General features: G+C 44.6%; 2 protein-coding genes across 2 annotated transcripts; both read right to left on the bottom strand.

Annotated features, from left to right (window-relative positions):
* Nucleotides 1-50,531: 50,531 nt before the first annotated feature.
* Nucleotides 50,532-58,940, bottom strand: LOC125550387 (protein CASP). The gene is made up of 18 exons (XM_048713376.2): nt 58,704-58,940; nt 57,645-57,934; nt 56,936-57,085; nt 56,243-56,331; nt 55,991-56,100; nt 55,799-55,893; nt 55,474-55,526; nt 55,125-55,290; nt 54,528-54,620; nt 54,075-54,203; nt 53,740-53,859; nt 53,398-53,478; nt 52,565-52,672; nt 52,228-52,371; nt 52,049-52,147; nt 51,881-51,960; nt 51,130-51,222; nt 50,532-51,052 (listed from the first exon to the last, which is right to left on the bottom strand). Exons 1-18 carry the CDS (start codon nt 58,822-58,824, stop codon nt 50,986-50,988), a joined length of 2,088 nt encoding a protein of 695 aa, XP_048569333.1. The 5' UTR covers nt 58,825-58,940; the 3' UTR covers nt 50,532-50,985.
* Nucleotides 58,941-62,505: 3,565 nt separating this feature from the next.
* Nucleotides 62,506-65,521, bottom strand: LOC125550388 (14-3-3-like protein A). Its single transcript, XM_048713377.2, has 6 exons — nt 65,374-65,521; nt 63,951-64,391; nt 63,772-63,850; nt 63,448-63,570; nt 62,953-63,069; nt 62,506-62,860 (listed from the first exon to the last, which is right to left on the bottom strand). The coding sequence occupies exons 2-6, from the start codon at nt 64,355-64,357 to the stop codon at nt 62,801-62,803; spliced, it is 786 nt and encodes a 261-aa protein (XP_048569334.1). The 5' UTR covers nt 64,358-64,391; nt 65,374-65,521; the 3' UTR covers nt 62,506-62,800.
* Between the last annotated feature and the right edge of the window lie 6,568 nt (nt 65,522-72,089).

The raw sequence follows: 72,089 nt of genomic DNA, 5'->3' as shown, positions 1-72,089 counted from the left end.
AGCACTCTGGCTACGGTCTTCTTGACCCTTTCCTTCCTTTTCTTTCCTTCAGCAGCAACTGGCTCTATGGTTGCAGGCTTTTCAGGAATCTGAGTTGAAGCTCTGGCCTTTGGCATAGGCTGCCTACTTGCTGGCCTTTTGATTTTTAAGCCTGGCTTTGTGCCTTGAGCTGAGCCATATTCCTTCTTGAGCACAACTCTCTTTGATGTGGCTTCCTCTTCCTCTGCCACATAATCTTCATCCTCAGAATCTGAAGTTCTCTTCTTCCTCTGTCTGGTGGCAGCTTTTGGCAAATTGCTTGGGGTACTTCTGCTGCCATCATCTGAAGAGCTGGAGGGACTAGTGCCCTCACTCATGAGCACCTACTCTTCTGATCTGTTCTGGCTGTCACTCTGATCAGACATGATGTAAAAGCTGACTACTGACCCTGTGAAGAGTTTATAGATGAGGTAGAGTGGATGAGCATCACAAAATGCAGAGATTTTTGCAAAAGAATGATTCAAAATCTTAGTTTTAGTTTCCCACTGAAATCATCTCGGATCTACCAATTTTTAAACTCGGTGATCCGAAGCAGTTTTGGAACCTAAACTAGTGAACTCGGTCAGACCGAGTCACAGTTCGGTGGCACCGAGACTGCTAGGGTTTCACAAAGTTCCAAAATCGGTCACACCGATAAGTAATTCTCGGTCAGACCGTGTCTCACTTGTGCAATGGCATGAGCCAAATCGGTGGGACCGAGTTTTTCAACTCGGTGGGTCCAAGATGGTTTCGGCGGAAACCTAACCCTAAAATTTTCGAATCAAAACTAATCTACGAACGCATTGACTGGATAGGAGTGTTTCAATTGTGGCAAGAATCATTAAGAACACAATGTGCTAGGAATAAGATTGGGGATAGCACAAAGATCGAGTCCATACCCAAGTTCGGCGGAGACTCGCTACGGCGGCAACGGCGGGGTTGAATTCCGTTGACGACGATGGAGACCAGCGACTGGAGGCGGCTGGCGGCGAGGAGACGATCCGGAGACCACGTTGGCAGAGCGAGCTATCGCGCGGGCGAAGGGGTTCGGAGAAATTTCCAAATTTTTGCCCGTGACTATATATAGCCCGACCCTGTCGGTGTGACCGAGTGGAACAACTCGGTGGCACCGAGATGCAAAACTGTATGCAGTTGTTGCAACTCGGTGTGACCGAATGGTTCAAATTGGTTGCACCGAGATCGAAAATTCAGATCAACTTAATGATCTCGGTAGGACCGAAAGTAGGATATCGGTCAGACCGAGAATCATAAAGAGGTTTTGGAAGTTTAAGTCTATGACGAATCGGGGACTCTGAGTGCTCCTCACACAGAGTGGTTCAAATCTGACTTGATCAAATTTTGTGATGTAGCATGAATAGAGTTTGAGACGAGAAAAGCATAGATAGCTAGAGAAGGTTCTTAGGCATTCTTGTCCATCCACTTGGCAAAAGGAAATAAAACCAAACAATCAAAACAACAAGTGGATGTCCTCGAATGAGTAAAATATGCAACCAACATGCTCACACAATAAGATGGCAATTGAAATATGTGACAAAGCATGCACAACCAATTCTAGCATCTATCAAGCAATTGGCGATGACTAGGTCATCTATATATGAGTATATTGACTTAGGAGTCAAGTGAGAACACTTGATCATAGGTCATACTCATCGTTTAAGCTCAAGTGGGGTTACCACTTTTACATAAAGCATTGTTGTGTCCACATCTTTAGAGTTGCTTTAGCTCAAGTCTTAGAGTAAAGCTCCCCCTAGATGTGATATCCCCCCTAAGAGGGATGAACTAACCTTGGGTTTTGTCAATGATGACTTCATGTAGATGTTAAAGATGTGGATGCTCAATGTTGATGTAGATCACTTGGAGCTATCCATTTGAGTGAATTGCACTTTCAATACCTACATGGGTTAGTCCCACAAGGAACAAACAAGGATATCCATAGACATAGAGTGATGCACACACAAGATGATGTCCATGAAAACTTTAGGTTACCTTGTCCCTTGTCTTACCAACAAGAGGGTTTGTGACTCCTTGAACTAGTGCAAGATGTGGAAGTTGATTGCACTTGTTCTTGCCAAAATGATAAGAGTGAAGTATGTTGGCGGAGTCACCCTCAAGAACTCTCTAGTTCTTCTTCTTTTGGATCCACACCATCTTGAAGGGAATCCTTGGAGTTGTAGTCGTACTTGATGAAGTGGAACTTGAATTGGTCTTGGGAATCCACTTGACTAAGGTCTTAGGAGCTTCTTCAAATGCATCAATTTCCTCTTGAAGCTTGTCCTTGCCTTTTTGCTTGTAGTCTTGTGGTGGAAGATCATCTTGAGCTTGTGTCCCCTTGAAGGAAGTATCATACTTCTCTTGTTGAGGAACAAACTTTGTCTTGGGGTATTGATATTCTTCCCACTCAACTCCATTGGCATTGAACTTTCGTTCAAAACCAACACCTTGATTCTTCCGGTGCATTCCTTGCTTGCGCACAATTTCCTCGAATTGCTTACTCCCGGCAAGGCTTTTGTACACTCCTTTCTCTATAATTCCCTTCAATAAGCTATTTTCTTACTCAAGTGTAACTTGGCTAAGAGAATCATTAGTGGAATCAAGAGAACTACTAGAAGCAACAATATTGGATTTAGCATGATCATTGTTACTACTAGAGGAAGAATCTTTCTTGTTCTTGTTACTAGACTTGACTTGAGGCATGTAAGTGGATAAGAGTAAATGCTTGGCAATGTAAGAAGAACTTTTCTTGCGGAGATCATCATTGATTGCCTTTAAAAACTCATGCTCTTGCTCAAGATTGAGCTTTTCAAAGCGTAACTTCTCATGAGCTCTTAAAAGTTCTCGATGATCTTCGAAGATAGTTTCATGAGCTAACTTAAGAGTGTTTAGTTCTTTAGTTAGAGCCTCAATATTCTCCTTATCATTGTCATTCATTTTAACTTGATTAGCATGATTAATTGACGTTTCATCATAGTATTCATCACTAGAGTTGTCAACAAGTAAATCATCATCACCTAACAAGTCATCTTCATCACTATTAAAATCAACATACTCGGGGTGTGTTACCTTAGGACCTTTAGCCATGAAGCATCTTCCAATTCCTTCATTTGGTGAGTCAAATATGTCATAGGAGTTGGTTGACACAAGTGCTAGACCGGCAACACCTTCATCTTGAGTATATTCGGAATCAGAGTGATAACTTCTCTCGGAGTGGTCGTCGGAGTCGGAGCCGGATACCCATTCACCAACATGAGCTTGATGTCTTCATTTTGTGTAGCTCCTTGATGATTTTTCCTTCCTTTCCGAATCCTTGCTTCTCCGTGAGTATCTTCGTTCATAACGATCATCTCTACTCCTTCTCTCTCTTGGTGGTGATTCTTCTCTTTTGCTTCTTCTTTTTGGAGAGTCTTCTCTTCTCTTGTAGGGAGCCGTACACTCATTGGAATAGTGTTCGGGTCTTCCACAATTGTAGCAGTTTCGCTCTCGACTAGAAGATCTTTTGTCATTGTAGGACCTTGACTTGGAGCTTCTATCTTTGCTTCTACTCTTGTAGAACTTGTTGAAGTTCTTCACCATTAAGCTCAATTCTTCATTGAAGTTTTGTTTCTCACTTGATGATGTAGGGGCTTCACATGAGGCTTTGTAGGCACCACTTGATTTGTTGTGAAGTTCCTCTTTATCCTTAAGTGACATCTCATGAGAAACAATTCTTCCAATTACCTCCGTTGGCTTGAGATCTTTGTAATTGGGCATCATTTGAATCAATGTGCACACGGTATCATATTTTCCATCCAAGGCTCTTAGAATCTTCTTGATGATGAATCTATCGGTCATCTCTTCACTTCCTAAGCCGGCAATATCATTTGTGATGAGAGCAAGCCTAGAGTACATTTCAGCGACACCTTCACCATCCTTCATTTTGAACTTGTCAAGTTGACTTTGAAGAACATCCAATTTGGATTCCTTGACGGAGTCGGTACCTTCGTGCATATCAATCAAAGTGTCCCAAATTTCCTTTGCATTCTCAAGACGGCTGATTTTGTTGAATTCTTCGGGGCACAATCCGTTGAAGAGAATATCACAAGCTTGAGCATTGTATTGCAACATCTTCAACTCATCCGCGGTAGCTTCACGGTTTGGTTCTCTCCCATCAAAGAAGTAACCTTGCAAACCAACACACACAATAGCCCAAACGGCGGGGTTATGTCCAAGAATATGCATTTTCATTTTATGCTTCCAACTAGCAAAATTAGTACCATCAAAGTAAGGACCTCTACGGTGATAATTTCCCTCGCTAGACGCCATACTCTCCTAGGTTGTGAAACCAAGGCTATGACCACCAAAAGCTATGGAAATCAAAGCAAATGGAGACCAAGGCTCTGATACCACTTGTAGGATCGAAAGTATGTCTAGAGGGGGGGTGATTAGACTACTTGACCAAATAAAAACTTAACCTTTTCCCGATTTTAGTTCTTGGCAGATTTTAGCTATTTTAGGACAAGTCAAGCAATCATCACACAATTCAAGCAAGCATGCAAAGAGTATTTGGCAGTGGAAAGTAAAGCATGCAACTTGCAAGAATGTAAAGGGAAGGGTTTGGAGAATTCAAACGCAATTGGAGACACGGATGTTTTTCCCGTGGTTCGGATAGGTGGTGCTATCCTACATCCACGTTGATGGAGACTTCAACCCACGAAGGGTAACGGTCGTGCGAGTCCACGGAGGGCTCAACCCACGAAGGGTAATGGTCGCGCGAGTCCACGGAGGGCTCAACCCACGAAGGGTCCACGAAGAAGCAACCTTGTCTATCCCACCATGGCCATCGCCCACGAAGGACTTGCCTCACTAGCGGTAGATCTTCACGAAGTAGGCGATCTCCTTGCCCTTACAAACTCCTTGGTTCAACTCCACAATCTTGTCGGAGGCTCCCAAGTGACACCTAGCCAATCTAGGAGACACCACTCTCCAAGAAGTAACAAATGGTGTGTTGATGATGAACTCCTTGCTCTTGTGCTTCAAATGATAGTCTCCCCAACACTCAACTCTCTCTCATAGGATTTGGATCTGGTGGAAAGAAGATTTGAGTGGAAAGCAACTTGGGGAAGGCTAGAGATCAAGATTCATATGGTAGGAATGGAATATCTTGGTCTCAACACATGAGTAGGTGGTTCTCTCTCAAAACATATGAGTTGGAAGTGTAGATGTGTTCTGATAGCTCTCTCCACGAGTGAAGAGGAGGTGGAGGGGTATATATAGCCTCCACACAAAATCCAACCGTTACACACAATTTACCAATCTCGGTGGGACCAAATCAACAAACTCGGTCAGACCGAAATAGTAAACCTAGTGACCGTTAGAGATTTTCGGTGGGACTGACATGCAACTCGGTAGGACCAATTTTGTTAGGGTTAGGACATAATGTAATCTCGGTGAGACCGATTACACAAACTCGGTGAGACCGATTTTGGTAATTAGCTAACCAGAGAGTTGGTCAGGCAAACTCGGTGGGACCGATTTGCTCTTTCGGTGAGACCGAAAAGTTACAAAAAGGAAACACTGAATTTACATTGCAATCTCGGTGGGACCGATCCGCTCTTTCGGTGAGACCGAAAAGTTACGGAAGGGAAACAGAGAGTTTGCAATCCCATCTCGGTGAGACCGAGATCCCTATCGGTAGAACCGATTTGCTAGGGTTTGGCAATGGCTATGACAAGTGAAACTCGGTGATGCCGGGTTGAAATAATCGGTAGGGCCAAGTTTGGCTTAGGGTTTAGGTCAAATGTGGATATGGGAAAGTAGTTGAGGGTTTTTGGAGCATATCACTAAGCACATGAAGCAAGAGGCTCATTAAGCAACACCTCATCCCTCCTTGATAGTATTGGCTTTTCCTAAAGACTCAATGTGATCTTGGATCACTAAAATATAAAATGAAGAGTCTTGAGCTTTTGAGCTTGAGCCAATCCTTTGTCCTTAGCATTTTGAGGGTTCCACTTTCACCATCCATGCCATGCCAATCATTGAGCTTTCCTGAAATAATCATCTTGAAATAGTATTAGCTCAATGAGCTATATGTTGTTATGAATTACCAAAACCACCTAGGGATAGTTGCACTTTCACCACGCCATCAAGTACTTACCCCTCAAGCTCAAAGGGCCAGCTCGTCACTGGCTTAAAGGCCTCCCTGAAAGCTCCATTGGAAGTTGGGAAGAGCTTGAAGACGCCTTTTGGGCAAATTTTCAAGGGACTTATGTCCGACCTCCGGATGCGGACGATTTGAGTCATATAACTCAACAGCCCGGAGAGTCAGCCCGAAAGCTTTGGAACAGGTTTCTTACTAAAAAGAACCAGATTGTCGACTGTCCGGACGCCAAAGCCTTGGCAGCTTTCAAGCATAGCGTCCGTGACGAATGGCTCGCCAGACACCTCGGCCAAAATAAGCCGAGAACGATGGCCGCATTAACAAACCTCATGACCCGCTTTTGCGCGGGTGAGGACAGCTGGCTAGCCAGATGCAGCACCAGCGACCCCAGTACATCTGAAGTTAGAGATGGAAACGGGAAATCACCGCGCAACAGCAATAACAAACGCCGGAATAAAGAAGACAGCATGAAGGGCACGGCAGTAAATGCCGGATTCAAAAGCTCTCGGCCAGGTCAAAAGCCGCCCCCTAAAAGCACCAGGGATGAACTGTCCAGCCTCAACAAAATTCTGGACCAAGTATGCCAGATCCATAGTACCCATGGTAAACCTGTTAATCATACCCACAGAGAATGTTGGGTCTTCAAGCAGTCCGGCAAGCTCAACGCCGTACATAAGGGGGAGGATACACCAAGTGAAGACGAGGACGAGCCTCCCAAGCAAGACACGGCGGAACAAAAGAAATTTCAACCAGAAGTCAAAACAGTAAACATGTTACACGTGATCAAGGGAAAAAACAACATGGCACTCCCAGGAAAATATACCCAAGTGCCTGTCACCGCGAAGTCCTGCCACTGGTCGTCTCAACCGATCACTTTCGACCATCGCGATTACTCAGCAAGTATCCGACACGCAGGATGGGCTGCCCTGGTATTAGACCCAGTAATTGGCGGATATCACTTCACACGAGTCTTGATGGACGGCGGCAGCAACCTAAACTTAATATATCAGGATACAATCCGCGGGATGGGGTTAGACCCAACACAAATTCTCCATAGTGATACTACCTTTAAAGGAGTAACACCAGGCCCAGGGGCTCGTTGTACGGGCTCCCTCCTACTACAGGTTATATTCGGCTCCCTCGATAACTTCCGTCGCGAGCATTTAACCTTCCACATCACTCCGTTTCAAAGTGGCTATCAAACACTGCTCGGGTGCGAAGCTTTCGCTCGCTTTAATGCAATACCACACTATGCCTCCCTCACACTCAAGATGCCCGGTCCACGTGGCATCATTTTAGTGAACGGAAATATCAAGCGATCTCTGCGCGCCGAAGAGAGTGCGGCTGCCTTGGCAGCCGCACACTAAAGGCGCCTGGACCAGTGAAAGCATCCAAATAGGTCGTCAAGACCTCAGACACAACTAATCAAGTCCGGCGCCGCTATTTATACCGAATAAGTGGTCACACCCCTATTTTTCAATACAAGGGGCTCAACGCGCGCAGACAAGTGGCAATTTCTTATCATCTTGAATTATACATGGTTTCTTTAAAAACTATCTTTTTGCACGACAACCTTTTCACTTAACTTCCTCTCTTTTACAGACGATCATCATGCTACACCCATCCAGGATACGGCACAACAGAGACACAGGCGCAGACGTGCAGTAGGGACCCGCTCCAAGGATTCTTTTTAGATTAAGACCCTGTGTAAACCTTTTTACTGTCTCTTGTTGATACATATCCACCGTTGAGAAGGATGCTAACGTCTTGGCATGTGGCCACGCCAGAACAATGCACGTACCTGGACACAAGGGGCTTCTTACAAAGGCCATTATTTAGGCCCGGTTTATACCACAAAGACCGAATACCTTAGGGAGTGTTCGGCGTCGCGAGTTTGGCCCTATATGCATTAGCTCCGAATCATTGTCTTTGGTCAAATGTTGGGTTTGCCCGGCTCCTGTGTTTTGGTGCCTTATGTTCCGCTTTACCGGCTAAGGTAGCACCGGGAGAACTACTGCGATTGTGCCCTGGTTCATCCGGACGAGCACCTCAGTGGAGAAAGCCGAAAACTGACTGTCATGATATAGCGTGAGACTGGTCAACCACTCGATGACCTGTGGGAATGTTAGAATTCCTCCGCCTTAACGAAGGGCCATTTTCCGGCCAGGCATGTACGCACCCCGGAATCGAGAGAGTGCGGAGCCACCAGGGGCTATCTAGTAGCCCCACTGTCAAACTCCTATGGCTAAGTGAAAGTGCTAAAGCATTATAGTCCGGTTGCCTCGCTCGCTCCGCTATCACCTCCTTAATAGGACCAAGACGTTGGGTTAAGTGTGAACGCGTGTTTTTGCGATCACCTCCGCATTATATGCGTGGGGGTTGAAGCCGACAACTGCAATCTTTCAGGTTATACACATGTATACATAAATGGCCGCCCAGGAGGCATCATATTACTTTCAGGCAAAAGTATAAAAATAGCCTTATAAAAATTTATAAAAGCATTTCTCTTACAATGAGATTACATATCACTCAAACATAATATTTTTTGAGCACTGAGTCTCTGTCAAACGGGCACCCTCAAGAACTTCTTCAAAGTAGTGCTCAGCAGCCTTTCGACCTATGGCCGAATCCTGCGCTGCAACATTGGTAGCATCCATCTCCGCCCAGTATGCCTTAACACGGGAAAAGGCCATCCGTGCGCCCTCTATGCACGCCGACCTCTTCATCGCATTAATGCGCGGCACCACGTCAAGGAACTGCTGCACCAAGCTGAAATAGCTGTTCGGTTTTGACCTTTCCGGCCATAGCTGATCCACAACAGACCTCATGGAGAGTCCGGACAACCTATTTAGTTCGGCCCATTCGGCTAATTGGTCAGTCAATGAAAGCGGACTCGGGAGAATGGAATTGTCTCCAAAACAGCTGGTCTACTTCACGGTCCGTCTGACCCTGGAAGTACTTGGCCGCATCGGCAGCGCTCGCTGCCAAATCCATATACACATCCTCCGAACTCCACAGCCGACCCAGAGGGGCATACCGTGGATCTCCGAACTTCCTCCGCAACATAAAGGATTTCCCAGCTACAATATCCCCGGCTTCCCGCAGCTCCTCCTTTGCCCTCATAGCAGAGCGGAGGTCTTTTCTCGTCGCAGCAGCCTTCTCAAGGTCCGATGCCTTCGCTTGGTTTTCCTTTTCAAGAACCCGGCAACGGTCGGCGGCGGCTTTTAAATCTATGGCCATCTTGGCCATCTTGTCTCGGCTCTCGCCATGCGTGGCCCTCTCGGCTTGCAACTCTTCGGCCGCCTTCAAAGCAGCCGCATTACCCAACCTTGCTTGTTCCTTGGCTCGGGCAAGTTCTGCCCGCAAGGCTTCAACAGTGGCAGCTCCATCTGCAGTCACAACATATTAAAGATACTGGCATCATGCTGCTCTTCCTATGTGACGTTTACCAGATAATGACACTTACCCTGTGCCTCGTCAAGCCTTTTGTTAACAAGCTCGATGTCAGTGTCTGCCGCATCCAACTGCCGTTCTAAATGGGCAAACTCGCTAGTCCGGCTAGCCACCGGAGCTTCCATCACCTGCACATAGAGGCAGTATGGTTATTACCTAGGAATATGATCCTCTGTTCGTCGCCGTTTCCGACGACAACCAGAGTCTCAGGGGCTACTATCTACACGGGGCACGCCTAGCATGTGCAGGACTATCATACATTCTTTTACGTACCTCAAAGCCTGTCAGTAGACTCATAAAAGCTTCATGCAATCCGCTTTCGGCGGACAAGATTCTCTCCATCACCGTATTCATCAGCACATGGTGTTCATCTGAGATGGCCGCTCGCCCCACCAACTCCCTCAGAACATCCGATCGCACACTAGACGGTGCCGGACTCTTTTGTCTGCTCTCTTCGGGAGACGGACACAGGGAGCTTCGGGGGTCAATGGGATTATCTTCTGGCCTCACTGGACTCGGAGAGGCCCTCCGCGACGACACTTCAGGGTTGCCCGCTTCCGGAGCGGGGGAGTCTGGAGGAGGCGTTTCGCTCTCCATAATCTCTGGAAGAAGATCCCCCGAAGACGAGCTCATTTGAGAGGGGCTAAGGCCCGAACTGCAAAGATATATGCAGTGGTTATTTTCTCAGAGGAAAAAGATGGCATATATGTACTATTAAAGTACTTCGGGTCACTTACGACTCACGCGAGAATTGATCCCCCCGCGGACTTTGTGCGGCAACAGCGCCCCCCAAGGTAGGACCCTCTATGGGAGACTTCCTCTCCCGTTTGGAAGCTTCGGCTTCCGAATCCCTGGGCGCAGTCCTTTTCCTCTTCCGGTCGTCTTCCTTCATGGAGACGCTCGCTCCCTCGGTTAGAATGGGCAGCGTTGGGGACCCGCGTCCGCCCGTATTATCCTCCATAGTATCTTCCTTCAAGGGCTCCGGGCAAGGTGCGGTCTGGAGCATCTTTTCCAATACCGGATTTTCCAAACCCTCGGGGAGGGGGGCCGAACACCGAATCAACTTCGCCTTTGTTAGCCAGTCCTGGTCAAAAAGCAAACTCTCAGAAATAACTTCGTAACAAAGGAGAGATAGTATGTTCGGCCGGAAGATGCCTTACCTGTTCGGCGACGCGGTTACTACTCAGGCCCATGTCCTCGGTGATTTTTGGACACTCCACCTGAGGTCCGAAGAATGACTTGTACATCTCCTCGTGCGTCAGGCTGAGAAAATTTTGAATAACACGCGGTCCTTCGGGATTGAACTCCCACAGGCGAAGAGGCCGGCGTTTGCAAGGCTGGACTTGACGAACCAGCAAAACTTGTATTACCGCAACCAAACTGAAATCTCCATTGAAGAGATCTCGAATGCGGCTTTGCAGTATAGGCACGTCCTTGGCTGGACCCCAGCTCAGACCTCTGCTGATCCATGACATCAGTTGTGGTGGAGGGCCCGAGCAGAAAATAGGGGCGGCCACCCACTTGGCACTTCTAGGAGCCGTGATGTAGAACCACTCCTGTTGCCACAATTCAGACACCTCTGGGATGGAACCTTTGGGCCACGGAGCTCCCGTCATCTTGCGTATTGAGGCACCTCCACACGTTGCATGTTGCCCCTCGATCATCTTCGGCTTTACTTCAAAGGTCTTGAGCCATAGGCCAAAGTGAGGGGTAACCCTGAGGAAGGCCTCGCACACGACAATAAATGGCGTGATATGAAGAAAGGAGTCCGGAGCTAGATCATGGAAGTCTAGCCCGTAATAAAACATCAAACCCCTGAAGAAAGGATCCAGAGCAAGGCCTAGACCTCGGAGGAAGTGGGAGACGAACACGACGTTTTCGTTGGGTTCGGGGGTGGGGACGGCCTACCCTCGGGGAGGCAGCCGATGCAAAATCTCGGCGGTCAGATATCTGGCCTCCCTCAACTTTTTCATGTCTTCTTCCATGACGGAGGAAGGCACCCATCGGCCTTGAAGGCTAGATCCGGACATGACTGGAGCTTCGGAGCACCTAACCTGAACTTTGGGTGTTTGAGCTTGAGGTGGGGGAAGGGTTCGATTGAGCACGGGAGGGAAAACTAAAAAGCCTTGTCCCTTTATAAAGAGGGTGAATATCAAGCGTCCTCTCCGTGTCCATTTGGACTTGCCTATAAATCTAGGAGTCCTAGAAGCGGTTGGGTTACCCACGCCCGTATTGATGAGAATCCCGGAATAAGGGGACACGATCTCTGCTTTAACAAGACGTGCCAAGGAAACCGCCTCGCATGACGCGCTGAGGTGGGATAATAAAACGACTCGGATAAAGGCTTGGCCATGGTGTGTCGCACTACGGAATACGTCAGCAGATTAGATTTGTGTAAATATTATTCTCTCTATGGCAATATGTGGAAACTTATTTTGCAGAGCCGGACACTATCTTTGTGTTCAAAATCTTCTATGAAGTACTTGGAGGAGGAACCCGCCTTGCAATGCCGAAGACAATCTGCGCGCCGGACTTGTCGTCATTGAAGCCTGGTTCAGGGGCTACTGAGGGAGTCCTGGATTAGGGGGTGTTCGGATAGCCGGACTATACCTTCAGCCGGACTCCTGGACTATGAAGATACAAGATTGAAGACTTCGTCCCGTGTTCGGAAGGGACTTTCCTTGGCGTGGAAGGCAAGCTTGGTGATACGGATATGCAGATCTCCTACCATTGTAACCGACTTTTTGTAACCCTAACCCTCTCCAGTGTCTATATAAACCGGAGGGTTTTAGTCCGTCGGACGACATACAGAACAACAATCATACCATAGGATAGCTTCTAGGGTTTAGCCTCTCTGATCTCGTGGTAGATCTACTCTTGTACTACCCATATCATCAATATTAATCAAGCAAGACGTAGGGTTTTACCTCCATCAAGAGGGCCCGAACCTGGGTAAAACATCGTGTCCCTTGCCTCCTGTTACCATCCGGCCTAGACGCACAGTTCGGGACCCCCTACCCGAGATCCGACGGTTTTGACACCGACAGCAGGCCAGCCAGGGGTTGAACCTAGGGGTGACAAGCTCTATGGTGCGTGTGTCTCAGAGTGCATATTCCTTCTCCTAGGAAGATCCGACTTAGCCCATCACAAGCTCTCACAGTCAACGAAGGATATTCCTTCTCCCAGGAAGACCCGATCAGACTCGGAATCCCGGTTATAAGACATTTCGACAATGGTAAAACAAGACCAGCAAGACCACCCGATGCGCCGACATCCCGATAGGAGCTGCACATATCTCGTTCTCGGGGCAACACTGATTGTCCAAGATTCCGGTAGGCCAACCCAGAGTTGCCCCTAGTGGCCACCGGCGGCTGACAGGTTCGGACCAACACTTAGACAAGTGATACGTCTTCGTCGTATCTATAATTTTTTATTGTTCCATGCCAATATTATTCAAATTTCATGTACTTTTTGGCAAATTTTTATACTATTTTTGGGACTAACATATTGATCCAGTGCCCAGTGCCAGTTCCTGTTTGTTGCATGTTTTTGGTTTCACAGAATATCCATATCAAACGGAGTCCAAATGGGATAAAAACGGACGGAGCTTATTTTTGGAAAATATGGAAAATTCGGAAGGAAAATCAACGCGAACCAGTGCCCGAGGTGGTCACGAGGTAGCCCCCCCCCCCGCCCTAGGGCACGCCCCCTACCCTCGTGATCCCACCGTAAGGTGGTTAGCGCTCTTCTTTTGCCGCAAGAAAGCTAATATTCGGAAAAAAATCACGGCGAAGGTTTCAGGCCAATCGGAGTTACGGATCTCCATATATATACGAAACGGTGAAACAGAGCCAGAGAGAACGCAGAACCAGAGAGAGACAAAGAGATAGATCCAACCTTGGAGGGGCTCTCGCCCCTCCCACGCCATGGGAGCCAAGGACCAGAGGGGAAACCCTTCTCCCATCTAGGGAGGAGGTCATGGAAGAAGAAGAAGGAGGGGGGCTCTCTCCCCCTCGCTTCCGGTGGCGCCGGAGTGCCATCGGGGGCCATCATCATCACCGCCATCTTCACCAACAACTTCACCACCATCCTCACCAACTCTTCCCCCCTCTATGCAGCGGTGTAACCTCTCTCTTACCCGCTGTAATCTCTACTTAAACATGTTGCTCAACGCTATATATTATTTCCCAATGATGTATAGCTATCCTATGATGTTTGAGTAGATATGTTTTATCCTAATGGCTATTTGATGATCGTGATTGGTTTGAGTTGCATGTTTTATTATTGGTGCTGTCCTATGGTGCTCTCCGTGTCGCGCAAGCGTGAGGGATTCCCGCTGTAGGGTTTGCAATATGCTTATGATTTGCTTATGGTGGGTGGCGTGAGTGACAGAAGCACATACCCAAGTAAGTAGGTTGTTTGCGTATGGGATAAAGGGGACTTGATGTTTTAATGCTATGGTTGGGTTTTACCTTAATGAATCTTTAGTATTTGCGGATACTTGCTAGAGTTCCAATCATAAGTGCATATGATCCAAGTAGAGAAAGTATGTTAGCTTATGCCTCTCCCTCATATAAAATTGCAACAATGATTACCGGTCTAGTTATCGATTGCCTAGGGACAAATAACTTTCTTGTTGACAAAAGCTCTCTACTAAAACTAATTTATTTGTGTCTTCACCTAAACAGCCCCTAGCTTTTATTTTCGTGTTCTTTACTTTCTTGCAATCTTACCCAAAAACACCTACAAAGTACTTCTAGTTTCATACTTGTTCTAGGTAAAGCGAACGTCAAGCGTGCGTAGAGTTGTATCGGTGGTCGATAGAACTTGAGGGAATATTTGTTCTACCTTTAGCTCCTCATTGGGTTCGACACTCTTACTTATCGAAAGAGGCTACAATTGATCCCCTATACTTGTGTTTTATCAACAAGCACTGGCCCGGGGGGTTAAAATAAGGATGACCCTTGAGTCTGCAGAACCCAAGGGAAGGTGGTAGGTTGTTAGGCAAATGTAAAACCAAGGTTGGGCATTGCTGGAGGAGTTTTATTCAAAGCGAACTATCAAGGGGTTCCCATAACACACAACCGCGTAAGGGACGCAAAATGAAGGAACATAACACCGGTATGACGGAAACTAGGGCGGCAAGAGTGGAACAAAACACCAGGCATAAGGCCGAGCCTTCCACCCTTTACCAAGTATATAGATGCATTAATTAAATAAGAGATATTGTGATATCCCAAGATATCCATGTTCCAACATGGAACAAACTTCATCTTGACCTGCAACTAGCAACGCTATAAGAGGGGCTGAGCAAAGTGGTAACTTAGCCAAAAAATGGTTTGCTAGGAAAGGTGGGTTAGAGGCTTGACATGGCAATATGGGAGGCATGATATAGCAAGTGGTAGGTATCGCATCATAGCAATAGAGCGAACAACTAGCAAGCAAAGATAGAAGTGATTTCGAGGGTATGGTCATCTTGCCTGAGATCCCGCAAGGTAGAAGAACGAGTCCATGGAGAATACAAATGGACGTAGTCGAACGGATCCTCACAAACGCGACGTTATCGGAACCAACCCGAAGAAGCAACACCGGAAAGAATCAAACAACATGGTAAAAAACCAAGCATAAACATGGCATGATGCACAACAAAGTATGATGCATGTCCGGTTTAATGAGGCATGGCATGGCAAAGTGCAACAAACAACACTACAAATTAAGTGGAGCTCAATATGCAACGAGTTGCATATTGACGGAACACCACATCAATTATATAGTTCACTCCCGGTTAGGTACTCAACAATATTAAATGTTGGTTAGCATGGCAAGAGGTGAAGCATATGAAAACTACCTATCTAGGCAAGTTTAAATGAGGCCGGAAATAACAAACAACAATTTCGGAAAATTCTCATATGCATATATTAGGTTTGGTACTGTTCTGCCCTAAACACAATTTTAGAGTTATTAAACATGCAAGACGAGTGCACCATGTTAAACTAGGCATTTTTCTACCCCATTTACATATAAAGTTTGTTAAGTTCTGAGTTACGGTTATTTAGTTATGAAATAAAGCATTTTAGCATGGCAAGATAGCAAAACAAAGCAAACAACAAGTTTAAACATGTTAAACATGGATGAAAGTGGGATATTATGAAACTAGATGGATTTCTAAGCACTTTTCATACATAAAGCATTTTAATCCGATGCATGGTTTATTAGTTATTAAATGCATGATCCCGAAGGGGTTTTTTGCAAAACTGGAAACTCTGGAATAATTAGCTAAAACATTCAGGAAAAAAACATGCGTTGGGACCAAACAGAGGCTGGCCCAACAGTGGAAAACGCCGGGAGGCTGCTCACCCAAAGGCCAGATCTAGCTGGGCCGAACGAGGAGGAGGTGGTTGGTTCGATGGATCTGGGAGGACACCGAGGAAGGAGGGAGTTGGTCGGCTGGCGGCGGAGAGAGGATGGATGGATTGGACTAGGGTTTGATCCGGATATATATACCGAGTGGATTTGGGTAGGGTCGTTTGAATCCCTCCGATCGTAATCGGACGGCCCGGAATAAATAGGTAGGGAGCCCAAAAAAGAAAATGGAGATGTTTTGTAGATGTTTGGGGATGATCCGAATCCAACGGTGACGACTGCCCGGGTCGGGTCCGGGACAGCTTTCGGACGCGCGCGCAAGGAGGGCCGCGGGCTGACGAGAGTGGTTAGTTTGGGCCTGGCGGTAGGTAGTGGACTGTGTAGACGGTCTCAAGCTGAGAGAAGAGAAGAGAGAGAGGCCCGTCGACTGTTTCCGAAGACCGAAAACGTCCGACGTTTTGACCGACTATATTGTCGCTATAGTTTAACGGTTGGGCTAACAAACGAACTCCGAATGCGATGAAATTTGGCACGCAGCCTATCTACACTATAACAACACCGCATGCCAACTTTCAACCCATTCCGAGAACATTTCCTGGCCACTAAAAAAATACTATTTCGGACGTGCCGCGGGCGCGTGCAAGTGTGTCTAGGCTCGGAACGGACAACGGACGGAACTGGGGGAACCCGGACGGATGCAAGTTTTGAAAACATGATGATGCAATGACAAGATGTAACACGCAAGCGAATGACATGGTAACGACGGCGAATAACTGGGAGACACCTGGCGCATCGGTCTCGGGGCGTCACAACACTCCACCACTACGAGAGGATCTCGTCCCAAGATCTAGGATGGCACCGGAGAGAAAACGGAAGAGGGAGAGGAAGAGGTAAAACTAAGTTGCTTCTTGGACAAACGAGTGAAACCACGAACCTTGAGAGGTTGAACAAATTGAAAAAAAGAATGCAACGAAGATGAACAAAGTTGAAAACACTCTGTTAAAAAAGAGGAACAAGGAACCTTACTAGAACCTTGTGTGTAGAAAGACATAAGGAAAGGGTTACAATGGACAAGAAGTATATGCAAGCACTCCGGTTGAAACGAGATGTACAAGGGATGATAAAGACCAATTACGACAACACTCCGGTTGGAAATGGAAGGTAAGGAATATGAGCTTGGCAAAACAAAAGCACTTGGATGAGACTCCGGTTAAAAGAGGAATGATAGGCACAACACTCCGGTTAAAACAAGATAGAGAAGGAATAAGAATGATATAATTTGGATAGCACTCCAGCTGTAAATGGAAGGGATTGAACATGACCTTGACAAGATGAGAGGATACTTGATGAAATCAACAACACACTACCTCCGGAACTATTGAAAGAATGGCACAACGGGTAAGAAAGATTTCTGACAGCACTCCGGTTGAGAAGGGAGGAAAACTTGACAGGATGAGAGAACTTGAATGAGAACACAACACTCCTGTTAAATGGACCAGAAAGGAAAAGAATGTGATCATGATATGACAAGATGATAGTTCGAAGAGAGCAATATGACAAAGCCTCCGATGAAAGAATAGAATATAGATCAATGAAAGAAAATGAACGGAGAAGAAAAATGACAACTTCTCCCATGATTGAATTAGAAAGAGCATCCTTACAAAGATGGATTGAATAGAGTTGTTGGAAGAATCAACAATGAAAAGAATAAGCTTGATATGGGCTTATGGAAAACTTCTCAAAATTGAGGCGAAATTCTGCCACTATGAAAACAATAGATTGGATTTATATCAACAAGGAGACGAGAAGCTTATTTCACCGAGAGGATAAATGAAGAATTTGGGTCATTTATAAGCACCATAAATAGCGACAATCCTTAGGGAAAGCTTTAGGTGAAATATAACCCAATATAACTCCAATGGAGAGATTGATTGGTTGAAAAGATGTCTTAAGCGAAGAGAAAATGATGGATTTATATATGTCACTCTTGAAAACTTGTGAATCATGAAACACGAAAGGAAATTACCAAGAATGACATAACACCACCTCAAAAGATGACATATGAAAGAATTGCACTTCGAAATGCAAGATGAAGAATACCTAAAGTATAGCTTGGCGGATCATCGCTTCGAGAGAATTCTTGAAGAACAATTGAAGAATGGAAAGGAATCCTTGAAGAACCACCATGTAGAGCCTCCATGAAGAACTCCGGTAAACAAGGATGATAGAAAGGAAGAGAAGTTGAAAACACCAGGTGAAGCCTTGCAATGATTAGATGGAGCTTCGCGATGATATAACCGAGAAAACTTTGAACTCCGAAAAGAAGATGAACAACTTAGCACCGACAAATTGATATCAAGAATGAACTCCGGAAGAAAAGAATTGAATCACCTCAAAGAAAACAAGAATAAGATTTACTATATGTTTATCCTTCATCAACTTAACTTGAAGACAAGCAACGGATTTGGCATACTACTTATTCTCGTAGAAAGTATTAAGAGAGATATAGCGCAAACTTGAGAAGGACTTCAACGAACCACCGGTAGAATTTGGAAACAACGGATGAATTAATACAATAACAACGGAAGAGAATTCTTGAACGAACCACCGTAAGAATTGAAAATGAACGCAGCAAAAGCACAATTCACCGGGAAGAATTGGAAAATGAAAGAAGATACTTGAGGGGATTTAGATACATGAAAACAAAGAGATCATGAACTGATTAGAGGATATTTGAATGATGCACCGGTAAGATTTGGAGAACGAGAGCTGAAAGCTGAAATGAATAATTCTGAGATGATGGGCTCCGGAGAATCAAACTGAAAAGACTCTTGAATTGCTCCGGATGGGTGAAAATCATTCTCACAATCGAAAACAATAATGAGAGGATGGCATCAAGATTGAAGTACGCATCTCTAAGAGAACGGATAAGATTTGGAGGAAAAACTCTTTTTCGGTGTTCAAATGTTGAAAAAGACGATGAGAAACACCACCATGAATTGTTGAGATACTCCGGGATGACTAATAGAAGGTTGAGCCAACGATGAAAAGAATTTGACAGATCTTGGAGAAATACATATGAATGATGATAATTCATTCTTACGTCAAACTTTGCAATGAATTTGAGAATAACTCCGGACAGAATTAGAAGAGTCAGGTAAGATCCTGGGAAAAACCTGTGGGTTAGGTCCCACTCAAAAGAAACACCGTTGAAGAGATGGCTTGAAAAGAGAGATTGCACCGGTTGAATAAAATGGCTCGAATGAGAAAACAACCTCGAAAACTAGCTTGGATTGATTAAGAATAGAAGCACTAATCTTCCGAGATATCTTTGGCACAACGGAACAAATGGAAAACGAGAGGTGAATGATTAAGATGTGCACCGGCATAAGAAAGCATTTGAAACGAGGAGAGGATATGATCGACAAGGCTTGAATTGAATCCATCGGAGAAGAAAGAGAACGAATAATGATGAACTTGAGGCTCCGTTAGTATCTTCCCGAGAATCACCGGTTAAGAACGTTGAAGGAAACGAATGAAGAAAGTTCACATGAATAAAATGGATACTTGATTAAGATATATGAGTCCTTGAAGAACAGGGTGGGTGGGTGGGAAAACAAAGGCAACTTGGGCAGATGGAATAAACACCGTTGAGAAAACTTAGAATTGATCTCGTGAATGTTGAAAAAGATCGGATCCACTTGAAGAGAGACACACCGGTTGAAAAGGATTGACATGACAATCTCGATTATCATGAAGGATTAGTATTCACATAGGAGTATGAGAACACTGCTTAGGAAAGGTATGGAAACACATTTGACATTGAAGCAACTCGAATACCACAACTCAAAACAAAACAAAGGATTGGCTTGCAAAATAAGCCGGAAACAAACATATGATAGATCCCATATCGTACCATGTGTCTGTTGGAAAGAATTCCTACGTGATACTTGAATTCCCACTTATAAACTCCCGAAACTTTCTGGTTATGCAATCAGGTGTTGGGGATACAGGGGAAGCATAATATCTCACCCAAAACTAACAAATCCTACATCCAGCTGTATCCATCCTTCAACACATAACCAAGAAACCTTCGGAAATCGTTTACCTCAACCTTCGAAAAGCATCCGTTATACGAGTTATGGCGATACTCCCAAACTCCCGCCCTAGTACTGGGTGGCGTCGAGGTTATCTCACCAACAACTGGATAAAAGAGATTTTCGATGTCGGCGAACTCAGGTATTCCAGAACTGCAACGATAAAATTGTGACGACAACACCTCGGAGCTCAACTCCCCAGGACACTGCCACAACCCCTAAATGTCAGGAGGCACCAAGAACAATGTTCTCGTCACAAAACCATCAGAACGATTCCAAGATACCCGCGTGATCCTAAAAAATTTAGTGAAATTTGAGGAGAGAAGAGTCAAACTCTACGTCACGAGGCCTCACCAGAGCGACAAAGGGACTAAGGAGTAAAAAGAATCCTACTCTCTGATATATATAATCCTAAGACTCAAAACATTTTTGTTCTAGACTCAATAACGTTAGTGATTCGATCAAGCAGGGGGCTCCTAAGTCGGGGAAGGCTCTGATTACCAACTTGAAACACCCACGATGCGGCTATATCTCCCACGTGTCGGGGCATGACTTAGAGGCATAGCCGCATGGTAGGTTTGTCGCAAGAGGGGTAATCTTCACACAATCCCATGTACTGAAGAAGAAAGGGATAAAGAGTTGGCTTACAATCGTCACTTCACACAAATACAAGTTAAACATACATCATCCAGAATACAATCAAGGTCCGACTACGGAACCAAAATAAAAGAAGACAACCCCAAATGCTAGATACCCGATCGTCCCAACTGGGCTCCACTACTGATCAACAGGAAACGAAACAACACAATGAACAAGATCTTCATCGAGCTCCCACTTGAGCTCAGTTGCGTCATCTGCACTGGTATCATCGGCACCTGCATCTGTTTGGAAGTATCTATGAGCCACGGGGACTCGGCAATCTCACACCCGCGAGATCAAGACTATTTAAGCTTATGGGTAGGATAGGGTAATGAGGTGGAGCTGCAGCAAGCACTAAGCATGTATGGTGGCTAACTTACGCAAATAAGAGTGAGAAGAGAAGCAACGGTCGAGAAGCTAGAAGTGATCAAGAAGTTAGCCTGAAACTACTTACGTTCAAACATAACTCCAAAGCCGTGTTCACTTCCCGGACTCCGCCGAAAAGAGACCATCACGGCTACACACGCGGTTGATTCATTTTAATTAAGTTAAGTGTCAAGTTCTCTACAATCGGATATTAACAAATTCCCACTGCCCATAACAGCGAGCACGGCTTTCGAAAGTTCAAAACCCTGCAGGGGTGTCCCAACTTAGCCCATCACAAGCTCTCATGGTCAATGAAGGATATTCCTTCTCCCAGGAAGACCCGATCAGACTCGGAATCTCGGTTACAAGACATTTCGACAATGGTAAAACAAGACCAGCAAGACCGCCCGATGCGCCGACATCCCGATAGGAGCTGCACATATCTCGTTCTCAGGGCAACACCGGATTGTCCAAGATTCCGGTAGGCCAACCCAGAGTTGCCCCTGGTGGCCACCGGCAGCTGACAGGTTCGGACCAAAACTTAGACAAGCACTGGCCTGGGGGTTAAAATAAGGATGACCCTTGAGTCTGCAGAACCCAAGGGAAGGTGGTAGGTTGTTAGGCAAATGTAAAACCAAGGTTGGGCCTTGCTGGAGGAGTTTTATTCAAAGCGAACTGTCAAGGGGTTCCCATAACACCCAACCGTGTAAGGGACGCAAAATCAAGGAACATAACACCGGTATGACGGAAACTAGGGCGGCAAGAGTGGAACAAAACACCAGGCATAAGGCCGAGCCTTCCACCCTTTACCAAGTATATAGATGCATTAATTAAATAAGCGATATTGTGATATCCCAACCTATCCATGTTCCAACATGGAACAAACTTCATCTTCACCTGCACGTAGCAACGCTATAAGAGGGGCTGAGCAAAGCGGTAACTTAGCCAAACAACGGTTTGCTAGGAAAGGTGGGTTAGAGGCTTGACATGGCAATATGGGAGGCATGATATAGCAAGTGGTAGGTATCGCAGCATAGCAATAGAGCGAACAACTAGCAAGCAAAGATAGAAGTGATTTCGAGGGTATGGTCATCTTGCCTGAGATCCCGCAAGGAAGAAGAACGAGTCCATGGAGAAGACAAACGGACGTAGTCGAACGGATCCTCACAAACGCGACGTTATCGGAACCAACCGGAAGAAGCAACACCGGAAAGAAGCAAACAACATGGTAAACAACCAAGCATAAACATGGCATGATGCACAACAAAGTATGATGCATGTCCGGTTTAATGAGGCATGGCATGGCAAAGTGCAACAAACAACACTACAAATTAAGTGGAGCTCAATATGCAACGAGTTGCATATTGACGGAACACCACATCAATTATTTAGTTCACTCCCGGTTAGGTACTCAACAATATTAAATGTTGGTTAGCATGGCAAGAGGTGAAGCATATGAAAACTACCTATCTAGGCAAGTTTAAATGAGGCCGGAAATAACAAACAACAATTCCGGAAAATCCTCATATGCATATATTAGGTTTGGTACTGTTCTACCCTAAACACAATTTTAGAGTTATTAAACATGCAAGACGAGTGCACCATGTTAAACTAGGCATTTTTATACCCCATTTACATATAAAGTTTGTTAAGTTCTGAGTTATGGTTATTTAGTTATGAAATAAAGCATTTTAGCATGGCAAGATAGCAAAACAAAGCAAACAACAAGTTTAAACATGTTAAACATGGATGAAAGTTGGATATTATGAAACTAGATGAATTTCTAAGCACTTTTCATACATAAAGCATTTTAATCCGATGCACGGTTTATTAGTTATTAAATGCATGATCCCGAAGGGGTTTTCTGCAAAACTGGAAACTCTGGAATAATTAGCTAAAACATTCAGGAAAAAAACATGCGTTGGGCCGAAACAAAGGCTGGCCCAACAGTGGAAAAGGCCGGGAGGCTGCTCACCCAAAGGCCAAATCTAGCTGGGCCGAACGAGGAGGAGGTGGCTGGTTCGATGGATCTGGGAGGATCCCGAGGAAGGAGGGAGTTGGTCGGCTGGCGGCGGAGAGGGGATGGATGGATTGGACTAGGGTTTGATCCGGATATATATACCGAGTGGATTTGGGTAGGGTCATTTGAATCCCTCCGATCGTAATCGGACGGCCCGGAATAAATAGGTAGGGAGCCCAAAAAAGAAAATGGAGATGTTTTGTAGATGTTTGGGGATGATCCGAATCCAACGGTGACGACTGTCCGGGTCGGGTCCGGGACAGCTTTCGGACGCGCGCGCGAGGAGGGCCGCGGGCTGACGAGAGAGGTTAGGTTGGGCCTGGCGGTAGATAGTGGACTGTGTAGACGGTCTCAAGCTAAGAGAAGAGAAGAGAGAGAGGCCCGTCGACTGTTTCCGGAGACCGAAAACGTCCGACGTTTTGACCGACTATATTGTCGCTATAGTTTAACGGTTGGGCTAACAAACGAACTCCGAATGCGATGAAATTTGGCAGGCGGCCTATCTACACTATAACAACACCGCATGCCAACTTTCAACCCATTCCGAGAACATTTCCCGGCCACTAAAAAAATACTATTTCGGACGTGCCGCGAGCGCGTGCAAGTGTGTCTAGGTTCAGAATGGACAACGGACGGAACTGGGGGAACCTGGACGGATGCAAGTTTTGAAAACATGATGATGCAATGACAAGATGCAACACGCAAGCAAATGACATGGTAACGACGGCGAATAACTGGGAGACACCTGGCGCATCGGTCTCGGGGCGTCACACACGCCTAATAAAAAGTAACATATGTACCATATTGTTGGGAAACACGGTACGATACACTAAAGAAAAGGAAAAATACTACCGTGAATGCCTAGTAAAGATCAGATGGAGTATCTAAAGGACCATATTGTTGGGAAACACAGCATGGTACACTAATGAAAATTAAAAAAACTACTGTGGACGCCAAGGAACATGTTGTAGTAATAGATCGCGGAGAGGGTTTACCACTAGACGTGCAATCCCATCAGAGTTGGAGAAGTGCCTCTATTATCTCCTCCATGTGAGATCCCACTAACGGTTTGTCCAAGTGATGCAGCTGCAACACCTCCAAGGTGTCCACATGTACATGATCAAAGTCAGCTAGGCAGGGGTACGGTAGCAACTCCGAAGAACGATCGAGGAGGTGGAGGCACCTTAGGGATTTTGAAACCTTGTGCGGGAGTGAAGGGGTGGGGGTGCGCGAGAACAGCAACCTTTCAACATAATCACCTTTCTCCTTTACATCCTCTGGGTCATATCTGTTTTGACTTTTGTCCTTTAAGTGTGCAACATAGGCTCACGCACATTTGTACATGACTGGAGTACCTCTACTTGGTCACTAGTTAGTAACGGCCCCTAGCAGAACGTGTCAACCTCCAAATGCACGTAAAGATCATATCAGACGAACCTACACAATGTTGCATAAATGATATTCCCTTTGCCTGAAGATATTGGTTAAGATCAAGCTTGACCACTCTTTCTTGATCACATGACTTGGAACTCTTTTCTAGGTTAACTCTTTAACCATAAGTAGCACAACCATGCATTTCTGCATCCGATCACTCGAGGGGCCCAGAGATATATCTCTCATTAAAGAGGTGTGCAAATTCAATCTTGATAGGCATGCCTTAAAGCATGTTTTATGAAAACAAGAAAAGCAATCTTTATAACTACTTAGTTACAGAGTAGCGTTTGGTTACCCCTAAGTCACTACACATCAAAAGTACATGTGATAGTCTCACATCTAGGGATGTAGCATATACATTGTAAATAGACAACTAAAAGCATTCCCACTATGTGTCAAGTTGGGTTTGTCCAACCCCATGTTCATAGTATGTGTTCACACTATTGGTTCTACATCTTCATTTCAATGACCTATGAAACGTGGTCATCAACCAATTCATGTGCTAGTCTAGTATTCTTATGTGTCCACGTGTGAACTCTAACTAGGGACTAGTTTAGAATAATCATTAAAGCACAGAATTTTACAAACAATTCACATACTTATCAATCAACACAAATGATATTATTCAAGTAAAATTCAACAATTCATGGACACAATGAAATATAATCATCTATATGACTACCTCTAAGGGATATTTCCAACACATGTGTCTAACATTCTCTCAATAATTTTGGCTCCATCAGCTCCATACATTGAGTGACACGTGGTACCAAGTGAGGTTGTGGGTGGGCCCTTCACGCCCTCACTTTCATAACAAGTTAGTGTGTGTGCCAAAAGAATTTATCTCCAAATGAGATGGGGAAGAGATTGTCAATCGCACCACAAGTTCTCCTTCACCTAAGAAAGTGTGCAATATTTTTGTCATTGTCCAACAACAATAGGGAATTTTCTTATTGATGTAGAAATCTAGGAGTTTTGCACATCACCATTAAGCAGATGAACTAAGATACGATAGAAGAATGCATTGGTGCGGAGGTTCCCTCTCAACACGACATTTCAGGCATATTGGTAGTATGATATATGGGATTTTGCACATGACGTTAGAAGGAAATTGGTACATCGTCGGCCGTTCTTTCTCCCTTTGAGCTGCTAATTCATTTTGTTTGACGAAAATGATGTGAAAGCTCTAAGATACAATTTTATATATGATTGATTGGATATGTCCTGGCATATAATACACGTAAGCAATACACCAATGTTATGGCATGGCATGCAACACCTGAAAGTAGGTATATCTTTTCCTTTGTAATTCTAGCCTCGCCAACGCCAATGTGAGACTATGGGTGGCTTCTTCACGCCCTTACTTCCAAAACAAGTAAATAGTGTGCAGGAAATAAAATATTTATCACACACACACACACAAGAGAGATATTGTCAATTGCCCCACAAGTTTTGTTTCATCTAAGAAAGCATGCAATATTTTCCTCCCTTCCACTAGCAAAAGAGAATTTTCCTGCTAACATATGGAAAGTTGTGAGGTTCACACATCACCATTTTGCAGACAAGCTAAGATACAATGGAAGAATAAGTTGGCGCGTAGGTCGCCTCTCATCCGTGAGGTATGAGGCATATTGTAGTATGCCATATGGAATTCTGTGTATGACAAAAGTTTGTTACGAGGAAATTGGTACAGCGTTGCCTTAGCTGGTTGCTCTTTCTCCTTTTATGTTGTTGGTTGTTCTTTTATGTTTTAAGTAAATGATGTGAATTAATATGTAATTGATTGTAGATGCCCTAATAAATACAACTTTGCTTATGTGTCACATATTTAACGAAGAGAGAGGTGCTTGTGGTAACTAGCTAAGTTACCGGAACATCACACACTCCAAGAAACAATGAGTCTATAACCTAATAAATACATTGTTGCATGACACTACATAGATGTTCCTACCCACTGTGGAGGTAGTAACATAGTCTAGGGAAGTGTGTAAGGGCATCTCCAGCCGTTGGCCCCCCAGGACGCATAAAAATCGCCCCCTGGGGGCGAGCCGGCGATGCATTCGGCGCTGGGGGCGGTTTTGCGCCCAGTCGTCGCCCCCAGCTCGCCCCCAGGTGCCGAAATTGGCCCACTTTGCAGCCCAATTTCGGCGAATAAATGGCCCATATGGGCGAGAATAGGCCCATATTCGGTGTGGTTTCGCCGTGTCTCGGCGTTCAATTATCAACACAATTATTTCTTATCACATATTTCATCACAGAAAAATCAAATACTTCAACAAAATACTACAACAACAAATAGTTCAATACAAATTATATTGTTCAACAAATAAAAACTCGTATTTCATCACGAGGCGTCCCCCTTGAGCCTCCATAGGTGCTCAATCAGATCTTTCTGCAGTTGATGATGCACCTGTGGGTCTCGGATCTCCTGACACATACTGAGATAGGCAGTCCAAGTTGCCGGTAGCTGGTGATCAACTTCGGCTAGAGGACCCTGCCTGTAGTATGGTTCAGTGTCAAACACTGGGTCTTCTTGCTCGCTCTCGATGATCATGTTGTGCAAGATGACACAGCAAGTCATGATCTCCCACATTTGATCTTTCGACCAGGTCTGAGCGGGGTACCGAACAACAGCGAATCGAGATTGGAGAACACCAAATGCCCGCTCGACATCCTTCCTGCAAGCCTCCTGAAGCTTCGCAAACCAGGCATTCTTGCCTCCTGCCACAGGGTTTGAGATCGTCTTCACAAATGTCGACCATCTCGGATAGATGCCGTCAGCTAGATAGTACCCCATGTTGTATTGGTGCCCATTGATCTCGAAGTTCACCAGAGGAGAATGGCCCTCAACGAGCTTGGCAAAAACAGGAGAGCACTGCAGCACGTTGATGTCATTGTGAGTTCCTGGCATACCAAAGAAGGAGTGCCAAATCCAGAGGTCCTGTGTGGCTACCGCCTCAAGCACCACACTGCAACCGCCTTTGGCGCCTTTGTACATCCCCTGCCAACCAAATGGGCAGTTCTTCCATTTCCAATGCATGCAGTCGATGCTTCCAAGCATCCCAGGAAATCCTCTTGCTGCATTCTGGGCTAGGATCCGAGCAGTGTCTTCCGCATTGGGTGTTCTCAAGTATTGTGGCCCAAACACTGCCACCACTACCCGACAGAACTTGTAGAAACACTCTATGCTGGTGGACTCGGCCATGCGCCCATAATCGTCGAGTGAATCACTGGGAGCTCCATATGCAAGCATCCTCATCGCTGTCGTGCACTTCTGGATGGAGGTGAATCCAAGAGCGCCAGTGCAATCCATCTTGCACTTGAAGTAGTTGTCGAACTCCCGGATGGAATTCACAATCCTAAGGAAGAGCTTTCGGCTCATCCGATAACGGCGCCGAAATGTTCTCTCGCCATGAAGTGGAGCATCAGCGAAGTAGTCGGAGTAGAGCATGCAGTAGCCTTGCAGACGATGCCGGTTCTTTGCTTTCACCCACCCCGACGCCGAGCCACCTCGCCGCGGCTTTTCACTGCTCGCCAGCAGCTGGGCGAGGGCGGCGAGCACCATCAGATGCTCTTCTTCCTGGACGTCGGCCGCGGCTTCCTCCTCCAGCAGCGCGGCGAGCTCTTCCTCCTCGTCCGAGTCCATCGCCGAGACGGGCAAATCGCCGAACACCTTGCGCTCGGTGGCCGTGAACCCGCCGTTAAACGGCGCCTCCACGGACGGAAACTGCGACCGGAAATGCCCAGCTGTTGCGGGAGGGGCTGCCGCGGCGAAGCGCTGCTATTTTCCGGCCGGGAATGGCTATCTAGCGGAGTCGGGCGGCGGCCGTCGCCGGGATACAGCTGTTGGGTAACGTAATAATTTCAAAATTTTCCTACGCACACACAAGATCATGGTGATACATAGCAAAAAGAGGGGAGAGTGTTGTCTACGTACCCTCGTAGACCGAAGCGGAAGCGTTGAGGCAACGTAGAGGAAGTAGTCATACGTCTTCCCGATCCGACCGATCCAAGCACCGTTACTCCGGCACCTCTGAGTTCTTAGCACACGTACAGCTCGATGACGCTCCCCGGGCTCCAATCCAGCAAAGCTTCGGGGATGAGTTCCGTCAGCACAACGGCGTGGTGACAATGATGATGTTCTACCGACGCAGGGCTTCGCCTAAGCACTACAACGATATGACCGAGGTGGAATATGGTGGAAGGGGGCACTGCACACGGCTAAGGAACGATCACGAGGATCAACTTGTGTGTCCTAGGGTGCCCCCTTGCCTCCGTATATAAAGGATCCAAGGGGGGGTGCGGCCGGCCCTAGAGGAGGCGCGCAGGAGGAGTCCTACTCCTACCGGGAGTAGGACTCCCGTCCCTTTCCTTGTCCAAGTAGGAGAGGTGGAAGAAGAGAAGGAAAAAGGGGGGCGCCGCCCCTCCCTCCTTGTCCAATTCGGACTAGGGGGAGAGGGGGCGCACGGCCTGCCCTGGCAGCCCCTTCCTCTTCTCCACTTTAGGCCCATGAGGCCCATTAACCCCCCGGGGGGTTCCGGTAACCCCCCGGTGCTCCGGTTTTATCCGAAACTTCTCCGGAACACTTCCGGTGTCCGAATATAGTCGTCCAATATATCAATCTTTATGTCTCGACCATTTCGAGACTCCTCGTCATGTCCGTGATCACATCCGGGACTCCGAACTAACTTCGGTACATCAAAATGCATAAACTCATAATAACTATCATCGTAACGTTAAGCGTGCGGACCCTACGGTTCGAGAACAATGTAGACATGACTGAGACAAATCTCCGGTCAATAACCAACAGCGGGACCTGGATGCCCATATTGGCTCCTACATATTCTACGAAGATCTTTATCGGTCAGACCGCAAAACAACATACGTTGTTCCCTTTGTCATCGGTATGTTACTTGCCCGAGATTTGATCGTCGGTATCCAATACCTAGTTCAATCTCGTTACCGGCAAGTCTCTTTACTCGTTCTGTAATGCATCATCTCGCAACTAACTCATTAGTTGCAAAGCTTGCAAGGCTTATGTGATGTGCATTACCGAGAGGGCCCAGAGATACCTCTCCGACAATCGGAGTGACAAATCCTAATCTCGAAATACGCCAACCCAACATGTACCTTTGGATACACCTGTAGAGCACCTTTATAATCACCCATTTACGTTGTGACGTTTGGTAGCACACAAAGTGTTCCTCCGGCAAACGGGAGTTGCATAATCTCATAGTCATAGGAACATGTTGAAAGTGCAACTATCCCTAGGTGGTTTTGGTAATTCATAACAACATATAGCTCATTGAGTTAATGCTATTCCAAGATGATTATTTCAGGAAAGCTCAATGATTGGCATGGCATGGATGTGAAAGTGGAACCCTCAAAATGAAGGGCAAAGAATTGGCTCAAGCTCAAAAGATCAAGACTCTTCATTTTATATTTTAGTGATCCAAGATCACATTGAGTCTTTAGGAAAAGCCAATACTATCAAGGAGGGATGAGGTGTTGCTTAATGAGCCTCTTGCTTTATGTGCTTGGTGATATGCTCCAAAATCCTCAACAACTTTTCCATAGCCACAAATGACCTAAACCCTAAGCCAAACTCGGTCATACCGATTCTTTCAATCCGGCGCCACCGAGTTTCACTTGTCATTTGCCACTGCCAAACCCTAGCAATTCAGTCCTACCGATAAGGATCTCGGTCTCACTGGATGGGATTGCAAACTCTCTGTTTCCCTTTCGTAACTTTTTGGTCTCACCGAAAGAGCGAATCGGTCCCACCAAGATTGCAATGTAAACTCTCTGTTCCTTTTTGTAACATTTCGGTCTCACCGAAAGAGCAAATCGGTCCCACCGAGTTCACCTGACCAACTCTCTGGTTAGCTTATTACCAAACCCGGTCTCACCGAGTTTGTGTAATCGGTCTCACCGAGATTACGTTATGCCCAAACCCTAACAGAATCGGTCCTACCGAGTTGCATGTCAGTCCCACCGAAATTCCTAACGGTCACTAGGTTTACTATTTCGGTCAGACCGAGTTTTATGATTCGGTCCCACCGAGATTGGTAGATTGTGTGTAACGGTTGGGTTTTGTCTGGAGGCTATAAATACCCCTCCACCTCCTCTTCATTCGTGGGGAGAGCAATCAGAACACATACACCATTCCAACTCATATGTTCTGAGAAAGAACCACCTACTCATGTGTTGAGACCAAGATATTCCATTCCAACCATATGAATCTTGATCTCTAGCCTTCCCCAAGTTGCTTTCCACTCAATCTTCTTTCCACCAGATCCAAATCCTATGAGAGAGAGTTGAGTGTTGGGGAGACTATCATTTGAAGCACAAGAGCAAGGAGTTCATCATCAACACACCATTTGTTACTTCTTGGAGAGTGATGTCTCCTAGATTGGCTAGGTGTCACTTGGGAGCCTCCGACAAGATTGTGGAGTTGAACCAAGGAGTTTGTAAGGGCAAGGAGATCGCCTACTTCGTGAAGATCTACCGCTAGTGAGGCAAGTCCTTCGTGGGTGATGGCCATGGTGGGATAGACAAGGTTGCTTCTTCGTGGACCCTTCGTGGGTTGAGCCCTCCGTGGAGTCGCGCGACCGTTACCCTTCGTGGGTTGAGCCCTCCGTGGACTCGCACAACCGTTACCCTTCGTGGGTTGAAGTCTCCATCAACGTGGATGTAGGATAGCACCACCTATCCGAACCATGGGAAAACATCCGTGTCTCCAATAGCGTTTGAATTTTCCAAACCCTTCCCTTTATATTCTTGCAAGTTGCATGCTTTACTTTCTGCTGCCAATATACTCTTTGCATGCTTGCTTGAATCGTGTGATGATTGCTTGACTTGTCCTAAGATAGCTAAAATCTGCCAAGAACTAAAATTGGGAAAAGGTTAAGTTTTTATTTGGTCAAGTAGTCTAATCACCCCCCCTCTAGACATACTTTCGATCCTACAAGTGGTATCAGAGCCTTGGTCTCCATTTGCCTTCATCTCCATAGCCTTTGGTGATCATAGCCTTGGTTTCACAACCTAGGAGAGTATGGCGTCTAGCGAGGGAAATTACCACTGTAGAGGTCCTTACTTTGATGGCACTAATTTTGCTAGTTGGAAGCATAAAATGAAAATGCATATTCTTGGACATAACCCCGCCGTATGGGCTATTGTTAGTGTTGGTTTGCAAGGTGACTTCTTTGATGGGAGAGAACCAAACCGTGAAGCTACCGCAGATGAGTTGAAGATGTTGCAATACAATGCTCAAGCTTGTGATATTCTCTTCAACGGATTGTGCCCCGAAGAATTCAACAAAATCAGTCGTCTTGAGAATGCAAAGGAAATTTGGGACACTTTGATTGATATGCACGAAGGTACCGACTCCGTCAAGGAATCCAAGTTGGATGTGCTCCAAAGTCAACTTGACAAGTTCAAGATGAAGGATGGTGAAGGTGTCGCTGAAATGTACTCTAGGCTTGCTCTCATCACAAATGAGATTGCCGGCTTAGGAAGTGAAGAGATGACCGATAGATTCATCATCAAGAAGATCCTAAGAGCCTTGGATGGAAAATATGATACCGTGTGCACATTGATTCAAATGATGCCCAATTACAAAGATCCCAAGCCAACGGAGGTGATTGGAAGAATTGTTGCTCATGAGATGTCACTTAAGGATAAAGAGGAACTTCACAACAAATCAAGTGGTGCCTACAAAGCCTCATGTGAAGCCCCTACATCATCAAGTGAGAAACAAAACTTCAAAGAAAGAATTGAGCTTAATGGTGAAGAACTTCAAAAAATTCTACAAGAGCAGAAGCAAAGATAAAAGCTTCAAGTCAAGGTCCTACAATGACAAAAGATCTTCTAGTCGAGAGCGAAACTGCTACAATTGTGGAAGACCCGGACACTATTCCAATGAGTGTACGGCTCCCTACAAGAGAAGAGAAAATTCTCCAAAAAGAAGAAGCAAAGAATCACCACCAAGAGAGAGAAGGAGTAGAGATGATCGTTATGAACGAAGATACTCACGGAGAAGCAAGGATTCGGAAAGGAAGGAAAAATCATCAAGGAGCTACACAAAGCGAAGACATCAAGCTCATGTTGGTGAATGGGTATCCGGCTCCGACTCCGACAGCCACTCCGAGAGAAGTTATCACTCTGACTCCGAAGATACTCAAAATGAAGGTGTTGTCGGTCTAGCACTTGTGTCAACCAACTCCTACGACATATTTGACTCACCAAATGAAGGAATTGGAAGATGCTTCATGGCCAAAGGTCCTAAGGTAACACATCCCGAGTATGTTGATTTTAATAGTGATGAAGATGACTTGTTAGGTGATGATGATTTGCTTGTTGACAACTCTAGTGATGAGTACTATGGTGAAACATCAATTAATCATGCTAAAACGAATGACAATGATAAGGATAAGATTGAGGCTCTAACTAAAGAACTAAACACTCTTAAGTTAGCTCATGAAACTATCTTCGAAGATCATCGAGAACTTTTAAGAGCTCATGAGAAGTTACGCTTTGAAAAGCTCAATCTTGAGCAAGAGCATGAGTTCTTAAAAGCAATCAATGATGATCTCCGCAAGAAAAGTTCTTCTCACATTGCCAAGCGTCTACTCTTATCCACTTACATGCCTCAAGTCAAGTCTAGTAACAAGAACAAGAAAGATTCTTCCTCTAGTAGTAACAATGATCATGCTAAATCCAATATTGTTGCCTCTAGTAGTTCTCTTGATTCCACTAATGATTCTCTTAGCCAAGTTACACTTGAGCAAGAAAATAGCTTATTGAAGGGGATTATAGAGAAAGGAGTGTACAAAAGCCTTGCCGGGAGTAAGCAATTCGAGGAAATTGTGCGCAAGCAAGGAATGCACCGGAAGAATCAAGGTGTTAGTTTTGAACGGAAGTTCAATGCCAATGGAGTTGAGTGGGAAGAAGATCAATACCCCAAGACAAAGTTTGTTCCTCAACAAGAGAAGTATGACACTTCCTTCAAGGGGACACAAGCTCAAGATGATCTTCCACCACAAGACTACAAGCAAAAAGGCAAGGACAAGCTTCAAGAGGAGATTGATGCATTTGAAGAAGCTCCTAAGACCTTAGTCAAGTGGATTCCCAAGACTACTTCAAGTTCCACTTCATCAAGTACGACTACAACTCCAAGGATTCCCATCAAGATGGTGTGGATCCAAAAGAAGAAGAACTAGAGAGTTCTCGAGGGTGACTCCGCCAACATACTTCACTCTTATCATTTTGGCAAGAACGAGTGCAATCAACTTCCACATCTTGCACTAGTTCAAGGAGTCACAAACCCTCTTGTTGGTAAGACAAGGGACAAGGTAACCTAAAGTTTTCATGGACATCATCTTGTGTGTGCATCACTCTATGTCTATGGATATCCTTGTCTGTTCCTTGTGGGACTAACCCATGTAGGTATTGAAAGTGCAATTCACTCAAATGGATAGCTCCAAGTGATCTACATCAACGTTGAGCATCCACATCTTTGACATCTACTTGAAGTCATCATCGACAAAACCCAAGGTTAGTTCATCCCTCTTAGGGGGGATATCACATCTAGGGGGAGCCTTACTCTAAAACTTGAGCTAAAGCAACTCTAAAGATGTGAATACAACAATGCTTTATGTAAAAGTGGTAACCCCACTTGAGCTTAAACGATGAGTATGACCTATGATCAAGTGTTCTCACTTGACTCCTAAGTCAATATACTCATACATAGATGACCTAGTCATCGCAAATTGCTTGATAGATGCTAGAATTGGTTGTGCATGCTTTGCCACATATTTCATTTGCCATCTTATTGTGTGAGCATGTTGGTTGCATATTTTACTCATTCGAGGACATCCACTTGTTGTTTTGATTGTTTGGCTTTATCTTCTTTCGCCAAGTGGATGGACAAGAATGCCTAAGAACCTCCTCTAGCTATCTATGCTTTTCTCGTCTCAAACTCTATTCATGCTGCATCACAAAATTTGATCAAGTCGGATTCGAACCACTCTGTGTGAGGAGCGCTCGGAGTCCCCGATTCGTCATAGACTTAAACTTCCAAAACCTCTTTATGAATCTCGGTCTGACCGATACCCCACTTTCGGTCCTACCGAGATCATTAAGTTGATCAAGGTTTTTGATCTCGGTGCAACCGATTTGAACCTTTCGGTCACACCGAGTTGCAATAACTGTATACAGTTTTGCATCTCGGTGCCACCGAGTTGTTCCACTCGGTCACACCGACAGGGTCGGGCTATATATAGTGACGGGCAAAATTTTGGAAATTTCTCCGAAACCTCTTCGCCCGCGCATAGCTCGCTCTGCCTCCTGGGTCTCCGGATCGTCCTCCTCGTCGCCAGCCGCCTCCAGTCGCTGGTCTCCGTCGCCGTCAATGGGAATTCTGCCCCGCCGTTGCCGCCGTAGCGAGTCTCCGCCGAACTAGGGTATGGACTCGATCTTTGTGCTATTCTTCAATCCGATTCCTAGCACATTGTGATCATCATGATTCTTGCCACGTTTGATAAACTCCTATCCAGTCAATAAACTCATAGATTAGGTTTAATTCGAAAATTTTAGGGTTAGGTTTCCGCCGAAACCATCTCGGACCCACCGAGTTGAAAAACTCGGTCCCACCGATTTGGCTTATGCCATTGCACAAGTGAGACTCGGTCTGACCGAGAATTACTTATCGGTGTGACCGATTTTGGAACTCTGTGAAACCCTAGCAGTCTCGCTGCCACCGAACTGTGACTCGGTCTGACCGAGTTCACCAATTCTGGTGCCAAAATTGCTTCGGTGTCACCGAGTTTGAAAATTGGTAGATCCGAGATGATTTCAGTGGGAAACTAAAACTAAGTTTTTGAATTATTCTTTTGCAAAAATCTCTGCATTTTGTGATGCTCATCCACTCTATCTCATCTATAATCTATTCACAGGGTCAGAAGTCAGATTTGCATCATGTCAGACCAAAGTGACAGCCAGAATGTGTCAGAACAGCAAGTGGTGATGAGTGAGGGCACTAGTCCCTCCAGCTCTTCAGATGATGGCAGCAGGAGTACCCCAAGCAATCTGCCAAAAGCTGCCACTAGACAAAGGAAGAAGAGAACTTCTGATTCTGAAGATGAAGATTATGTGGCAGAGGAAGAGGCCACATCAAAGAGAGTTGAGCCAGCTCAAGGCACAAAGCCAGGGCTGAAGATCAAAAGGCCAGCAGGCAGGCAGCCCATGTCTAAGGCAAGAGTTCCCACTTCCAAACCTAGGAAGGCTGCAACTGAAGAAACCATGAAGTTCACCATGGAATCTGAAGAGGAAGCAAGTGGCCAGGATAAGAAGAAGAAGAGAGCCAGAACTACCACTGCCAGAGTTATTGGCAAACCCTCCATGAGGAGAGACTCTGAGGGAGAAGAAGAGGTTGTTGCTCCAGCACCAAAGGCACAGAAACTTATGGGAGATGCCATAAGGTCAGGGGCAACTGCATCCAAGCCCAAGGAAGCACCCAAGGCTGCATCTAAGCCAAAGAGTGCACCAAAGAGAAACACAAGAAGCATCCCAGCCACTGAAAAGAACAAGGCCCTAGTGCCTGAAGTTGCAGAAGAAGAGGAAGAGAGTGTTCTTAGGAAGCTCAAGCCCAAGATCCCAGACCACAACAATGCTCATCCTGTGGCTGAGGATATGAAGCTCGGGAGAGATTCAGGGTTGAGGAAGTGGAGAGAAGCAGATCCGTATGCTTCTAGGAGAAGGACTGCAGTGGACTATAGATTTCACACCAAGGAGCAGCAGGATTTCTATGAGACAGTTTTGCTTGACAAGAAACCAATAGTTTGTGACATGAGATGGGTCAACTGGACCTACATGAAGGAAAATGAGGAACACTATCCTGGAGTGTATGACAGCTTTAGTGCTTGTGGAGTTGCAGACTTTGTTGGGCAGAAGCTCACAAAGTGGAACGAGGAGCTAATCATGCAATTCTACTCCACAGCACACTTCTACCCAGATGGGAGGTTCACATGGATGTCTGAAGGTACAAGGTACCAATCAACTGTTGAGGAGTGGGCAAAGTTGATCAATGCCCCAAAGGAGCAAGCAGATGACTTGGACATTTATGCCAAGAAAAAGATGGACCACAACTCTATGTCCAACATGTACAAGGAGATTCCGAATGAAGCACTTGACACGTTCAAGTTTGGCTCAGTGCATTATCTTCTATCAGGTCTGCCTACGATCAATTGGATACTAAGGCACACCCTCTTGCCTAAGTCTGGAGATCACAAGATGATCAGAGGTCACGCAATAAATTTGCTTCATGTGTTTGATGTGCCTCAGAAATTCAAAGTCATGAGCCTCATAATGGAAACAATCAAGAGGACTGCAGCAGATCAGAAGAGGAGCTGTGGATATGCCCCTCAGATTCAGGAGCTCATCAACTCAAAGATGGGCACGGGAGTGTATTTATTGGATAAGGAACACCTGCCCATCCGTCCAGACTTCGAAGATAATCAAGTGGTCATGACTGAGAATGAGCCATCATCTGCCCAAGCACAAGCCAAGAAGGAGAAGGCGAAGAAGGAGAAAGCTGCCAGGATGCCCACTCAAGAGGAGGCATCTGAATACTTCCTGAAAACCAAACAAGAGCAGCTTGGTTACCTGATTGTGTCCACCCTGCGGATTGAGCAAGGACTAGCAACCCTGACTCAGAACCAGGCAAGCTTAGAGAGGATCATGGAACAAAGGTTCTATGACTTGGACATCAAGGTGATAGAGATACAGACTGCCGTGGAGCAGCTCCAGGATGACATGAATGAGAGGAGAGGCAGGACTACGACTGATGCCTTTGCCAGGGTGCCACGAGGTCCGAGGTCGTCTGCAGTGCCAGTTGCTGACACCAGAGCCACCACGTCTGCACCAGCTACAGCCTCAGTTCCACCAGCTACAGCCTCAGTTCCACCAGCTCCAGCGTCCACTTCAGCCTCGACTCCGACCACGTCTACAGAAGGCTTCGTCCTTGGAGTGCTCCGGACTCCACCACCACCTGAAGATCAAGCCTGAGTGTCGACTTAGCACTGTGCATTTTCTAGGAACTTTTTGGTAACTTGTTGCCAAAGGGGGAGAAAATGTATAGATCATAGGCTTCGAGAGAGAGTGCCGCTTTTATTCTCTCTTGTTTTATTTGGTGATTTTTCGAACTTTATTTGCTTGTGTGTGAGATACTACGTCCTTATGCCTGTGAGACATTGATGATCATGTGTTTGATCATAATCTACACTTAATGTTTGCTTAATATTATCATTCTATCCATCTTATGTGATCACTCACTATTCTTGGTGACAAGTGCATGTACTTCATTCTTATCATTTTTGAGCGCTCCACCAAGATGTATGTGACATGGAAGAGTAACCCATGACTCTCATTCCTTGTGCATTTGCAGTCCAAAGCAAATTCTTAATATGCACAAATTTAGGGGGAGCTCTTACTTGTCACATACTTCTCAAAGCGACAATATAGTTCATGATTATTATAATTTGTCGAAGCTTTGATCTATATGTTGTCATCAATTACCAAAAAGGGGGAGATTGAAAGTGCAACTATCCCTAGGTGGTTTTGGTAATTCATAACAACATATAGCTCATTGAGCTAATGCTATTCCAAGATGATTATTTCAGGAAAGCTCAATGATTGGCATGGCATGGATGTGAAAGTGGAACCCTCAAAATGCTAAGGGCAAAGAATTGGCTCAAGCTCAAAAGATCAAGACTCTTCATTTTATATTTTAGTGATCCAAGATCACATTGAGTCTTTAGGAAAAGCCAATACTATCAAGGAGGGATGAGGTGTTGCTTAATGAGCCTCTTGCTTTATGTGCTTGGTGATATGCTCCAAAATCCTCAACCACTTTTCCATAGCCACAAATGACCTAAACCCTAAGCCAAACTCGGTCATACCGATTCTTTCAATCCGGCGCCACCGAGTTTCACTTGTCATTTGCCACTGCCAAACCCTAGCAATTCAGTCCTACCGATAAGGATCTCGGTCTCACCGAGATGGGATTGCAAACTCTCTATTTCCCTTTCGTAACTTTTCGGTCTCACCGAAAGAGCGAATCGGTCCCACCGAGATTGCAATGTAAACTCTCTATTCCTTTTTGTAACATTTCGGTCTCACCGAAAGAGCAAATCGGTCCCACCGAGTTCACCTGACCAACTCTCTGGTTAGCTTATTACCAAACCCGGTCTCACCGAGTTTGTCTAATCGGTCTCACCGAGATTACGTTATGCCCAAACCCTAACAGAATCGGTCCTACCAAGTTGCATGTCAGTCCCACCGAAATTCCTAACGGTCACTAGGTTTACTATTTCGGTCAGACCGAGTTTTATGATTCGGTCCCACCGAGATTGGTAGATTGTGTGTAACGGTTGGATTTTGTGTGGAGGCTATAAATACCCCTCCACCTCCTCTTCATTCGTGGGGAGAGCAATCAGAACACATACACCATTCCAACTCATATGTTCTGAGAAAGAACCACCTACTCATGTGTTGAGACCAAGATATTCCATTCCAACCATATGAATCTTGATCTCTAGACTTCCCCAAGTTGCTTTCCACTCAAATCTTCTTTCCACCAAATCCAAATCCTATGAGAGAGAGTTGAGTGTTGGGGAGACTATCATTTGAAGCACAAGAGCAAGGAGTTCATCATCAACACACCATTTGTTACTTCTTGGAGAGTGGTGTCTCCTAGATTGGCTAGGTGTCACTTGGGAGCCTCCGACAAGATTGTGGAATTGAACCAAGGAGTTTGTAAGGGCAAGGAGATCGCCTACTTCGTGAAGATCTACCGCTAGTGAGGCAAGTCCTTCGTGGGCGATGGCCATGGTGGGATAGACAAGGTTGCTTCTTCGTGGACCCTTCGTGGGTTGAGCCCTCCGTGGACTCGCGCGACCGTTACCCTTCGTGGGTTGAGCCCTCTGTGGACTCGCGCGACCGTTACCCTTCGTGGGTTGAAGTCTCCATCAACGTGGATGTAGGATAGCACCACCTATCCAAACCACGGGAAAACATCTGTGTCTCCAATAGCGTTTGAATTTTCCAAACCCTTCCCTTTATATTCTTGCAAGTTGCATGCTTTACTTTCCGCTGCCAATATACTCTTTGCATGCTTGCTTGAATCGTGTGATGATTGCTTGACTTGTCCTAAGATAGCTAAAATCTGCCAAGAACTAAAATTGGGTTTTTATTTGGTCAAGTAGTCTAATCACCCCCCCTCTAGACATACTTCCGATCCTACACATGTATAAGTTATGAAGAAAGCAATAGCAACATACTAAACGATCGGGTGCTAAGCTAATGGAATGGGTCATGTCAATCAGATCATTCACCTAATGATGTGATCTCATTTAATCAAATAACAACTCTTTGTTTATGGTTAGGAAACATAACCATCTTTGATTAACGAGCTAGTCTAGTAGAGGCATACTAGTGACACTCTGTTTGTCTATGTATTCACACATGTATTATGTTTCCGGTTAATACAATTCTAGCATGAATAATAAACATTTATCATGATATAAGGAAATAAATAATAACTTTATTATTGCCTCTAGGGCATATTTCCTTCAGTCTCCCACTTGCACTAGAGTCAATAATCTAGATTACACTGTAATGATTCTAACACCCATGGAGCCTTGGTGTTGATCATGTTTTGCTCGTGGAAGAGGCTTAGTCAATGGGTCTGCAACATTCAGATCCGTATGTATCTTGCAAATCTCTATGTCTCCCACCTGGACTAGATCCCGGATGGAATTGAAGCGTCTCTTGATGTGCTTGGTTCTCTTGTGAAATCTGGATTCCTTTGCCAAGGCAATTGCACCAGTATTGTCACAAAAGATTTTCATTGGACCCGATGCACTAGGTATGACACCTAGATCGGATATGAACTCCTTCATCCAGACTCCTTCGTTTGCTGCTTCCGAAGCAGCTATGTACTCCGCTTCACATGTAGATCCCGCCACAACGCTTTGTTTAGAACTGCACCAACTGACAGCTCCACCGTTTAATGTAAACACATATCCGGTTTGCGATTTAGAATCGTCCGGATCAGTTTCAAAGCTTGCATCAACGTAACCGTTTACGATGAGCTCTTTGTCACCTCCATATACGAGAAACATATCCTTAGTCCTTTTTAGGTACTTCAGGATGTTCTTGACCGCTGTCCAGTGATCCACTCCTGGATTACTTTGGTACCTCCCTGCTAGACTTATAGCAAGGCACACATCAGGTCTGGTACACAGCATTGCATACATGATAGATCCTATGGCTGAAGCATAGGGAACATCTTTCATTTTCTCTCTATCTTCTGCAGTGGTCGGGCATTGAGTCTGACTCAACTTCACACCTTGTAACACAGGCAAGAACCCTTTCTTTGCTTGATCCATTTTGAACTTCTTCAAAATCTTGTCAAGGTATGTGCTCTGTGAAAGTCTAATTAAGCGTCTTGATCTATCTCTATAGATCTTTATGCCTAATATGTAAGCAGCTTCACCGAGGTCTTTCATTGAAAAACTCTTATTCAAGTATCCCTTTATGATATCCAGAAATTCTATATCATTTCCAATCAGTAATATGTCATCCACATATAATATCAGAAATGCTACAGAGCTCCCACTCACTTTCTTGTAAATACAGGCTTCTCCGAAAGTCTGTATAAAACCAAATGCTTTGATCACACTATCAAAGCGTTTATTCCAACTCCGAGAGGCTTGCACCAGTCCATAAATGGATCGCTGGAGCTTGCACACTTTGTTAGCTCCCTTTGGATAGACAAAACCTTCCGGTTGCATCATATACAACTCTTCTTCCAGAAATCCATTCAGGAACGCAGTCTTGACATCCATCTGCCAAATTTCATAATCATAAAATGCGGCAATTGCTAACATGATTTGGACAGACTTAAGCATCGCTACGGGTGAGAAGGTCTCATCGTAGTCAATCCCTTGAACTTGTCGAAAACCTTTTGTGACAAGTCGAGCTTTGTAGACAGTAACATTACCGTCAGCGTCAGTCTTCTTCTTGAAGATCCAATTATTCTCAATTGCTTGCTGACCATCGGGCAAGTCAACCAAAGTCCAGACTTTGTTCTCATACATGGTTCCCATCTCAGATTTCATGGCTTCAAGCCATTTTGCGGAATCTGGGATCACCATCGCTTCTTCATAGTTCGTAGGTTCATCATGATCTAGTAGCATGACTTCCAGAACAGGATTACTGTACCACTCTGGTGCGGATCTTACTCTGGTTGATCTACGAGGTTCAGTAGTATCTTGTTCTAAAGTTTCATGATCATTATCATTAGCTTCCTCACTAATTGGTGTAGGTGTCGCAGAAACAGGTTTCTGTGATGTACTACTTTCCAATAAGGGAGCAGGTACAGTTACCTCGTCAAGTTCTACTTTCCTCCCACTCACTTCTTTCGAGAGAAACTCCTTCTCTAGAAAGGGTCCATTCTTAGCAACGAATGTCTTGCCTTCGGATCTGTGATAGAAGGTGTACCCAACAGTCTCCTTTGGGTATCCTATGAAGACACATTTCTCCGATTTGGGTTTGAGCTTATCAGGTTGAAGCTTTTTTCACATAAGCATCGCAGCCCCAAACTTTAAGAAACGACAACTTTGGTTTCTTGCCAAACCATAGTTCATAAGGCGTCATCTCAACGGATTTTGATGGTGCCCTATTTAACGTGAATGCGGCCGTCTCTAAAGCATAACCCCAAAACGATAGCGGTAAATCAATAAGAGGCATCATAGATCGCACCATATCTAGTAAAGTACGATTACGACGTTCGGACACACCATTACGCTGTGGTGTTCCGGGTGGCGTGAGTTGCGAAACTATTCCGCATTGTTTCAAATGTACACCAAACTCGTAACTCAAATATTCTCCTCCACGATCAGATCGTAGAAACTTTATTTTCTTGTTACGATGATTTTCAACTTCACTCTGAAATTCTTTGAACTTTTCAAATGTTTCAGACTTGTGTTTCATTAAGTAGATATACCCATATCTTCTTAAGTCATCTGTGAAGGTGAGAAAATAACGATATCCGCCACGAGCCTCAATATTCATCGGACCACATACATCGGTATGTATGATTTCCAACAAATCTGTTGCTCTCTCCATAGTACCGAAGAATGGTGTTTTAGTCATCTTGCCCATGAGGCACAGTTCGCAAGTACCAAGTGATTCATAATCAAGTGGTTCCAAAAGTCCATCAGTATGGAGTTTCTTCATGCGTTTTATACCGATATGACCTAAACGGCAGTGCCGCAAATAAGTTGCACTATCATTATCAACTCTGCATCTTTTGGCTTCAACATTATGAATATGTGTGTTACTACTATCGAGATTCATCAAAAATAGACCACTCTTCAAAGGTGCATGACCATAAAAGATATTACTCATATAAATAGAACAACCTTTATTCTCTGATTTAAATGAACAACCGTCTCGCATCAAACAAGATCCAGATATAATGTTCATGCTCAACGCTGGCACCAAATAACAATTATTTAGGTCTAATACTAATCCCGAAGGTAGATGTAGAGGTAGCGTGCCGACCGTGATCACATCGACTTTGGAAGCATTTCCCACGCGCATCGTCACCTCGTCCTTTGCCAGTGTTCGCTTAATCCGTAGTCCCTGTTTCGAGTTGCAAATATTAGCAACAGAACCAGTATCAAATACCCAGGTGCTACTGCAAGCTCTAGTAAGGTATACATCAATAACATGTATATCACATATACCTTTGTTCACCTTGCCATCCTTCTTATCCGCCAAATACTTGGGGCAGTTCCGCTTCCAGTGACCAGTCTGCTTGCAGTAGAAGCACTCAGTTTCAGGCTTAGGTCCAGACTTGGGTTTCTTCTCCTGAGCAGCAACTTTCTTGCCGTTCTTCTTAAAGTTCCCCTTCTTCTTCCCTTTGCCCTTTTTCTTGAAACTAGTGGTCTTGTTGACCATCAACACTTGATGCTCCTTTTTGATTTCTACCTCCGCAGCTTTCAGCATTGCGAAGAGCTCGGGAATAGTCTTATTCATCCCTTGCATATTATAGTTCATCACGAAGCTCTTGTAGCTTGGTGGCAGTGATTGGAGAATTCTGTCAATGACGCAATCATCTGGAAGATTAACTCCCATCTGAATCAAGTGATTATTATACCCAGACATTTTGAGTATATGCTCACTGACAGAACTGTTCTCCTCCATCTTGCAGCTATAGAACTTATTGGAGACTTCATATCTCTCAATCCAGGCATTTGCTTGAAATATTAACTTCAACTCCTGGAACATCTCATATGCTCCATGACGTTCAAAACGTCGTTGAAGTCCCGATTCTAAGCCGTAAAGCATGGCACACTGAACTATCGAGTAGTCATCAGCTTTGCTCTGCCAGACGTTCATAACATCTGGTGTTGCTCCAGCAGCAGCCCTGGCACCCAGCGGTGCTTCCAGGACGTAATTCTTCTGTGCAGCAATGAGGATAATCCTCAAGTTACGGACCCAGTCCGTGTAATTGCTACCATCATCTTTCAACTTTGCTTTCTCAAGGAAAGCATTAAAATTCAACGGAACAACAGCACGGGCCATCTATCTACAATCAAACATACATAAGCAAGATACTATCAGGTACTAAGTTCATGATAAATTTAAGTTCAATTAATCAAATTACTTAAAGAACTCCCACTTAGATAGACATCCCTCTAATCCTCTAAGTGATCACGTGATCCAAATCAACTAAACCATAACCGATCATCACGTGAAATGGATTAGTTTTCAATGGTGAACATCATTATGTTGATCATATCTACTATATGATTCACGCTCGACCTTTCGGTCTCCGTGTTCCGAGGCCATATCTGCATATGCTAGGCTCGTCAAGTTTAACCTGAGTATTCTGCGTGTGCAAAACTGGCTTGCACCCGTTGTAGATGGACGTAGAGCTTATCACACCCGATCATCACGTGGTGTCTGGGCACGACGAACTTTGGCAACAGTGCATACTCAGGGAGAACACTTCTTGATAATTTAGTGAGAGATCATCTTATAAAGCTACCGTCAATCAAAGCAAGATAAGATGCATAATAGATAAACATCACATGCAATCAATATAAGTGATATGATATGGCCATCATCATCTTGTGCCTTTGATCTCCATCTCCGAAGCACCGTCATGATCACCATCGTCACCGGCGCGACACCTTGATCTCCATCGTAGCATCGTTGTCGTCTCGCCAATCTTATGCTTCCACGACTATCGCTACCGCTTAGTGATAAAGTAAAGCATTACAGCGCGATTGCATTGCATACAATAAAGCGACAACCATATGGCTCCTGCCAGTTGCCGATAACTCGGTTACAAAACATGATCATCTCATACAATAAAATTTAGCATCATGTCTTGACCATATCACATCACAACATGCCCTGCAAAAACAAGTTAGACGTCCTCTACTTTGTTGTTGCAAGTTTTACGTGGCTGCTACGGGCTTAAGCAAGAACCAATCTTACCTACGCATCAAAACCACAACGATAGTTTGTCAAGTTGATGCCGTTTTAACCTTCGCAAAGACCGGGCGTAGCCACACTCGGTTCGACTAAAGTTGGAGAAACAATCACCTGCAAGCCACCTTTGTGCAAAGCACGTCGGGAGAAGCGGTCTCGCGTAAGCGTACGCGTAATGTCGGTCCGGGCCGCTTCATCCAACAATACCGCCGAACCAAAGTATGACATGCTGGTAGGCAGTATGACTTATATCGCCCACAACTCACTTGTGTTCTACTCGTGCATATAACATCAAACCATAAAACCTAGGCTCGGGTGCCACTGTTGGGTAACGTAGTAATTTCAAAATTTTCCTACGCACACACAAGATCATGGTGATACATAGCAACGAGAGGGGAGAGTGTTGTCTACGTACCCTCGTAGACCGAAGCGGAAGCGTTGACGCAACGTAGAGGAAGTAGTCGTACGTCTTCCCGATCCGAACGATCCAAGCACCGTTACTCCGGCACCTCCGAGTTCTTAGCACACGTACAGCTCGATGACGCTCCCCGGGCTCCGATCCAGCAAAGCTTCGGGGATGAGTTCCGTCAGCACAACGGCGTGGTGACGATGATGATGTTCTACCGACGCAGGGCTTCGCCTAAGCACTACAACGATATGACCGAGGTGGAATATGGTGGAAGGGGGCACCGCACACGGCTAAGGAACGATCACGAGGATCAACTTGTGCATCCTCATCGCTGTCGTGCACTTCTGGATGGAGGTGAATCCAAGAGCGCCAGTGCAATCCATCTTGCACTTGAAGTAGTTGTCGAACTCCCGGATGGAATTCACAATCCTAAGGAAGAGCTTTCGGCTCATCCGATAACGGCGCCGAAATGTTCTCTCGCCATGAAGTGGAGCATCAGCGAAGTAGTCGGAGTAGAGCATGCAGTAGCCTTGCAGACGATGCCGGTTCTTTGCTTTCACCCGCCCCGACGCCGAGCCACCTCGCCGCGGCTTTTCACTGCTCGCCAGCAGCTGGGCGAGGGCGGCGAGCACCATCAGATGCTCTTCTTCCTGGACGTCGGCCGCGGCTTCCTCCTCCAGCAGCGCGGCGAGCTCTTCCTCCTCGTCCGAGTCCATCGCCGAGACGGGCAAATCGCCGAACACCTTGCGCTCGGTGGCCGTGAACCCGCCGTTAAACCGCGCCTCCACGGACGGAAACTGCGACCGGAAATGCCCAGCTGTTGCGGGAGGGGCTGCCGCGGCGAAGCGCTGCTATTTTCCGGCCGGGAATGGCTATCTAGCGGAGTCGGGCGGCGGCCGTCGCCGGGATACAGCTGTTGGGTAACGTAATAATTTCAAAATTTTCCTACGCACACACAAGATCATGGTGATACATAGCAACAAGAGGGGAGAGTGTTGTCTACGTACCCTCGTAGACCGAAGCGGAAGCGTTGAGGCAACGTAGAGGAAGTAGTCATACGTCTTCCCGATCCGACCGATCCAAGCACCGTTACTCCGGCACCTCTGAGTTCTTAGCACACGTACAGCTCGATGACGCTCCCCGGGCTCCAATCCAGCAAAGCTTCGGGGATGAGTTCCGTCAGCACAACGGCGTGGTGACAATGATGATGTTCTACCGACGCAGGGCTTCGCCTAAGCACTACAACGATATGACCGAGGTGGAATATGGTGGAAGGGGGAACCGCACACGGCTAAGGAACGATCACGAGGATCAACTTGTGTGTCCTAGGGTGCCCCCTTGCCTCCGTATATAAAGGATCCAAGGGGGGGTGCGGCCGGCCCTAGAGGAGGCGCGCAGGAGGAGTCCTACTCCTACCGGGAGTAGGACTCCCGTCCCTTTCCTTGTCCAAGTAGGAGAGGTGGAAGAAGAGAAGGAAAAAGGGGGGCGCCGCCCCTCCCTCCTTGTCCAATTCGGACTAGGGGGAGAGGGGGCGCACGGCCTGCCCTGGCAGCCCCTTCCTCTTCTCCACTTTAGGCCCATGAGGCCCATTAACCCCCCGGGGGGTTCCGGTAACCCCCCGGTGCTCCCGTTTTATCCGAAACTTCTCCGGAACACTTCCGGTGTCCGAATATAGTCGTCCAATATATCAATCTTTATGTCTCGACCATTTCGAGACTCCTCGTCATGTCCGTGATCACATCCGGGACTCCAAACTAACTTCGGTACATCAAAATGCATAAACTCATAATAACTGTCATCGTAACGTTAAGCGTGCGGACCCTACGGTTCGAGAACAATGTAGACATGACTGAGACAAATCTCCGGTCAATAACCAACAGCGGGACCTGGATGCCCACATTGGCTCCTACATATTCTACGAAGATCTTTATCGGTCAGACCGCATAACAACATACGTTGTTCCCTTTGTCATCGGTATGTTACTTGCCCGAGATTCGATCGTCGGTATCCAATACCTAGTTCAATCTCGTTACCGGCAAGTCTCTTTACTCGTTCTGTAATGCATCATCTCGCAACTAACTCATTAGTTGCAATGCTTGCAAGGCTTATGTGATGTGCATTACCGAGAGGGCCCAGAGATACCTCTCCGACAATCGGAGTGACAAATCCTAATCTCGAAATACGCCAACTCAACATGTACCTTTGGAGACACCTGTAGAGCACCTTTATAATCACCCATTTACGTTGTGACGTTTGGTAGCACACAAAGTGTTCCTCCGGCAAACGGGAGTTGCATAATCTCATAGTCATAGGAACATGTATAAGTTATGAAGAAAGCAATAGCAACATACTAAACGATCGGGTGCTAAGCTAATGGAATGGGTCATGTCAATCAGATCATTCACCTAATGATGTGATCTCGTTTAATCAAATAACAACTCTTTGTTTATGGTTAGGAAACATAACCATCTTTGATTAACGAGCTAGTCTAGTAGAGGCATACTAGTGACACTCTGTTTGTCTATGTATTCACACATGTATTATGTTTCCGGTTAATACAATTCTAGCATGAATAATAAAAATTTATCATGATATAAGGAAATAAATAATAACTTTATTATTGCCTCTAGGGCATATTTCCTTCAACAGCTAGTGGTGGCCGAGGGCGCGGGGGGTGCAAGGCGAGTCGGGGATGAAAACCTTGACTTTTCCGCCTGGCGGTGTGGGCCAGGCGTGATTTTCCCTAGCGCCAGAGCCCCCAACGGCTCCCCAGCGCGCCGGGTTCGGCCTGTGACCGCCGGGCGGAAAAAAGGTCCGAACCAGCGATTTTCGGCGTCCTGGGACGCGACTGGGCCGTTTTTTTGGCGCCGGCGCCGAAAAAGTGGCCTGGGGGGGCCTGTTGGGGGCGCAACTGGAGATGCCCTAAGTTACTAGACGATGTTCTTGCCCATTGTGACCAGCCTAACGAAATGATATACGTAAGACTAGCCACAATGGAGAGTAACATACACTAGTAACATGCAAACATTCATTTATTAGGTTATAGACTCATATTGCTTTGGGACATGTGATGTTACAGTAACTAGCTAAGTTACTGTAACTATCTCTCTCCTCATTAACTCATTGTCACATAAGCAAATTTGCTGAGTTGGATTCGATGTTACTGCTGAAGTTACTCCCACTGTGGCTAGTCTAAGCAATACATTGATGTTACGGCATGGCACCTAATAATTGTACTAGTATGACGCATACACTTGAATAACATAATGGCATGGAACATGTGGTTAGCAAACACTAGAATAACATGCCCGCAGAAAAAACTCGAATAACATACTGCAGAAATCATCTTTAAATGCTATGGAAAAAATCAAAAAAGTGCTAAGAAAATTACGGGGAAAAGATGGATAGAAATGTCTCCAAGGGAAAATTTGATGCACGATAAGTTGCATAAATGTGTAAGAGGTTTATTATGAAATATAATTCATTTTACAATCTTTGCACGACTTGCTAATGGTCATTTTTTACATTTATTATGAAATAATGCATTTTACATATTATCTTTTGCATGGCTTGCAATAGTTACGCCTTTTTTATCAAAAAAATCAACAAAAATATTTGTACACCGATTCTCTACGTGTATAATCCTTTCCACGGCTTTACAACATGTAACCCTAACAAGTACTGTACCTTAGCCGAATTGGTTATCGGTGATGCTCACAGGACAGCGATGGTAGCACACCACAACTACAGTGAAACACACCTACCACAGGGATACACATGTTACGCAAGGACCGACGTGTCGACCCGACGCGGCCACTCCGGCTTACCACCCCGTACATATTCCCAGCACCTCGCCCTCCGGCGACTCGGCGGATAGCGGCGCCAGACCACGGCGGACGGCGACGGCGCCCGGGGCTCGACGTGGCCCGGCCCGCCCCGCGTGCTCCTTGTGGCGCGTAGGCATCGGAGACCGCGACCGTGCATGGCCCGTAGTAGCCAGCTACCAGGTCCCTCCCGGAGCCAACCTGCGGCCGCCTGTCGATTCGGCGCTGCGCTACGCGCCGCCGTGAATTGACCGCAGACAGTGACCCTAGTGCAGCCCGGTCTGCCTCCCCGCTCTGGCTCCTAGCTGCGCGCGAGCCTGTGTGTGGGCTGCCCCTCGGCTCCTCGCCGGTCCACAGGTTCCCGGCGCCGTCGCTGTTGGTGTCACTTGCGCGTGCCGGAGGGTCGGCAAAACGGTGTGAATTTTTTGTAGCTCGGGAGAGGTTGCGGGTTGCAGTGGATATGCACGGTGGTTGGGGACAATCCGTAGGCGTGCCAGCCTACACCGACTGATCGTGGTTGAAGACAAGCGGGTTTACTGTGCGTGCGGGTGGGTCTCGACAGGTAATCCGGCTGGATCGCTCTTCAGATAAAGCTCACCAAGTTTAAAAAAAAGAAATGGATAAAGCTCGCCGAGTTTAACTCTTGCACGCCTTCTCTCCCTGCCTCCCGGTTCTTTTAGAAATACAGTACACAAACAAATGCATACGTTCATTCTTATGAACACATATATGCATACTCTATCTCCATGAGCACACCCAAAAAATTAAGCCAGCGGGTTTTAATAAAATTGATAAAGTATAAACACACGTACGCATACTCTATTCCTATGAACACCTCCAAAAGATTAAGCCGGCGATCCAGCGAGTTTTAAGATTAATGAAGTACTTCCTCCCTAAATAAATATAAAAGCTTTTAGATCACTACTTTAATAATCTAAACGCTCTTATATTTCTTTACAAAGGGAGTACTCACATGCGCCTCTGTCGACAGGAACGTCGCCTCCGGTGGTTTCTCTTCTTCCTTTTCAATTCTCGGATGCACTCCTTTTTCAGGAAAAATCTTTCAATTGCGAGAATTCAACTTTTGAATGCTTCACCTTGCAAACTTCATCTTTTACATACAAGGGACTCCAGATAACTTGCTTTTGCCGAATATCTGCTCAAGACTGCCCCTGCTAAATTAACGTAAAGAAACTCCAATGTTGCTCACTCAATCCTTTTTATTTCTAGAATTCTGTACAACTGTCCTCGCCACAAACTCCCGACCATATGTTCTGAAACATACTTTGGATGGCATTGTGTTTGTACATATGTGCTTTCATTTGTCATCAAAAGGGCAATTGGGTAATACAACAGTTTACAGAATGACTCTAGCACCACACCTCATCCGCCACCTCGTCCCTTGGTCCTTACCCGCTTTACTGGAAATTTATCTACAGGAGAGAACATATCAAGGCACCTAAAGGGCATAGTAAACTAAAAACTTCAGTCATAATCCTATGCAGAGATTCTCGAGACCAAAACCCCGGGAACGCTTCGTTTTCAGTACTGATCAAGTGATAATACTGTTACATCAAACTTGGCTCAGGGCATATGCGATAGTGTCTGATTGCCAGCGTCGAGGATACATCAAACTTGGCTCAGGGCATATGCGATAGTGTCTGATTGCCAGCGTCGAGGATGATCTCATCATGTGCAGGTGTTATGCTGCACAAATGTTTTCAAGTTAGCCAAGCTCATGCTCAAGACATCAAATTCAAATTGACGATGCGATGCATGCTTACCTCAGATAGCTCAAAGCTGACATTCTGTACAGCAGTGTGAACACAAGGAGATGCAATCCAATAGTGTAGAAGAATATAAATGTCCGGGCAAATCTGTGAATACAAACAGAACACATGCTACATTAATTTCTTGTTTCAGTCCGCTTCATTGGTCAAATACAGAAATTCAAGCAATTCATTAGTGTAGGAGAATATAAAAGTCCAGGCAAATATGTGAATACAAACAAAACACTTGATATATTTATTTTCAGTCCGCTTCATGGATAAAATCATACAATAAAGAAACTCAGGCATCATGTAATACAAAATGACAATCACTTGTGCATTCTTATCCATGAAGGGCTAGGATTAATCAATGGTGGCCAGTTTAAAAGTTTAGACATGAGCACAATGACCAAATATAAAATCTAAATAAAGATTCAGACGAAGGGTATAATTCAAGAAGTTGGAACCGAATTAACTACTCCCTCTGTAAAGAAATATAAGAGCACTATCTAAACGCTCTTATATTTCATTACGGAGGGAGTACATCTCAGTGGCAGATCCATGCACACCTGAGTCATCGGTGTTGTACTTATTTAATTCAAAAAAGACATACGACATTAGGAATGGTCAAATAAAAAACTTGGCATGTATAGCTCTGCTGTTTCTACAACAATTTAAAAGTTATCATCAAAGATAGGTGATACAACAAATACAAAGAAAAGGAAAACCTGAACTGCACACCCCACAAAAAATGATAGTATCATACTTGTTACCGAGGAGAAAACGGCCACTACTGAGAGTGATCTTATCTCTTATACCAAGTTCCTTGTATCTTTGATCCTTTTCCTGGATATGGCAAAAAAGGAACATAATTGAGCTGTGTACACTACCAGAGATAACATGTGTTGCTGATGATATGTTCAAATATATCTACCTTCCTCGAGAAAGCTGCAAAAGGATTTATGTCATCCTCGTACATTTTCTTGTACTTTGTTTCAACATCTGAAGAACCACTTTCAATATCTTCTGCGTACTGCAAGGCGCAACATAACAAAGGTCAAATGCTAGACAATGTGAAGTATGTAAAGTCCATCATAAGGATTTATGCTATACCTTCTTTGGTCCTCTAGAAACAATCTTCTCATGACTGTAGTCCTGGACGTATCGAATCTTTCCGTACAATTGAACATTATCAGCTTTTGTTTTTTCCAATTCTACAGCTAGCATTTCATACTTCTCTTTTAATCTCCTCAGTTCCTGGGATATGTAAAAATGACAATACATGGTCAGTGGTGATGCATTTTCATATTTCATGAAGCAAAGAGGCGTCATGGGATAAAAAAAACCCAAGAAAAGCCTAACAGAACCACAACTTTCAAGAATACCAAGGAAAATGACCCTCTTATATCATTACCAAACCTTGACGAAAATAGAAGCCTATAATATATACCTCTTCAGTTTCACGTAATCGTGTACGGAAACGGTCCCTCTGATTGCAGATGACCTTGAGCATGGAACTTTGATCTTGGTCTGGTGATGAATTCCTTGGATCAGTACCCTGTAAATAAATGAAAAGAAACAAGTGAAGCTACACATGGATGTAGTGACCATCTGATTAGATAACTCAAAATCAAATGCACTGTTACAAAAAAGTGAGTATTGAAATGATTCTTAGGCACATTTGGTGTTTGCCTTAACATCTAGAACTGTGGATACTGTTGATAACAACTGCATATACTGCTAAATATTAAAATCACACGCATGTTTGTAAAATCAGTGTATCAAGAGTTTTTTTCTGGGAAACTGAGGCGCTAAATATTAAAACATATAAGAAAGATTGCTTATATTAAGAGTTATTTTGTTTCGAGGAGAACAACTGTTCTACAAAGAAATGGTTAACACAGACCACTTGCTGACTAGTGGGCCACGTAGTAACATAGAATTCAGAATTAGACAGTAAATTCATCAACCGAATGTAACAGTTGTTGATTTGAAACCAGTTATGATTTGTGAAAATCATGGTGCAAAAAAGACAAGTGTTTGGTAATTCTCTAACTCTTCAATGTTTCAGTGTTGTGTATTAACAGTTGTAACGGTAACATTTATGACAATTGCAGATCTTTATACTCGCTTTAAGATGATGTCTATGAGGACTTAAAGTTGATCATCTGAACTGTGTTTCCCGTGCATTTATTGTCCACGGCTGAACTATGCAGCTTCTAAGAGTAATGCAGAATTAAAGCGACATGGTTCGCCATAAGTGAAGCCAAAGTAGAATTTTACCTCCGATACTTCATTTGAGCCTATTTCTTGAAGATCCCAATCATTCAAAAGAGAAATCCTCCTATCAGTTGAACTGCAGCCCTGTAACAAAGTTAATAAACATATCAGCTACACATGTGCTTCAAAAAACAAAAGGCATAACAAATTCTTTGGTTTCTTAAGCATCGAAATCCAGGATTGTGTAGTTTATTGTAATAACATAATATCACTATTCAGACTGTAGCACTAAATAAGGTAACTGTATATGCAGAAGACATGCTCGTAAGGATTATATATTCAAATTCAAAGGACAATAGGATCTACTGGCAATATGTGAAATATCACAAGGGTAAGGAGAGCAACCTTTAATATGTCATCCTCAAGTTTCAGAATCAATTTTTGCTGCTCTTCAACCTTTGAAGTTAGTTCAGCGATCTTTCTCTCGGCTTCCTCAAGAAGACTTGACTTCTCTGATATTTTAACCTTTAAGAGATGCAAAAAGAAAAACTTACAAGACAGTTACAGCAGAGAAGATAACAAGTATGTATACATGACAAATACTGATTGTCCTCCAAAGGGCCAAACCATTTTCCAGCATATAAACTACTCCCTCCGTCCCACAATGTAAGACGTTTTTTGGCACTACACTAGTGTCAAAAAACGTCTTACATTATGGGACGGAGGGAGTAGGTACCAACCTTCAACTGTGTAAGTTCATGCTCCATTTTGCGGTTCTTATCAAGAAGCAAAGCTTCCAGTTTGCTCATTTCTTCACCATTAGTTGCTAGCTCCCAGTCTTCAGCTTCAATTGAGTTGTACCCAACAGCCTATTGGAAAAAAAAAAGGAATTTCAGCAAGCATGGGGACAGAAAATCAAAGATAGTGAGGGTAATATGGAGGAATAACAAAATGTATCTCAAGCATATCTCTGTGATCACCAACAAAATGATGTGGGCAAATTTAGTATAAGATGCAACACTGAAAATCTGATCTCATGTATCATGTGTATTTGAAACTTCACTAAAGGATAAAGAAGCAATGAGTTCAAGTTCAGATCCAGTTGATAATGGACAGTACGTCGTCAAATGTCCGAACTAAAGTAGATGGTTTAACAAAAACATGTTTATCCATAGAGCTTGTTTTGTTCCAACCTGCAAAATCTGAACCTTTTTCTTGAGATCATCAACTAGTCTAGTCGTAGGTCTTTCTTGAAGTTCTTTCTTCAACTCCGTTATCGCAGTTTCCTACAAAGAGAAAGTAATTAGCAAAACAACAAATAAGTGGACCATGGGTGCATAGATACAAATCATTCCAAGAGCGTATATATGGTGGATCGACTCGTGACTGGGAAATGGCTCACACGTATAGTAGAAAAAGTAACTTATTATTATCTTCATTAGAACTATTCACTCTGTGTGCTTTTTTCAGGTTCAGATGCAAACCTAGTGGCTGTAGCCATGTCTACGAAACTCACCTATCACAGAATGTTGATAGTGATAAAAGCAAAGAAATTAATATATTGAACAATATTTGGAATATGGATTGTAAGTAAATAGACAGGTTGATGATACACATAAGAAGACTACTGTGCCCTTCAGATGATGGAAAAGAATAAACAGGGGGACTCTCTGAATAAGAGAATGGTTGAGTCCCTCACTTATAGCTTGGCACCCAGTAGCCAACATTAAGAGTAGTGAGTTGGTTACTGACAACTGAATTTTGACATAGCAATTTTAATGACTGGGTACCTTCTCACTGAGTAAAGCAGTCAACTTCTTTACTTCATTCACATGCATTTCTTTCTCACTTGATAAAGTACTTTCAATGTTACGCAGTTCTGCATTCAACTCTGATATAATCTTCTCCTTGGCATTCAAAGAACTCTCAAGTATATCACTTGGGTCCACATAATCACTGCATAATTACATAATTCAGATAATAAGTTAGTATTAAGTTCTAGATAATCATAAAGGCCCAGCTAAAATAATAGCAATACTGCTGAAAGTCACTGTATCAACAGCATTATGAATGATAAAAATTATGCAAATACACACTTGCATATTCATTCATACACAGGAAAAATGCAAACAAAATTACCTATTATTACTTGTGTCTTCATTTGTTGTCTGCAACTGAGACCGTAAATCCCCCTGCAGTGAACATAAGAATAAAATCGTATGTTAGGGAAGCCAATAATAGATGTGCACATTTTGGTCAACACATGACATGTCAGTCATCAATTCAATGTATTCACCGACTGAGGATTATTTGATAATAGTCTATCACCATAACTTTCGTGCAGTAGTATGAGAGAATGTGCATAGATCTCAAGGCACAGATCTCGATTGCCATAGTGGGAGAATTGCAACCATATGAATGCAAGGGATTTTCCTAAAGCCAAAACAGCAACATGCAACATTACCTTTTCTCTTTCAAGGCTAACTAATCGTGATTGAGCGCGTTCAACTTCATCCATCAGAAGGCTCACTTCAGCTTCCTTTGCTGTCCGGTCCTCCTCTGAACAAAATATAAAACTTCATTAGAACTTCCATAATTATTGAACCATTAAGCATAGCGATCGTCAAGGTAACACAACTAAAGAAAGGAAGAAAACCTGATTGAGTACGAAGCTCAAACAATTGGCTTTGTGCCGATTCATGTAACTTCTGCATATTCTTGACACTTTCTGTAGCTTGCCTTAGTTGGTCCTGCAACGCCCGTTCCCTACAATCATGGCAATCAAAAATTCAAATCAGCGCATGCATCATCATATATGATGTGGCAAATTCTCGAAATCAAGAAGCTTAAATTTAAATTGTGATAATCGTTAAGCAATTATTTTCTTCGTTGCAATTATTTATCATACCTATCTTTCAGGGCTTCGAGAGTTTTCTGACTATCTTCTGCCAAGCTTCGCTGTTTCATTTCAACCATCTCTCTAACTTTTTCTTCCATCTAAAATCACAAAAATAAAATAAATCATTAGAAGGTAAAAGAGATATGATTCAAGAAACAGGAAGTGTGTTAAAACTATGTGGAACAAGAAATCAGCGATGTTTTTTCATCAAAGTAGTTGCTCGCTATACACAAACTTCATAAACTGGAAGGAATGTATATATTTCAGCTGTGAGTGCAATGCCACTTAGATATTTACAAAATATTTTGACTAATGGTGTTATGTCTAAAAAGCAGTATCAGTGGCTAGTGGGCCAGTATATTCGCAGACAGACCATGGTACGATTGTTTTTAGTTCAGGTGAAATTTGGAATTCATGCATCAATGTAAAAAGAAGGGCTTAAGTTTTCTATCATGAAAAGTATGAGCCTTCTGAAACTTTGCAAACAAGAACAATACGGCCATTCAAGTATGAAAATGAAAATTAAGAATACCATTGTATGGATACAGGAAGTCAATTGGATAATTTCATAAAGCACCAGTGTGAAGGAACTAACATTATTCGACTGTGAAACTGACACCATTCGTGCAGAACATCAAAACCAGAAGGAAAACTAACTAGTTTAAAAAACAGAGCGGGAAACCAAGTGACCTTGGAACAGACCTGTTGTTCTAGTTGCCGGTTTCGCTCCTCAAGTCGCCTAATCGTCGCCTGTTGGTTCTTTAGGTGCGCAGATTCCGCCCGGTATTCTTCAAGCTCAAGTTTCATCTTCCGGTTTTCAGTCTCCAGTTCAGATAGTTTCTGGTCTTGATCCTGAATGAATTGAGATCATTAGCAACAAACTTTAGTGAAATCTGACTGAATGTCATTTATTATATTCGAAGAAGATGCTAGTTATTGACATTCAAGCAAAGGAATAAACAAAACTGAACACATCAGACTTTTGTTGGAGGAAACTGCAGTGCCATATCATGTTTTTTTCCAAAGTTGCTAACTCTGATATGCACTAGTGTTAACACGTGACCGCTACTTTTAAGTTGGAACAAACTAACTCGCATCTATATTTGCAGATTAACAGCTTCCCACCTATAGTTTAATTTAGTGCAAGTTGACACATGTTATAGCAAAAGTTCTATGTTCGGAGAGTGACAATAGAATCATACAAATAATTATCTGTTATTATCAGATATCAGTAGGTGTCAATACTGAATACCAATAAGATGGCAAGTAATTATTGCAACAAGGCAAGATATTAAGTATTGGTGGCAATTTAGAGAAGTCGGGACAGCCATGAAGGCAGTTTCCTCTATGAATACAACAAACAATGCCGAATTAGAGAAGCTACGGTAGAGAGTAAGTTTGAAAGACATACAGACATAGAAGCAAGAGCTGGATATGGATCAGGGGCTTCATAGAGCTTCTGATAGATGTTGAGAAATGCATTTTCTCCAAACTTTGCTCTCTTTGTGAGATTGTCAACTTCCTCCTGGTAACTCTTAAGCAATGAGTTGAACAAACTAAGCTTGTCATCTGGAGATGCCTTCTTGAAGTCCCGAGTATTCTCAGCAAGTCTACGTCGGTTCTTCTGGCTCGTCTCTTGATTCTCCGCAATCTTTAAACCCTGCTCATCCAACCCACTTCTTTCTTTCTCCAAATCGAAGTCTAAATTGTACAAGAGACAACAGTCAGATTCTCCACCATGGATAGCATAAAATTTTACATGGCGAAGGCATCAACCTACATTCCACATACAATAACTAAATAAATCAATATGTTATCTACAGCACATGAGCATTCACACTTGGAAGCTATTTAGGCGTTGTAGCTTTCCAAACCCCCACATGGGAACCACGGTATCGATCACGTGGCATGACAACTCACAGCTACTCTCCCTACTTGGTATGGATGCAAATAATTCAAGGAGACAATAAAAGTTCATGACGTCTGTGATCAATCACTAACTCATTGTTCGAATGATGTAGAGTGGCTATACATGGCCTATGCACAAAAACAAGTGATATCTATTATTTGCTTTTTTCGATCAGTGCAGAAACTAAACTAGGACAACAAAAGCTTGCCAAGCTTCATAGAAATAGCGAATTTAAGTTTGAGACGAAGACTCAGGCATTCTCTACTGAAGCTACTTGGTCTCCCTGTCACGAGCATATCATACAGTTGGAGCCAATTGAGGAAGTGGCAAGCAAAAAAATGCTAGTAACAGATTTGCATGCAGGCGGAAAATGTAAGCATCTCAAGGCAATTAAGATCTCTCCAGCCGCGATTAGTGCAAAACCCCACAGATTCTGCACCTACGAGCCAGTACAGGTGCGCGCAACTGGGAATCGCGATGCTCCGCGGCAATTCAAACCAACCGTCCTTCCGGGCACACCAGTTCGAACCAAACGAAGCGAAGGTGGGGATCGACGCGGACCTTTCCAGAAGCTGCAGACGACGGCGAGAGGCGACGCGGAGGAGGACGGGGGCGGGGGAGGGGGCGGCGGCGGCGAGCGGTCGCGCTCCGCCGCGGCCGCCTGGGCCGGCGAGGGGTCCATCGGACCAGTCGGGCGCTCCGGGATCTGGGCGCCTGGATCTGGCGGGATCCGGTGGGGTGGGGCGGGGCGGCGCGGCGACGACGCGCGGTGCGGTGCGGTGAGTATATGTGATCTGCTTTACAAGTGGTTTTCTTTTCTTCAGTACGTAAGTTGTAGGCTTTGTTGCGGCGATGGGTGCGTCTGCTCGCTCTCCTCTTCCGTCTGGTAGCCGCGTGGGAGCAAACGTTCGAGTGACGTCTGTGACAATGATATTATTTTTCTACAAGTTTTTTTCCCGTGAAAATGATCAGATCTATTATAAAAGTTCAGTGGAAGTACAAAGCATCTCAAATATAATAAAATTATATTGAGATTCCAAGATCATCAAACGGCCACTATTGCCAATAGAATGAGCCGCCGACGCGTAGCTCTCGTCGTTCCCCTATCTGAGCCAGCTTGACCTTGTCGATTACAGTTGGGAAGTCTTCATGCACGTGTCCTAAGGACCAGGACCCCGAAGCGGCGGTCATCTTTGTTGAACCCTTGCATATATCTGAAGCATCTGATAGCTAGTCTCGCTACATGACGAGAAACCCTAACATCGTCGTTCCAAGGAGATGTTAGGAGTCTATGTCGGGGCTTCATCGGCTACGTCCAGACGAACGAACTCGAGGAGGATCGGAACACGAAAGACAAACTCAAAGAAGAAGTGTCGCCGCCCGTTCAAGCGCCGCACCTGCGAGGATTAAAAAAAACCTAACCTAAATAATCGAGGCGAAGGCACAGGACTTCCTCTTCCCTCCACCGGCCGCCGGAGCGGCGGGTAGAGGAGAGGCAAATCCACAGGCTCTCTGGCGAAGCTTGGAGAGGAGAGTTTGCCCTATCCGCCTAGGGTTAGGGGAAGAAAACGAGAGGAAGCCTTGCACCTGGTAGGTTGCGAGAGCCTTTCTAGTTAGAAGTATTTTAAAAGACACGGTAAGCATTCCATCTAGGGTTTTATTTACGAAAAAATCATGAGGTACAAAGCACATCAAAAAAATAAAAATGTATTGAGGTCTCTGAACCACAGAATAAGCGTTGACGTGTCGAGACTTCTGTGCGCATGTGACTGTAAGGATTGGCGCCCTAAAGTCGAAGTCGTCATCATTAAACCTTCGAATTGGTCTGAAGAACATGACACCAAATATCACCGTCGCGCACACACGGCAATAAACCCCAACCTAGCCGCCCCGTGGGGCCGGCAGGAACCTATGCCAGAGCTCTGCATAATCTGTCCTGACGGATGAACTCGTGGAGGGTTGGAGCTCAAAAGACTGACTCGGAGATGAGGCATCGACATCCGTCAAGTGTCACTCTTGTTAGGACTAAAACCATATATACTAACCATAGCCAAGGCACCAAGATTCCCTCCCCACCCCGGGGCGTCGAACCGGCAAATAGAGGTGAGGTGAATCCACGATCTCACTAACAGAGATCGAGGGGAGGAAGACTATGCCCCATTCGCTTTGTGAGAGGGGAAAGAAGAGGCTAGCGATTGGTCAACATTTCCTCTAGGTCTAAAATGCCATACTTTGGAACCATAAATTAGACATTGAATATAATCGATATGGCAATGGAGAAATCATTAGCAACACATCTCTATTTATGCTCCTAAGCAATTTTGAGTTCTGGCCCGAGCCGTGGAATAAAGAACAAATAAAAGGTAGTGCAAAAGCAACTACAAACTTGGGAACACGCAATAGCAAAACATGAATCTGCATCGGTTGGTTGTACTAATGGAAAGTGGGAGAAAATAAGAAAAAATTAATGGGCTTGCTTAGGGCGTTTACACTAAAACTATCTTAGCGGTATCATGTGGGAAAGAAAGAAATGAAGAGAAAATAAAAACTTGACTTCTCATAGCTAAGAGTTGATCTCTTATAAGAAGGTAAGACATATCTCTCATCCTGAATTGTTCGATGCCACATGACATTTACTACAAGCATATGCCTAAGTCCGAACGAAAGTTCTCTACACTCCATCACTATTGCGCATTTCCTAAGAGCAATAAAAAGTGACAAACCAGGAATGGTGACCCTCCACCTAAAAGACCGATGTCAAATTTCAGGGCTCATTCGGTTTGGAGGAAATCAAAACGTAGGAATTAGGAGTAGTATAGGAATATGATAGGATGGCACTTGCCATTCTAAGGAATTGACTTGCCTCGTTCCTACGCGTAAAATGAGCTTTGAGTGGATGTGTAGTTTCCTCCAAAAACATGGGAAATGAGTAGTATTCCTACGAAATTCCTGTACGCATTTCCTACAAACCGAATGCATACATAGGAAATTTTCCTCTGGAATCCTTATTCCTATGTTTTTCCTACGAAAATCCTCCAAACCGAATGAGGCCTCAAAGAGCAAGGATGAAGTAGATGGGGAGGAGGAGGATGGGAGATCTAGAAAGTCGTACTAACTTCATAGAGGCTCGTAGGACGAAGAAAGAGTAGGAGAGGCTTTGGTAGGGAGCAAAGTTTTATGCCTAGAGAGAAAAGTTTGAAATGATTTTGTCAAGGGATGAGTTGGCAGAGACAATGTGGAATTGACATTGAAGAAAGAGCACCGCTACACATGTAATAAAATCGGTACGATATTTGTACTAACACACAATATTAACCATCCATGTTAGGAGTGCGAAGTTTGTGCGGACGGGGCATTGGAGGACTTTATTTAAAATGATTCAAAAATGATATTTCTAAGTTTTAAAAAATGAAAACTTAAACATATTTGTGGTGGGTCTGTAAAATTTTGATCAAAATATTATGATTTGCAAGCCGCACAAAAAAAATCAGCCCAACAACAAAAAGAAAATGGTGGCCCATTTCCGTGTATGTATTTTTTTGTCTACACGGCGTATGAAAGTATATTGTTATGAAACTTTTCGTGAACGTGTTATATATGTATTTGTGTATGTAGAATTTTTTATATTTTTTTTGCAATTTGGAAATGTGTTTTTTTGTAAAGTCCATCAATGGCCCCGTCCTCCATTTTCACTTTTCGCCCATGTTAGCATCTTGGGCCTACAACCATCCATCTGACCATTGTATGTAAATAGGACACAAAGCATAGTACATGAAGTAATCCCGTTCAAGAAACAGGCTGACTTTATGGTGCGTATGGTTCATTCAAGGAGATGAAGTAGACGCGAGAGATGAAGGTATGATCCAAATGGGATGGATGACAGAAGAATCACTTTTGGGAAATTAGAAGGACCGTGATATTGGCTTCCCAGAATCACACGGATTCTCCCACGGGTTCGGGGTAGCGCACATTTCATCTGGCAAGAGTGTGCCTATTGCGCTTGGCCTGGCATTTGTGTCACAAGGGGAAATATGTTTATTTAATGTTCCAAAATACTATCTTTTATTGAATTTTGCATTTTAAATTTGAGCCACTAAATTGAAACAAAGTTGAGTTGTGTAACAGTAGAAACATAAAGGGGATTTATATGCCAAAAGTAAAAACACGACAGGATATCAAACATATATTTCATAATTGAACTAAGGGAATAAAATGATGCTGATTTAATTTCATATCAAAATGATCAAACTTTTTGACTTAGAAGAATCCTAGAAGTCAATTATTTTGAGAGGGAAGTAGACAAGAAAAACTCAGTTGTTGCCTCATAAGAAAGGCAAGCTTTGGGGGTGCTTGACGCCAAGCATGATCAATCATCAACAAGCCATGAAAATTGCTAATACAGCAATACTAATAATGTGCTGCAATACAGGAAATAGTTTGAAATCTGCTAATGAACTAAGAAGCGACGATGTCCACATGACCGTCCTCATGACTGTAGTCCACTAGGTACTTCAGCTCGACACGCTTCGCATAGCACCATCCTACCACATCTTATGATTCACATAGTGCAACCGACCCTAGTACATCTTATGATCCGAATGATACAGGTAGCTGCGTAAATGGACTCAGAAATAAACTTGGGCACGCTCGAGGGCCAATCAGTGCCCCTCTCCCTCAGGCTTTGAGGCGGCTTCCTTGATCTCATCACCACCCTCCTCCTGGAAAAGTTTAGCACGACTATGAGTAACAAGGTTTTCAACACCACCCATGACAAGCCAATACAGGTAGAAGTTTCGATGGGGAGACATACTGCGTTATCGGAGGTCCAGAGAGTCAAGTTGTCACGAAGAAGTTGCATAATCAAGGTGCTGTCCTTGTAGGATTCCTCGCCGAGGGAGTCCAGCTCAGCAATAGCTTCATCAAATGCCTACCAACAAGTAAACATTCCAGAATTAATCACATTCTAGATATATGACAGATGTAGACTGAGACCCTTTTTCCTCAATGTCAAGTAATGGTTCAAACTATACTTTCAATAGCAGGAATCGTTTCAACTGGTTGGCATAGTTAACAAGGATTGTTGTTCATCATTCATAAAAAACTTTAAACTGATATAGTACCATAAAGTAAAGCATAAGAAATGCTGAAACAACAATTTCACCAGAGATCAGAATTGTACTGTATATAGCTTCCATGACAAATGGGACTCAGGTGTAGCTCCCATCAAATAAAAGAATTAACAAGCAGGGCTCCACACAGAAGAACTCTTCAACAAAAGATGTGATGTATAAAACAGAAGACTAACCTGCTTGGCAAGGTTGCAAGCACGGTCTGGAGAGTTCAGGATCTCATAGTAGAACACTGAGAAGTTGAGTGCAAGTCCAAGCCTTATCGGGTGGGTGGTAGGCAAGTCAGCAAGCGCGATGTCCTACATAATAATAAGTAAATTAATGTCAGCATGCACACTCAATGAAACAATATACACAATCAAAAGAATAGCCTGCACAGTATATCCCAACCAGGAATGACAGAACATGTATTCAACTTTGTAAGAGAAAGATGATGATAAAGCAAACTGGTACATGATACTGTATGTTTCAAATTAGCAAACAGTCCATGAAAGCTTAACCTGGGCTGACTTGTATGCTACAAGAGTGTTCTCAGCTGCTTCTTTCCTCTCAGCGCCCGCCTTGAACTCCGCAAGGTACCTATGGATTCACAATGAGGGAGTAGAAAGTAAATTGGTGTACATCCAAGCATCCAACAACTATGGACTGGCATAATTCTCTGCATGCAGCAAGTAAATACCTGTGGTAGTCACCCTTCATTTTCAGATAGAACACCTTGGACTCTGCTGCAGTGGCAGAGGGGACAAGGTGGGAGTCCAGAAGCTTGAGGATGCCATCACAGATCTTGCTGAGCTCAGTTTCAATCCTGGTACGGTACTCCTTGATTGAAGCAACATAGGCCTCGTTCCCACGACTCTCCTCCTTCTGCTCAATGGAGGAGATGATCCTCCAGGAAGCCCTCCGGGCACCAATCACATTCTTGTAAGCAACAGAGAGCAGGTTGCGCTCCTCAACAGTGAGCTCACCAACATCAGCGGTCTTTGCCACCTTCTCCATGAACTCGACCATTTCTTCGTAACGCTCAGCCTGCTCGGCAAGCTTGGCCATGTACACATTCTCCTCACGGGTTGCCTCAGCGGTAGACATTTTCCCTCTTCTTTGTTGCAAACTAGTTCAGTGCCTGCAAATACAAATTGTCACTGTTACCACTTGCCCATATATGTACCGTGCTACAAAAAGCAGTGCATATGGGATCAACAAGCAAACTAATTCCAGAATCTGAAGAAAATGAACCAAACGAAAGTGAATATGCAATTGCTACAAATCACCCTCCTTTGCCAGATTCGCAAGTGGTGTAAGCAGTTTTCATATGATACAGTATAGTTAAGAGAGCTAGCCAAACTTTTACAACCCGGGCAAGGAATCACTTTTGGGGAGTGCATGCATCTAAATATCCTACGGCATCCTCAAAAGGAGCCATCAATACTGGCCTTTGATCCTTCCGACTTTTCTGATATTCTATTGGACAAATCTAACCTAACACCACCGAGCTTCAGGTTGAGAAGACAATATTTTCACGGAATAACAAGCAAACAGAACTCAAAAGCTGAAATTAGATCGGCACAAGCAAATAAAAACCTGCTTCCTTCTCTTAGGAAGGCGACTAGATCTAGACCTCACTAGAGGAGATTCGCACCCCATCTACCGAGATGCGCGCTGGATCTACAGAACTAGTAATACAACGAACATCAGCACGGTGCGCATTTTCATGCTTCTGGGCAGATCTGGGATCCTTGCCGAAATCCCCCGTCGATCCCCACTAAACTCACTCCAAATAGAGGGGAAACACGCTCAACAAGCCGTACATCCGGCAGGAAAAGCGCTGCTCTCGGAAACCCTAACTTGCGCGTCAGATCGGATCTCGAACCCTAACCGATCCAACAAGCCAACACCAGATCTGGCACGATCCAGGCCGGAATCTAGCCTGACGCGCACGAATCAGACGCAAAAACGGAAACGGGAAATGGATCCGTCACAGAACGAGCGGAATCGCTCCACCTCGGATCCCCGCGACCAGAATCAACAATCAATCGGTGGCTCGCACCCACAGCGAAGGATGGGGGAGGGGAAGAGAGGGGAAAGGGAGGGAGGGAGGGGAGTACCTTTCCTCTCGCGCTTCGCTTTTCTCACGGGCTTCGGCTGCGGATCTCGGGAGCGCGCTGTGGGTTCGTGGGGGGCGGGGGGGATAGGAATAGGGAGGAGTGGGGGAGGGGAGGGGTGCGGGATGGGGGATAGAAAAATAGGAGGGCGATGGGTGCGGCCCCTCGAGAAGCTCGCCTGGCTACGGGGGCAGCCGTCCAATCGCGGGCCGACGCGTCGCGCCCGGGCGGCGACACCGCGCGTGGGTGGGCCCGGTCAAACCGGGAGTCCGCGCGAGCCGGGCGCGGGGGTGGCCGGGCGGCGTGGGACGTGTCCAGTGGACCGGTGGGGAAAGGGGACGTACGTGTCGGTGCACCACTGGACCGCCCTCCTTTGGAGCTTTTGACCTCACGGGAGAGGGTGTGCACCGATCGCGCCCCCGTGGTCACATCGCATGCTACGCCCCCTGTGCCCTCAACAAATACACCAACCGCCGCCGCTAGGGCTGTCTGTGATTGGATCCAAATCCAATGCTGGCCTGCTAGGGGTTGTCAATTTATTTGTCCCTATATATGTGTTATTACTTTTATTAATTGTTTTTTGCAAAATATAGTTGTCACTGTTGATTTTACATGCGAGGATAGATTATTGGTTCCGATGATCAGTGCGGTGATGATACTTTGAACGGGGTTAAAAAAATATACAATAGTAAGATGTCTTAGTCAAAAGGTCCAAAGGTATTTTTTTTAAGAAAACTTTCGATCTATTCACCAACTGTGAAGGTAGTACAAAGAACACTAGAAGTAAAATTTGCATCCAGGTCTGTAGACCAGCTAGCGGCGACTACAAGCACCGGAGCAAGCCGAATGTGTGCCGCCATCATCGCCCCTCTCTCGTCGGAGTCGGGCAAACAATGTTGTAGTAGGCAGTCGAAAAGTCATGGTGCTAAGGCCCATAGGACCAGCACACCAGGACCGCAACCGTCGCCGATAAAGAGAAGGTTAGATCGGAAGGATTCAACCTGCAGACACACACGTAGACGAACGAAGACCGGATCCAGTCGGATCCACCAAAGACAAACGCGAATGGATCCCATGAGATCAGTCGAAGACAAACCTTCACACACCTTTCGACGATGCTTGAAACATTACCGGGACAGGGGCTAGGCGGGAAGGACCCCATTCCATCTTCAAGAAGCCGTCACCGCCTCGTCTTCTTGAGCATGACACAAACCCTAACAAAATTCAGAAAATGACCTAAAAACGAAGCCCTCCCACAGGCAAAGGTCGGGATCCACCGCACCTCCATGGTCCAAGAACCATAGGGGACGAGGGGGGCCGACGACGGGAGACATGGAAACCCTAGATGTGAGTTCACACGAGGGTTGGAGCGTTCGATGCGCGGGGTTTTGTTAAAAGAACAGAAAAGGGCGTTAGGTATTTGTGGTCGAGAAAGGTATACGACGGGTCAAATTTAGTTTTACATCCATTGTGTCTTGTTAGGGCATCTTCAAGGCGGACCGACAAACCTCATGCAATCGTCTAGACCGCGAAAGCCATCCAATGCGATCATGTATCGGTCCGCATGGCGATCCGGACGCGATTTCTCCTGCAAACCAAAGAGAAACATGTGGGCCTTTGCGGGAGTTCGGACTGATCCTACTCCCTCTTTTGACCGTCTTGTCCCACCAAAAAAAACCTCCCTCGCCCACGCGTGTTCCCGCCCGGCGCCAGCTGCCTGCGTTCATGCCGCTATAAAGCGCGTCGCTCAACATTGAAGACGGCATGGGGCGGACGCGATCTCTCACTGCCTCCGCCATTGAAGCGGCGCGCCTCCCGCGACACGTCTCCGGTGTCCGCGCCTGTTCAATGCCAGAGACGCGTGACTAGACGGGATAGGACGGATACCTACCACGCTCGTTCAATGTTGTTGTTCGTCCGTATGCCGCCATTAAGCAAGCTCGTCGGACGAGAAACCCACTCTGACGTTGCGCATTGATGCACTCGGATGCCTCGCCTCACCGGAATCCTCTATATAAAGGTGGCCACACCCAGCTAACTCCACACCACAACACAAGCCCCTCCCCATCCTCCTCCCTTGCACTGCATCTGCCATGACTGCAAGTAGCGAAGCTATGTGGGAGAGCATTTCCATGGAGGTGAAACATGTCGTGGCCGCCGCCTCTGATACGTCTATGTTTGCATCATGTTTTCCTATTGTTATTTAGAGTGTTTTGTATCATTATAACACTTTGTGGAGCAATTGTAATGCCTTTTCTTTCTTAATATGTAAGGTTTACATGAAGAGGGATATTGCCGGCAGTTGGAATTCTGGACCTGAAAAAGCTACGTCGAAGATACCTATTATGCACATCTCCAAACGAGCTAAAACTTCACAGAGATTTATTTTGGAATAAAAAAATTATTGGAGAAAAGAAATACCAGAGGAGGCCACCCAGGTGCCCACTAGGCACCAACCACCGGGGCGCACCTACCCCTCATGCACCCTGGTGGGTAGTGGGGCCCCTGGCCAGCCTCCGGTGCCCATCTTCTGGAATATAAGCCCATTTGCCCTGGAAAAAAAGGGGGGACTTTCGGGATAGAGCGTCGTCGTCTCGAGGTGGAACTTGGGCAGGAGCATTTTTGCTCTCCGACGGAGCGATTCCGCCGGGGATACTTCCCTCGGAGAGGGGGAAATCGAAGCCATCGTTGATGCGTCTCCAACGTATCTATAATTTTTGATTGCTCCATGCTATATTATCTACTATTTTGGACTATATTGGGCTTTATTTTCCACTTTTATATTATTTTTGGGACTAACCTATTAACCGGAGGCCCAGCCCAGAATTGCTGTTTTTTTTGCCTATTTCAGTGTTTCGGAGAAACAAAATATCAAACGGAGTCCAAACGGAATAAAATCTTCGGAAACGTGATTTTCCCATCAGATAAGATCCGGGAGACTTGGAACCCCCCCCCCCGTCAAGAAAGCCACGATGTGGTCATGAGGGTGGGGGCGCCCCCCCTAGGGCGCGCCCCCTGCCTCGTGAGCCCCTCGAAGCTCCACCGACGTACTCATTCCTCCTATATATACCTACGTACCCCCAAACGATCAGATACGGAGCCAACAACCTAATTCCACCGCCGCAACTTTCTGTATCCACGAGATCCCATCTTGGGGCTTGTTCCGGAGCTTCGCCGGAAGGGGAATCGATCACGGAGGGCTTCTACATCATCACCCAAGCCTCTCCGATGAAGTGTGAGTAGTTTACTTCAGACCTACGGGTCCATAGTTATTAGCCAGATGGCTTCTTCTCTCTTTTTGGATCTCAATACAATGTTCTCCCCCTCTCTTGTGGAGATCTATTCGATGTAATCTTCTCTTTGCGGTGTGTTTGTTGAGACCGATGAATTGTGGGTTTATGATCAAGTATATCTATGAATAATATTTGAATCTTCTCTGAATTCTTTTATGTATGATTTGTTATCTTTGCAAGTCTCTTCGAATTATCAGTTTGGTTTGGCCTACTAGATTGGTTGTTCTTGCCATGGGAGAAGTGCTTAACTTTGGATTCAATCCTGCGGTGTCCTTTCCCAGTGACAGAAGGGGCAGCAAGGCACGTATTGTATTGTTGCCATCGAGGATAACAAGATGGGGTTTTTATCATAATGCATGAAACTATCCCTTTACATCATGTCATCTTGCTTAAGGCGTTACTCTGTTTTTAACTTAATACTCTAGATGCATGCTGGATAGCGGTCGATGAGTGGAGTAATAGTAGCGGATGCAGAATCATTTCGGTCTACTTGTCTCGGACGTGATGCCTATATACATGATCATACCTAGATATTCTCATAACTATGCTCAATTCTGTCAATTGCTCAACAGTAATTTGTTCACCCACCGTAGAATACTTATGCTCTTGAGAGAAGCCACTAGTGAAACCTATGGCCCCCGGGTCTCTTTCTCGTCATATCAATCTCCATCACTTTTTTATTGCTTTGCTTTTGTACTATGCCTTTTACTTTTTACTTTGCATCTCTATACCAAAAATACCAAAAATATTATTTATCATCTCTATCATATCTCACTTTTGTAAGTGACCGTGAAGGGATTGACAACCCCTAAGCGTGTTGGTTGCGTTGAGCTATTGTTTTTGTGTAGGTACAAGGGACTCGAGCATAGCCTCCTACTAGATTGATACCTTGGTTCTCAAAAACTGAGGGAAATACTTACGCTACTTTGCTGCATCATCCTCTCCTCTTTGGGGAAATCCAACGCGGTGCTCAAGAGGTAGCAAGAAGAATTTCTGGCGCCGTTGCGGGGGAGTTTGCGCAAAAGTCAACATACCAAGTACCCATCACAATCCCTATCTCCTGCATTACATTATTTTTCGTTTTCCTCTCGCTTTCCTCTCCCCCACTTCACCCTTGCCGTTTTATTCGCCCTCTCTCTCTCTATCCTCCCTCTCTATTCGCCTCTCTTTTGCCTGTTTCTTGTTTGCTCGTATGGTTGGAATAGTTGTTTATTTATTACTAAACAGAGAACCTAAGACCTATGGATCCTCATCCACTTGCTAATCTTTTTAAGAGATCCAATTATGATGAACCAATTGCTAGTGAGTTTTGTGCACTAGATTATCTTTATGAGGTTTTGCTTGAAATTCGTGAATCTAAAAAGTGTGATGAATTACTTTATGAAGTGATTCACGATGGATCTTTGAATAGAAAGCATGATTGCAATGATGATAGTATAAATTCTATTAATGTCAATTGTGCTAATAATATGCAAAACCCTAATCTTGAGGATGCTAGTTTTGCTATGTCTACTACTTATTGTAATGATCATGATTGGGGTGATTCTTATTTTGATCTTGAAAATTTATTTAAGCCCCATGATGAATATGAGATTGATAATAGTGTTTGCAATATTATTAAAAGTGGGTTTGGAGAGGTCATGACTTTAGTTAATGTTAATCTCACTATTTTGGAAGAGTGTCAACTTTGCATGCATGTGGATCGTGTTGAAAATATTTTATGTGATAGCTATTTTGTTGAATTTGCTTATGATCCTACATGTAATTATTACGAGAGAGGAAAATATGGTGGTAGAAATTTTCATGTTACTAAATTACCTCTCGTTATGTTGAGATGGCTATTGTTTCTGTCCACTCCCTTGCATATGCTAGTTTTTGCTTGCGATGATAATTTGTTTGCCTATAAGATGCCTATGCATAGGAAGTATGTTAGACTTAGACGTGTTTGTCACGTGTTTTATGATGCTCTCTTTGCGCTTCAATTCTTGTCTTTCATGTGAGCATCATTGAAATATTAAACCTAGCTATAAGGCTTTAAAGAAAAGCGCTTGTTGGGAGACAACCCAATATGTTTCCTTGCTGTTATTAAATAAATAAATTATTTATCCTGTGTTTTGGTTGTGTTTTTGTGTTTAATTAGTGTTTGTGCCAAGTAGAACCATTGGGAAGACTTGGGGAAAGTCTTATTGAACTTGCTATAAATAAACAGAAACTTTAGCGCTCACGAGAACTGTTGTCATTTTTATTTGGAAAGTGCTATTTAGTTAATTCTTTTTGCAGATGATTAATAGATAAATTCCTCACGTCAAGAAATTTATTTTAGAATTTTTGGGATCAAGATTTTGCGCTAGCTACAGATTACTACAGACTGTTCTGTTTTTGACAGATTCTGTTTTTCGTGTGTTGTTTGCTTATTTTGATGAATCTATGGCTAGTAAAATAGTTTATAATCCATAGAGAAGTTGGAATACAGTAGGTTTAACACCAATATAAATAAAGAATGAGTTCATTACAGTACCCTGAAGTGATCTTTTATTTTCTTTCGCTAACGGAGCTCACGAGATTTTCTACTTTAAGTTTTGTGTTTTGAAGTTTTCAAGTTTTGGGTAAATATTTGATGGATTATGGAACAAGGAGTGGCAAGAGCCTAAGCTTGGGGATTCCCATGGCACCCCCAAGATAATCTAAGGACACCTAAAAGCCAAAGCTTGGGGATGCCCCGGAAGGCATCCTCTCTTTCGTCTACTTCTATCGGTAACTTTACTTGGAGCTATATTTTTATTCACCACATGATATGTGTTTTGCTTGGAGCGTCTTTTACGATTTGAGTCTTTGCTTGTTAGTCTACCACAATCATCCTTGCTATACACACCTTTTGAGAGAGCCACACATAATTTGGAATTTGATAGAATACTCTATGTGCTTCACTTATATCTTTTGAGCTTTATAGTTTTGCTCTATGTGCTTCACTTATATCTTTTGAGCTTTATAGTTTTGCTCTAGTGCTTCACTTATATCTTTAAGAGCACGGTGGTGGATTTGTTTTATAGAAACTATTGGTCTCTCATGCTTCACTTAGATTATTTTGAGAGTCTTTAATAGCATGGAAATTTGCTTAATAATAATATGCTTGGTATTCAAGATTTGTAAAACTTTCTTTTGAGTGCGTTGAATACTAAGAAAAGATTGATGCTTGATAATTGTTTTGAGATATGAGGATGGTGATATTAGAGTCATGTTAGTTGAGTAGTTGTGAATTTTAGGAATTCTTGTGTTAAAGTCTGTGATTCCCGTAGCATGCACGTATGGTGAACCGTTATGTGATGAAGTCGGAGCATGATTTATTTATTGATTGTCTTCCTTATGAGTGGCGGTCGGGGACGAGCGATGGTCTTTCCCTACCAATCTATCCCCCTAGGAGCATGC

The sequence above is a fragment of the Triticum urartu genome, chromosome 4A (genome assembly GCF_056163025.1).
Source record: "Triticum urartu cultivar PI428250 chromosome 4A, HENAU_Tu73, whole genome shotgun sequence".
Classification (NCBI taxonomy): domain Eukaryota; kingdom Viridiplantae; phylum Streptophyta; class Magnoliopsida; order Poales; family Poaceae; genus Triticum; species Triticum urartu.
The sequence above is the reverse complement of the archived record's forward strand: the minus strand, read 5'-3'. Positions and strand labels throughout refer to the sequence as shown.

What these genes read in the sequence shown, in the direction of transcription:
- LOC125550387 (XM_048713376.2), bottom strand. Translation starts at nt 58,824, where the DNA reads ATGGACCCCTCGCCGGCCCAGGCGGCCGCGGCGGAGCGCGACCGCTCG. An exon ending in TGAGCTTCGTACTCAATCAG is followed by an intron (nt 55,894 to 55,990) that starts GTTTTCTTCCTT and finishes TATTTTGTTCAG; the next exon opens with AGGAGGACCGGACAGCAAAG. An exon ending in TTGCAGCTTTCTCGAGGAAG is followed by an intron (nt 51,961 to 52,048) that starts GTAGATATATTT and finishes TGCCATATCCAG; the next exon opens with GAAAAGGATCAAAGATACAA.
- LOC125550388 (XM_048713377.2), bottom strand. Translation starts at nt 64,357, where the DNA reads ATGTCTACCGCTGAGGCAACCCGTGAGGAGAATGTGTACATGGCCAAG. An exon ending in ATGAAGGGTGACTACCACAG is followed by an intron (nt 63,851 to 63,950) that starts GTATTTACTTGC and finishes GTGAATCCATAG; the next exon opens with GTACCTTGCGGAGTTCAAGG. An exon ending in TCTGGACCTCCGATAACGCA is followed by an intron (nt 62,861 to 62,952) that starts GTATGTCTCCCC and finishes AAACTTTTCCAG; the next exon opens with GAGGAGGGTGGTGATGAGAT.